Genomic DNA, 72,089 nt, shown 5'->3' with positions numbered 1-72,089 from the left:
TTCCTACAGGATCTCTTTCTTAGAACCCTGAGCAAGCCCTCTCATTTAAGAAAAATTCTATTTGAGTATAAAACTAAATCAACAAACGTTTTTACTACAAAGGAAGAAGCATGTGAAAAAAATCCAGAGATAAATGAAAAAGATAAAGATGAACCAACAGAAAAGTTGGCCTTGGGAGTAGCAGATTATGCAAGGTAAAAAAGAATATATATTATATATAAACATCTTCAGAAAAATTTGAAGATACAGCATTCACAAAATGAAAAGAAGCATTTTTGGACAATAAGTAATTTGAGGAAAAAAGGCCTTAATTCTTAGGAATTAAAAATATAATTGACGAAATTTAAAATGAACTCAACAGAACTGCTAAATTATAAAAGGACATGGCTGATGACTAAGTTAGAAAAATAGAATAATCATACAGTGAAGGAACTCTTCCAGAATACTGAGCAAACACTAAACCGGAAAACATAGGGTGCAAAAAAGGATTCAGGTCACCTTCTATGTAATAGGAATTTCATAAAGAGAATAAAGACAAGAGAAGGAAAGACCTAATCAAACAAAATGGAGAAGAAAAAGTGCCCAAATTTGAAAACTTGTTTTTTCAGATGAACAGAGTTGTGGAAATTAAAAGATTCACACCTAACCATATTGTCACAAAAATTGAAAACTTTAAGCAAAGAATTACCTACTATATTAGTCAGCTAGATGGTCATTACAAAATACCACAGACCAAGTGGCTTAAACAAAAGACATTTATTGGGATCCCTGGGTGGCTCAGCGGTTTGGCGCCTGCCTTTGGCCCAGGGCGTGATCCTGGAGTCCCGGAATCGAGTCCCGCCGGGCTCCCGGCATGGAGCCTACTTGTGTCTCTGCCTCCTCTCTCTCTATGTCTATCATGAATAAATAAATAAATAAATCTAGAAAAAGACATTTATTTCCTCAGAGTTCAGGAGTCTTGAAATTCAAGATCAGGGTTGATTTCTGGTGAAGTCTTTCTTCCTGGCTTGTAGACACCTTCTCTTTGTGTCCTGGCGAGGCAGGCCTTTCTTCAAGTGCACAAGAAGGAGTGATCTCTGGCGTCTGTCCCTCTTCTTACAAAGACATCAGTCATATGGGATTAGGTCTCCAACCTTCTGACCTAATTTTACCCTAATTATCTCCCTGAAGTTCCTATATCCTAATATAGTCATGTGGAGGGTTGGAGGTTCAACATATAGATACTGGAGGGACACAACTCTTCACAACACCCAAAGAGAACTAGAACTGTTGGTCATAAGCAACACTGCATGGAGCAGTGTTTTCAAAGTTCCAATAAAGTAGTATTTCCAAAATTCTAAAGGAAAATGATTTTTTAAAAATATTTTATTTATTTATGAGAGAGAGAGAGAGAGAGAGGCAGAGACACAGGTAGAGGGAGAAGCAGGCTCCATGCTGGGAGCCCGACGTGGGACTCTATCCCAGAACTCCAGGATCAGGCTCTGAGCCAAAGGCCGCGCTAAACCAGTTGGGCCACCCAGGCTGCCCTAAAGGAAAATAATTTTTAAAAAAGAATACAAATCAAATTATAAATAAAATGTGAAAAAAAGTTATTGAAGAATTTTAGAAAATTTATCTCTTGAGCACTCTTTTTGGAAAAAAAATACTTAGGGATGTACTTCAGCAAAATGAAAAGTATATTTAAAAAAAAGCAGGATGTGTACTACAAGAAACAGTGTAATTAACTAAGAATGTGAGGGGGTAAAAATCCAGAAACCATTCTGAATCCAGTTTAAATTATAACAAAAAGTCAGAAAGCCTTTTGAAAAATGACTTAGAGAAAATAAGTAGATTTGAATAGTAAAATGTATACTCAATTAAGAATGTGGAAGTATCTTTTTTTTTTTTAAGATTTTATTTATTCATGAGAGACACAGAGAGAGAGAGAGAGAAAGAAAGCGAGAGAGAGAGAGGCAGAGACACAGGCAGAGGGAGTAGCAGGCTCCATGCAGGGAGCCTGATGTGGAACTCTATCCTGGGACTCCAGAATCATGCCCTGAGCTGAAGGCAGTGCTAAACGGCTGAGCCACCCAGGGATCCCAAGAATGTAGAAGTACCTTAATGGTAAGACAAAGGTATATGTTTCATTGATATATTAAATAATATAGTTTAATATGTTCTATTTAATATATTTAAAATATTTAAAAATTTTTAATTTAATATATTAAATAAATCCTGTTAGCTAATAAAATATTAAATAAAAAATGCTGGGGAACATGATAGCTGTTAGGTAACTATTATTCAAAAGAATAAACCAAAATAAAGATTTTGAATAACATTTTGAATAAATAAAGGGGAGTGGGAAAAGATAATCTATATGAAATTGCTCTTTGGAATATTTTCCTTTGATTAGCAAAAACAAAATGGTATAAGGCTATGTTTTCTTCTTTATGAACACAATCACATTATTGGTTCTTCAGTAAATAATTATTTACATGGTAATAATATTGAATAGTTCATCTATTGCTTCTCAACTTTTAGAATCAATCTATGAACAAATATTAACATTTGTTGGTGTAGTCTAGTGGCAAAATAAAATATAAATGTAAATACTATAAATATCTATCTAATCCATATCTAGACAAAGAATATATCCATATCCTTTTGGAAGAATACATCAGGAATTTATCAGAATAGATTAACTTCAACCCTAATAAACCCATTTCCTAAATATAAAAATTCTGTGTCCTTCTGAGAAAATGACAAATATTTCAGGAAATCAAATTTGGTGAAAAACTAATAAAATTAGCCCTAAAGGCATGCTACAATTATATAATGAAAATTCACTCAGTGTTTAATTTCCCACATAGAATTTTGCTACGCCGTATTTTCCAACATAGAGAGATGATTCCTCAATCCTTCTTATCACTGATTCTAGCCCTGTAGCTTGCCTCTTGATAATTTCCTGTATCTGATTCCTCCTGAGAGTCATGAGCTTCCCAAGATGTTGCCTTGTCTCTCTTAAGTTAGGCCACACATAGCTGTAGCCAGCCTTTCTGATTTAGGAATGACTACTGTCTCCCTTTTTTTGAAATGTCATCTTTGGGATCTGTTTGATTTGGATGGTCTTCTTTTCTCTTTCATTACTTTGTAAACTGGTCACTCCCAAACTTCTAACCTGGTCACTAAAATTTTAACCTTTTCAGATAAGAACATACCTTATTATTATTATTTTTTCATCTGCCCACTTCCATCCTTGCTCTAATTTCAAAATTTACTTTTTATCCCCCCCTGATGGCAACCCAGCTTCCCCTGGAAAACCTAAGCAAACTTGATTGCTCAAGCCACTGTCCAAACTACAGCTTTCTTCTATTCCTTCTCCGTCTATCAGGGATTATGATAATTACATGGACTTAATTCTGTCCCCAAATTAAAAAAAAAAAAAAATCTCTTTTCTGATATTGTTAAATCCCTTTGTGTTAGAACCCAAATGCTACAGACTAAATTCCATCTCCCCCAAATTTACATGTTAAAGCCCTAATCCTCAATGTGACTGTTTTGGAATAAGGAAGTAATTAAAGTTAATGAAGTCGTAGGGTAAGGCCTTGATCTGTTGGGATTAGTGTCCTTATAAGAAGAGACATAGAAAAGAGACAGAGAGACATCAGAGAGTTCTCTCTCCTCCCTCCCCCCTTCTCTCTCTTTCCACCCTCAAAGGGCACAGAAATAAGGTGGCCTGTCCATAACCCAGGAAGCAGCTTGTCACCAGAATTGAATCTGCTGGACCATGATCTTGGACTTCTAAATTCCTGAATTGTGAGAAAATTAATTTCTGCTGGTTAAGCCAGGCAGTCTCTGCTATTTTGCTGTGGCAGCCCAAACTGACTAAAACACTAAACTCTGGGTCCCTGACATACAAAATATAAAGAGAACATATGAAATTAAAATCCAACCCACAGCCAGCATGAGCCCACAACTGATGTATTTAAAAGCCTCAGAATAAGACCTTAAAGGGTTAGCCTTTCCACCAGAAGGTTCCCTTCTTGACCTTGATAAAGTCCAAAACAGGATAAAGAAGAACAGAATTTGGACTCTCAACCCAAGCGCCAGTTACCTATGCTTGGCCCTCCACATTTAAGTTAGAATCTCATGCACCAGCGTTCTGAAAGCCATGTGAATCTTATCTGTCTTTATATTATAAAGCTTTGGCCTGAAGTTCTAGATAAGAATCAAAATAAAGACAGCAAAATTGATTCCATCCACCAGTGCCAAAAAGACAGATAAAAAAACCCTGCATAAATGATATAATTCCTGATGTTCAAACCCTCGTCTCAGCTGGCCTCACCATAGGAGCTATATAGCCCGCTGGGCCCATTGCATCTTTTTTTGCTGAAGTAGAATGAATGGACTGTACTTACTGAGATCCACAAGGTCTTGGCTTGTTAAAAACAGCCATTGCTTTACAGACTCTGGCCACCACAGTGGGACGTAGATAACTTCATGTGGCATTTGTTCACAAATCTTGTAGGCATGTCAAACTTTCTAAGAACTATATAACGTTTTCAATGTACTAGATAATCTAATTCCTCCCTATTCCAATAATGAATGCTAAAGAAATAATTCTAGATTTTTATAATAAAGAAAATTTGATAACAACTCAAATGTCTAACAAAATATAAAGAGCATATATACTAATGCGTTAATAATTATCATAGTGTAATGCATTTTTCTGTTTTCCTAGATTTACTCAATTTTGTGTACTAAACACTTATTATTAATTGAACATGTGCTTTTGGGATAAAGAATATGAGATGCCTAGAAAAGCAATCACTAAAACTTTGGGCGTATTTTTTTGGTCACATACCTCTTGTAGCCAAAACTAAGTTTAAGCGCTCTGCTTCCAATGGTTCTGACAAACAGCTTGAAAAGCTCTTTACTTGGCCTTAGGAAAACAACGGACTGTCTGTGCCTGCCCAGATGCATGGTTAACAATTACAATGTCATCTTCTTTTAAAAGAATGGCTACTTAACCCACATGAAAGGCCATTCACAAGCAGGCCCTAAATAAGTGGACACCACTGTTTTGAAGCTCTTTCGGCAATTGATACTCCATAGTGTTCTCTCACATGCTTTAGACTCAGAAATATGTGAGAAGAAGAATATAGGGACCCCAACAAAAGGAAATGGAGGCTTAACAAAATTTCTAATTTCAAAAAAATTTATTGAGTCACTTGTCAATTATTTATACAAGACTGAGGAAGCGGAGATGACTAGTGGTCTATGCACGTCCTCAAGTAACCTTCAACCTAATGAGCAGTACCAATATGTATATAAAGAATTGTAGCACAGGTGTTGGAAAGAATTATGAAAATAGATACCAAGAGCTATGGGAGGAGAAGTGAGAGAGTGACAAGTTGTAAATGTAGGACAAACTGTGTATGGCTTGCCCTGTCTTTGTTGGTGTCACTGGGTAATAACGCAGTGGGCAGAGAGCCGCCCTGCTGCACAGTTCTGGCCAGAATATGGAATACACTCTCAGTAGTGCTCCCTGGGGTTATGCAGCGCTGCAGCTCTAGAAAAGGAAATCCTTAAGGCCTTCAGAGGATTACAAAGACTTGCAGGTGGTGGCTTTGAATCCACTGCTTCCTAGACTTATCAGTTTGTAATGCTTTTGGTTGCAGAAACTTAAGTCTATGATTTATGAAACAAATATATCATTATCTCAAATTCCAAAATCTAAAGAAGCCTATTATCAATGCTCGAGTTCTTGTTTGTGTAGAGATGATCTGCTTTTTTCTTCCTGAAGAGCTGAAGAAGGTGAGGGAGAAAGCACGCAGGTGATTTAGAGATGAGCGTGCCAGGTAGAGAGAATTGGCAAGTGCAAAGTGTTCCAGCTTCCTCTCTGCAGACAAACCAACCTGGGCTGCTGGACTTCCTCCTTCCTGCCAACTACCTTCTCAGAGGTCCTTTCTCAATTCACCTTCACTGACCTCCATATAGAAAAAAGTGAGCATCCCTCATGCAGCCCTGCCTGACATGTATTTCTTTTTGTATTTGTCTATTTCCCTCCAATAGAATGTGGCTCCTTTGAAGCGCAGGGGTTTAGTCTCTGTTTACTGCTGTATTCCTTATGCCTAGACTGTTCTTGCATGTGATAGATGTTCAGCAAATATTTGCTCAATGAATGAGTGGAGGGCTAGTAGCTAGTGCAAGTGCATGGCTTCCATACTGCTATCCTCGTGTCCAAGGCATGCACTTTGGGGCAGTTCTGCTCTACTGAAGTGGGACTTTTAAACTCCTGCTGTCTTGCTTCTCCCTCTGCCTATGTCTCTGCCTCTCTCTCTCTCTCTCTGTGTGACTATCATAAATAAATAAAAAATTTAAAAAAAAAAAAAAGGGATCCCTGGGTGGCGCAGCGGTTTGGCGCCTGCCTTTGGCCCAGGGCGCGATCCTGGAGACCCGGGATCGAATCCCACGTCGGGCTCCCGGTGCATGGAGCCTGCTTCTCCCTCTGCCTATGTCTCTGCCTCTCTCTCTCTCTCTGTGTGACTATCATAAATAAATAAAAAATTTAAAAAAAAAATAAATAAATAAACTCCTGCTGTCTGATTCTCTCCCATAATAAGGTAGTTGGATCCAGGAAAAACTGCAGTCCTCAGCATGCACTTTAATCTAGTTTTTGAACTTTTTCTGCTTCTGTTCACAGTATTTTACTATGCAGATTTCCCAGATGCAGTGCACCATTGCAAATCTCTCTGCATTTTGGGAGTTGCAGTCTCTGAATGAATATAAAAATATCAGGATAGTTATATAAAAATTAGCCATTCCAAAAAAAGAAGAAAAAATAGCCCCTTAGTTTCCTGGTTTATAAAACAAACAAATAAACAAAAACTATTGCTTTAGCCAGGAGCCACACAGTTGAAGAAGAATTTAGTTTCTATCCTCTTTCAAATGGGAAGAATTACTTGATTGACTTCCTGAGATAAAGCGAAAGTAAACTATTGATTACATTTCTCAATTAATGGAAATTTCATCCTGGTTCTAACAAAAAAATGCTAACACTTTCAATGCATGTTTTCACTATTTCATCATTTATTTTTCAGTTCTCAAAGATATGTTTTCTGAAAAATATTCTAAGCTGTGTTATAATTCATTAACCAGATGCTTTTTTAGCCCTAATGTCAGAAATTATCAAGTAGAGGCTATTAAACATCTGTCAGTGATGCTAAAAAAAAAAAAAAGAAAAAAAAAAAAACCTTCATCTAATTCCTAAATTGATTTAGGTAACATTTAAATTTTCTTCCAACTTTATATCCTGTTGACAGTAAATACATCTGAAATTGATTTAAAGAAAACATGTTTTACAAATGTAAAAACACTGTCTTACGTTTAATTCTTCCTTGGATTGCACAAATTACCTGCACAAACACTTGATGGAAACTGCTAATCGTTCACTCAAATATAGGAATTGTGATTTTGTTGGGAAAGGCAATGTGCCCAGCTTAAAAACTACATTATCCAGCTCCCCACATAGTTAGGCCTTTTGCCCTATTCTTGGATGGAGAAGCCACAGTGGTTATTATATAATGATATGAGACCTCTTGAGACTGGCTTACTCTTTTCCAATTTTTTCTCAACCTCCCTCTCTGGACTTGGTAAGCATGCCCAAGGCGGTAGAGAAGACAAGAAAAATGCTAAGCTTTTTCTTATTCTGAATTTATTTTCTATATAAGAACTACCTTTTTGGTTCACTGCAACGTATCTCATCTGTTCTCCAAATAAGTTGGATATAATATATTAGCTATCTGAATAAAAGAAAGGGTCATGGGCAGCCCCGGTGACGCAGCAGTTTAGCGCCGCCTGCAGCCCGGGGTGTGATCCTGGAGACCCGGGATTGAGTCCCACGTCGGGCTCCCTGCGTGGAGCCTGCTTTTCCTCTGCCTGTGTCTCTGCCTTTCTCTGTGTGTGTGTCTCTGTGAAAAAGAAAGAAAAAAGAAAGAAAGAAAGAAAGAAAGAAAGAAAGAAAGGAAGGAAGGAAGGAAGGAAGGAAGGAAGGAAGGAAGGAAGGAAGAAAGAAAGAAAGAAAGAAAGAAAGAAAGAAAGAAAGAAAGAAAGAAAAAAGAAAGAAAGAAAGAAAGAAAGAAAGAAGAAAGAAAAAGAAAGAAAGAAGAAAGAAAGAAAGAAAGAAAGAAAGAAAGAAGAAAGAAAGAAGGAAGGAAGGAAGAATGAAAGAAAGAAAGAAAGAAAGAAAGAAAAGAAAAAGAAAGAAGAAAGAAAAAGAAAGAAAGAAAGAAAGAAAGAAGAAGGAAAGAAAGAAAAGAAAGAAAGAAAGAAGAAGGAAGGAAGGAAGGAAAGAAAGAAGAAAGAAAGAAGAAAGAAGAAAAGAAAAAGAAAGAAAGAAAGAAAGAAAAGAAAGAAAGAAAGAGTCATGAGATTATATAAATTACTGAAAATTAAAAAATGTATTATAAGATCAAAATCCCATCTTATTCCAAGTGTGTTGGTCAGAGTTCTCAGGTGCGAGCAACAGAAACCATTTCTAGCTGATTTACGCAGAAAAGGAACTTACTTAAGAAGCTGAAAACCAGGCTTGGGGAAAAAAAGAATTTGTAGCCAGAATCCCAGGCAAAATCATTCCAACTGAAATAGCTTTTGCTGTATAATGAATCATTCCAAAATTTAGTGACAACCACTTGTTTAGCTTGCAATTTTTTGGTTCAACAATTTAAATTGGGTTCTTTCATGGGTTTGTGATCAGGTGCCAATGAATGAGGTGGCTCTGATTCTGATGTTTGGCTGGGTATGGGCTGACACAATAGGTCTATGTGATTCTCATCAACCAGAAGGCTAGCCCAGGCTCATCTACATAGCTTCTCAACAGGGTTCCAGAGAATGAGAAGTGTGCCATTCTGTCGACCTTACAAAAGACGGATATAATTTTCACCCACCTTTACTCTCATGGTGTATCAGATCCCACAATGCAAACTAGAATTTAATATGATGAATTTAAACAACTGGCTTCAATTAATTAGGATCATTTTATCCTCATAGGGTGCAGATGAGCTGTTCAAATTTATAATTGTAAATGTGATCACTTTTAACTATAAAAGCTACTAACCTGTTTTTGTGTAACAATTTTTATGTCCATTTCTCTGTTCATTTGTTTTATTTATTTATTTATTTATTTTTCATTTGTTTTAAATTTTAAAGTACTCTGAGTGGCTCGGCCCTTGAGAGGCCCAGACGGTTAAGTATCCAAGGCTCCGGTTCTGATCTCAGGGTTTTGGGATTGAGATTGAGCTCTGGGTGGGGCTCTCAGCTCAGGGCAGAGTCTGCTTGTCCCTCTCCTTCTGCTCCTTCTCCCGCTCTTGCATGTGTGTGCTTTCTCTCTCTCTCTCAAATAAACAAACAAATAAAATCTTATTTTAAAAAAAGTTCCCTAAACAAAACAAAACAAAAGTTCCCTGAATGGTATTTGAAATTGATATGGCACAAACATAAGTTTTTATTTTAAGTTAATGGAAAAACTTCCAAAAATAAATGATTTCTAATTTTATAAAGTTCTTACTCTAATGTCATATAAATTTCACTTGATAGACAAAGTGCTTCTAATTGAATGAATAAGGTACAGTTTGGTAATTTGGTATGTCTTGGTAATACATTTTCAAATACTCATTGGAAATTGAGAAAACAAATAAATATAATGTCTCTTTAACAAATCATTTTCAAGATAAGCAAAATTCTTTTCATATAAATTTTAAAATCAAACTGTCAAATTCTTCTAAGAAATAGAATTTTTTATTGGGACTACCTTAAATTTATAGGTGGCTTCAGAGAGAATCAACAATTCTGTAATATTGAGTGTCACCCTCCAAAAACATGGATAGCTCTCCATTTATTTAGGCATTTTATTTCTCTAATAAAGTGTTTTAGCTTTTACCATAGATTAACTTTAGATTACAAAACTTTAATTCCTATAAGAACTTGATAAATTCTTATTCCATTGTAAATTAATACAACTACATCAGTTTCTTCAGGCAAATTTTGATATGGTGTATTATTTCTTTTCTTTACATTTCCAAATTTTCAATATCTTCTGTAAATAGAACATAATTAATTTTAAAATCTGACATACTAGTCCTCATATATTAACTAAAATAACAGTCAACTTGAAGACCTGCAATTATACATAATGATGTATATATACATTATGCATTATGTATTATGTACTTATGTCTTCCATTTTCCTATGTTCTTTTTATTTGTTCCACCTCATATACTCTTGTTCACCTGATATATTTTCCTTTCCTCTTTTCTTCCTCCTTTGATACAATGAAAGAACCTTAGAACACTATAGACCTATTTGACTCTTTGCTAATTTTTGTATTATTTTGCTCATGTTTCTTTTTCCATCCTTATACTTTCATACGGGTCTAATCTGCTGTCAAACCTATTGGTTTAGTGTTTCAATTATATAATTTTTAGATCGGTCGTCTTCAAGTCTGTATATTTAAACCCTTTGAAAAAACTTTGTTTGACTTTTATCTCTAAAATGAATTAAGTGTTTTACCCCAATATGTGTCTGATAAATCCAGTCTCTGGAGTTCTTTTGGGTCTATTTATTGCTTCTGCTGATTCTGGCTCATGCAAACTTATCTTATTAATATTTAATATTACCTTGTAATATTAAATGATTTGATGGTCAATTTTATTTGAAAAAAATCTCTTTTAGATAACATTTGTCACTTTGTGTGATATTATCTTCTTCCGAAAGGGTCTTTATCTCCGGCTTTCAATTACCTGTGGACACTTGCAGTACAGGATCAATGTTTGAGGAATCTCTGAGCTGCCTGGGGAGTCCCCAGAGTAATCTTCACATCTTGCCTCCAGAATTCAGCTCACTAACAGGGATGTTTGCTCATAACAGGGATGGGTTATTGCCAACTTAGGCAGTTGCTGAGCTCAGGCTCAGTTCCCGGCCTTTGGAAATCTGCCCCAAAGCACAGCTTGCCTGCCAGCTGTTTATGGGGTGTTCCTACTCAGTCACTCTGGTCCTCTTCACTGAAGTGGTGAGTTGCCTCCTTCCCTGGGCAAATGCCTCTGGTGTCAGCAACTCTAGTTCACCTCTCTGTGGTGTTCACCCTCCGGAGTCCAAGATTGGTTATGTTTCACTGACTTGTCGAGTGTTCAATGTTAATAGGAAGATATTTTCTGTATATCAAATCATAATGGCATTTAGATTCCATTGAACAATATACATTCTAAAGTTATCTACCATATTTATCTAACATTACCAGTATTTACAACATGCTAACATTATATCATTTTCACTAACTTAAACTTATCTTAAGATGCAAGATACTAACATAAAAAGGACAAGGAAAAGCTCTTTTTCATATTATGTTAAGAAGCTCGTGAGAAAAATTTTGAAGGCTGTGTCTATTTTCTCAGCATTTGATTCACAAAACTTCCTTAGGATAGTGTAAACTTGTTTAGAACAGAGCTGTGCTCATTAATCTCTACACTTTACTGTCTGGTGCAGGACCTTGCATAGAATAGTCCCTCGATACATATTTCTTGAGTTATTAAATTTTTATTTTTTCCCCCAAGTTTTAAAATTGTGTTGTGTATGATATCACTGAGTAACTGATCAGCGATGGAAAACAAAATTATTTCCATTAACTCTAGTCATTTTCCTTTCTAATCAATACAACAGTTGGTTTCAGTATTCAAATGATATTAAGACCAAGGTTCCATCTGCTTTTTCTGCAATATTGGTTAATTTACTCTAATTTGCATGCCATTTTAAGTAACCTTGAAAGAACTCAGCACAGATTGAACAAATTAAAGATATTTGTGTAATGTGGTTTTTGCCATTTTATGACATTTTAAGGTTTAAAATTCCCTCTGAATAATATTTACAAAGGCATGTGGATGTCTGAAATTTAAATATAATATTAAAATTTTCTCTAATGTATTTTATGGCATAGTAGGGAATATTTTTCATTTCTATAAAATCTTTTGTGAAAAATAAACTATAGACTATTCTTGCATGTGTTATTCCTGTGTATCTAAAGTCATGTTGCAAGTTTGCTATACTCCGTGAATTCACTTCTGTAGATATGTCATTAAAGAGTCAAGACTAGGGCGCTTGGGTGGCTCCATGAGTTTAGCATCTGCCTTTGTCTCTGGTCTAATCACAGGGTCCTGGCATTGAGTCCTGCGTCAGGGCTCCACAGGGAGTCTGCTTTTCTCTCTGCCCCGGCCTCTCTCTCTTTTTTTCTCTCTCTCTGTCTCTCATGGATAAATAAAATCTTTAAGAAAAAATAGTCAAGACCAGATATTGCAGTGAGGTAGAAGATCATTTATAAACTCTGCTGTGAGAGTGATTGGTGAGAGATGGTATATGCAGAAAAAGTCAGGGTCAATCTTGGAGATGGTAAGATCAATCACATGGGGTTCAAATTAATCTCAGAGACTAAAATTGGGAGTTAGTGAAAATTAGGACAGATGGGGTGAAAGGAAATTCTGAAGGCTGTTGAATATCAGCAGTCAGCACAGTTTTCTATTACACACCTAAGAGTAACTATCTTACGTTTTGTGATCTACATGATCTTTGACACTGTGGTGTCAAAGCAGGCATAGACAACACAGAAAGGATGTGTGTGGTTATGTTTCTGTAACACTATTTACTATTTATAAAAGCAGGCTGGATTTGGCCTGTGAGCTAGCGGCTCACTGCTCCTTGCTGAAAAGGGTGCTAAGACCCCAGGAGCCAACTTTTTGCTGGAAGGATTCAGTCCACTTTCAACACCAAAAAACAGAATCAAGGCCTTACTTTTCCTATGGCATCTTGGCTCCGTTTGCTGCCAGACAAATCCAATGGAAGCTAGCCCAAGGCTGTAATCCAATGGAAGCTAGCCCAAGGCTGCTGAGATTCACTCAGTGACTTCCTGCACAGTCTGCAACATTGCCCACTTGTTCATTGTTCTCAAAGCACAGCACCATGCCAGGGCCAAGTCCAGAGGGGCTTCTAAACTTAGTTACATATTCCTCCAGAACTAGCTCTTCCTTCACAACTCTTGGGTCCTTTTATTTTAGATTCGGATCTAAAACCAGAATTACTTCTCCTTCTGGTGAGTTCCTCTTAGGAGTCTTTCTGTCTCCTCCCACCAGAAGACCTTTTGCTTAGGGACACCATAGGTCACCTTGAGAGTTGCCCTTAATTTTTAAATTGGAGTCAGAGTCTGGGTCTTTGTCTTCCACAAAGACCCTAGCTTTTTATAAAGCACACCAAAGAAAATAGAAAAGTAGTCCTCTGGCAGCAGTAGTTGCACGATACCCTTCTTTAAAAACAGTGGGTCCTATTCAATTTACATTTGCCTATGTCAACCCTTTTCAAAGCAGAAATCTGATCCAAGGTGACTTCTTTCTTTGCCTATACAATGAATGTGCAGTTTGTCTTTATAAAAAGAAAATTTTGCCTGTCTAAAAGAAGCTCTTATTCAGGTGTGAGGTCATTTTCTTGGGATGCAAGCAGCTCTTTCTGGAAGAGCTAGATTTTCTAAATTGAATGGAAGCTAAATTATCTAAAACACAAATTAGACCAACACTGCATATCTTGATTCTTTTAAATTGCCAGTACACCGCTTATCTTTATTCTGGCATCATCTCACATGTGCTGGCCCATCACATAATCTGCACAGTCCACCAATCAAAATTTGTCAACCTCAGTTAACCCCAGTGAGTTCCATACATGGACAAGATGTGTATGCCTACAAGTAGTGAAGCTCCAGAACCACTGCATATGAGAAGTTCATGGACACCTTTGTCATCACCCCTTCCTGAAAATTGTAGGTGGAGGCAAATTATGCAATGGTAGACAACTTGTGTTGAGGTTTAATTTGTAGTCATTGGCATACATTTCAAGATGATGGCATAGCATAGTAGGATTGTAACTTGAAATCAATTAGATACTATTAACGCCTCATACTTTCTTCCCAGAGGAAAATGCTTACAATATTGTTAGTATCAATCTTATAGAGTGTGTATTACACAGAAATTTTTGGTTTTTAAGTGATAGGAACTCAAAGAAAAGTAACTTGGGCAAAAGTGGCTTGGAAAGGAGGTGATTACAGACTCATGCAGCTGAATCCCAGAGAAGGCTGTGTTGCAGCTGGCTTTGTGGAAACTGAATTCAAGAACATAAAACTCTCAGGACATCTGTATCTTTTATATATTCTTCTCCCTTAATGTCAGCTTTATTCTCTTCTACTACTATATGACTTTCCTCATTTGACAGAAGAAACAGGACCATGACAGCTTGGAACTTACACTGGCATAGCCTTGCTACCTAAAAGGGAAGGAAGGGCATATTTCCCTCTGACACTAGTCAGGAAGCCCCTGCGAGAGTATTCTGATAGGTTCCTATTGGTTTCATGAATATCTCTGGACAAATCTCCATTGCCGGAAGATAAGATACCATATATGATGGGTCTCAGTTCTGTCATGTACTCACTCTATGACCAATATGGTGAACTCTGGGACAGTAAATATCCCCATGCCTTGAGACCACATATTGGCTTGTATTTGGAGAACAGGTCCTACAGCAGAAGAAGGCATGGATGTAAACCAAAGCACCAGATATTTCCAATGCCGGGAATCTACAAAAGACAAACAAATGATGAAATAATAGTCTGCTAAATTACAAATCAATGACATATAATTCAATGTAAAGGGTGAACCAATGAATCTAAGAATTCTAAGGGTTTAAATGAGCACCATCTCCACATTTGCAAAGATCTGTCATTTGTGGCTCTATACCTGTGTGAGATCAACTTTCTATTAATTTTATTCACCAAAATAAAGTCCAGCATTAATATACTTTTTTTCCAAATACCAATGAACAAATTTTTATCAAAGGTGTAACTAAACAGGAAAAAAAATTTTTAAGTGTATAATTTTCATATAGTTTATGTATTACTGTGAAATTAAGCTATAATTTTATTTGTTTTATTTTAAAGTTATGTGATATCTTAATTTTAAGAACTGTCTTGCTTTAGCCCTTTTCATAAGTGTTTGCAGAGGTGCCTGAGGGCTCAGTCAGTTAAGCATCTGCCTTCAGCTCAGGTCATGATCCCAGAGTACTGGGATCGAGCCCCGAGTCAGGGTCCCTGCTCAGAAGTGAGCCTATTTCTCCCTCTCCCCCTTGCTTGTGCACTCTCTCACTATCTCTGTCTCTGTTTCTGTCTCTCTCTCTGTCTCAAATAAAGTATTTTGAAAAAAAAAAATAGATGCTTCCAGAACATACTGCAAGAACAAAAGTGGCGTGAGTGGCAGTAAAGGTGAAAAACCACTGCTTCACATCATCTTACATTGCTTTCCATGTCTCTTAATAATTCCTTCTAAAATCTTTTGGACTCCTATCCTAATTTATCTTATAATTGGTTATAAAACATAAGCATGGTAAGAAAGTAGACCTTAAAAGTCCTCATCACACACACACAAAAATTTAACTATGGATAGGGATGGATGTTAATTAGACATTATGGTGATTGTTTTGCAATATATACAAATATAGAATCATTACTTTGTGTACCCAAAATTAAGATAATATTATATGTCAATTATACCTCAATAAAAAAACATAATGTTTATCATCACGACATTCAAATTCAAGAGTGGACATAGAGAAATTTTAGTTTAGTATGACAAATAAGATGTAATTCCCAGTCCACAGACGAGTTCAACAGCCAAGGAGACCAGAGTGGGTGAAAATATATATATATACAAGAGGCATCTAAGTGCACAGGTGCTCAGAGGAAAAAGAGGACAACTAACATTTGGACTCTAGAAAACATCTGGAGCTTTAGAGCCTGAAGATAAGGCCAGAAAACTTCATACTGGAAGTGAGTCTTCAGTAGAAATTAGGACAATTTGAGATCTAGTATTTGAGAGTGCATGGTTAGCCACTCACTGGGAAGGAAAGAGAAGAGGATGCAGAGCTGCTTTATTGAAGAACATTTCTCTGCAGCTCCAGAGAGAGGCTCAAAATTCTCATGTTGGACTAATTATTATAAAAAAGTTATGCAATCAGCGGGTAATTGCAGAAGGATTGAAAAACAGGAGTCACTCTGGACTAATTAAAACAGGTTCTTGTTTGTGTGTTGGATGCCTTCACACTTGTCGAAATTGCCAATATGCTCAAAGTGTTGAAAAAAGAAGAGAATGTTGATCCCAGCAGGATCACAAATCATGAAACCCTAAATTAATTAATCGAAGTATTTACTCAGAATCTTTATTGTTCCAGGCTTATAATTCATATTCAATAAGTATTCACTGAACTCTTGAAATGTATGAAATACTTTGCTAAAGGTTGTGTGTAGGGTCCACACAGGGGACAGTCGGAGATGAGACCAAGATTGGTGGAGACCAGACCAAGGATGCCCTTAAATGCCAGGTGAGAGCCTGGAGAACTATGGAGTGTTTTTTAGCAAATAAGTGACATGATCAAAATTGTGCTTTTGGGGAATTATCTTGGTGCAAAATTAAAGAATTGACCATAAAATAAAGACATGAGGTGCCTGGTGGCTCAGTCAGTTAAGCATCTACCTCTGGCTCAGATCATGATCCCGGGGTCCTGGGATGGAGACCCTGCCCCCACTGGGCTTCCTGCTCAGCCAGGAGTCTTCTCCTCCCTCTTCCTCTACTACTCCACCCTGCTCATGCTCGCTCTCTCGCAATATTTAGGAAAAAAAAGAAAGAAGGAAAAAATAAAATGAAGATATAAAACCAGGGAAATTGACCCAGAGGCTACTATAACGTCACAGAGACAAGGAAGACTTGAACAAAATGGTAAGAGCAGAAATGTAATGGAAGGGATGGATAGAAATGAAATGACATGTGTCATTCCCTCAGCTTACTCCTACAGGTGGGAATATAAGATTAGAATATACTAAATAACACAAAATAATCAAGGTCATAATCAAGTGCTACACTGAGCAGTGTAAAATAAAGTCTACTGCTGTTGAGATGGAGGTCACTGAGAGCATGGAGTAGCATGAATAAAAAACTCAGAAATGTGGGGCACCTGAGTGCCTCAGGGATTGAGCATCTGCCTGTGGCTCAAGTCGTGATCCTAGGGTCCTGGGATTAAGCTCTGCATCAGGCTCCCTGCAGGGAGCCTGCTTCTCCCTCTGCCTGTGTCTCTGCCTCTTTCTGTGTGTCTCTCATGAATAAATAAATAAATATCTGAAAAAAACCTCAGATATGTGAGATGTGCATGTGTTCCAGGATAGGAGAATAGCATGTGAGTGGCCTCAGAGGCAGAATGAGCATGGTCTAAGTATGGCTCAAACAAGCTCATCACAGGAGAGGACACAATCTGTAGAGAGGAAAACAAGGCTGTTTAACGAAGACAGAAGGAGTGTCCAATGGAGCCCTTATTTAGAGGGGTGTCGTATGCAAAAAAGAGCTTGGAGGACACAGCAAACTTTTGTAGGAAACCAGGTATTAATTGATGCCAATGGAAATAGGGGAGACATAAATATGAAAGAACAAAAGGACTTGGAGACCAAATACAAGGGATGAAATGCAAGAGTAAGTCCAAAATGATGACAAGAGTTTTAGAATGAGTGGTTGGGTCACTTAGACTTCAATGAGTTGCTGCATGTTAGTTACCAATAAGATAGGAGAGAATCAATTGCTCAGTGTGACACCGAAAGAAAAACAAGAGTCAACTTATATTCATGTATTTCTCAACCTTTTCACACATAAAATAGTGTATTAATACAGCACACTAAGGTAAAGTAAAAGAAAATTAAGGGCAACTACATGAAACTTGGAAAAAATTAATTATGTTTTTACAGTATGTAAGTATGAAGACAAATCAAATTTTAGGGGAGCACCTTAAATATAAAACTTCCAGATAAAATCTATTCTATTTTTTTAATGGAAAACTCGAGCTTACCCTCATAAATATGATTTTGTACATACAATTAAAATTAAAAATTTTGATCTCTCTAACTTTGTGATAGCTACCATTGGAAAAAAATCTTTGCACAAGTAGCTGATAAAAATCTAAAATCATTGCTTTGCAATCACTGAAAATACAACAACCCTTGAAATTACACTGAAAGAATCCAACAGCTCTGCTTTCATTGACCAAAGCAATGTTTAAATTTCTCATGATAATTGGATGTTTTTAAATCCAATTAAAATTTTCATGTCAGAAGTTTTGAAACAAAAACCTTGCTCTTATTTCCAAAATGTGCATGTGTTTTTAGGGCACTTGCACCCCATAAAAGAGACATTACTCACCTATGGACAAAATAGTTATAAGACAGACACATATTAGTCACTGCTTTTATCTGTACCCACAAGGAAGCTGCACCGTCTTACCCTCCAACACACCTGGGGCTGTGCCCCATGCCCCTTGGGCAGTAACATGTTCTGCAGCTGTTTGGATGGTATGTCCAATGGGTTTCCAGATGGCGGGGCTCCTTCTTGGCTATGTTCAGTGCACTGGGGTGGAGCAGCAGTTTCTGGGGCTGCTCCTCTGTTCCTTGGACTTGTAGCCCTTTGGACTTGCTATCATATGATGCTCTACCCAAGCAGAATTCTTTAGTACTCAAGCAACTGCACTAAAGGTCTTGCACAGACCCTGCCACAACCCTGAAGAGGTAAATATTTGGTAGGGCAGTTGTAACCCATTCTTAACACATTAGTATGTCACTGCATACCCACAGCAAAACTCTGCAATGCAACTTTTTTTTGGTTCCTTCTGTCGCTGCTATGGAATTTCTCAGGAGAGCTGCTACTCTCACAGAAAAGGCATATTCCTGTGGGATGGGGCTCAGTAGAAGCGTGCAAGTCAACTTTTACCTTGGCCTCATAGGGAATCACGGGGGACCATGGTAGGCAAAAGTCAGTGATAGTAGGAAAATGTAAAACTCAATTTAAAATTATCTTCTGCCAGAGAATACTGTTAGGTGTCAGATTTTTTTTTAAGGTCTTAAGTTCATCCTTTAGAGGGTAAGTGTCCTGTGATCCTTTTGTATTCATTTGGGGGTTTTTGGTTGCAGCCATCAAAAGTGGATTCTGGCTAAATTTATGAGATAAAGGGACAGCGGAAGAGGGAGAGAGAGACAAAGAGAGATGGAGACGAGAATTTATTTGAAAGGATATGGGAATTTGCAAAGAAACAAAAAAAGAGGAAAATCAGACTTCTGAAGGGAAAGGAACAGGTCAATTCTGAGAACCGAAGGACCAATATTCGTCGGTGTTCTCTCTGCACCTGCCATGAATAGATACGAGGAGTTTTCCATCTCCATATCACTCCCTTCAAAATTCAAATTCCTGGGGAACTGATTCCATTCATTTTTGCTTGGCTTGCCGTCCTCACTCCCTCAGTTGGCCTGGAGAGGACTGAAAACCTTCGCTACAGCTTTGACTACAGGAGTGGACAGTTCATCATGAAAATTCAAGTCACCCTCACAAGAAGGAACAATGGGTCTTAGACACACAAAAACAACAGATATTCATTTTATCAATCTAACTCCATTTTTAGGTGAAGAAACTGAGTTCCTGAGGTAAAATGTTCTCCTCGGTCAATGACGAGGCTAGAATTAGAACATTGCTTTTCCATCTGCTAGGACTTTGCTCATTTCACTATTCTTTCTCCTTCACACATTCAGTTCTCTTAAACCTCTCTCTTCCAGAAAAATGAAATAAAATCTTACATTGCCTCCTCAAACTGCTGGGAAGTGGGCTGATGTCTGAGATATAGATTACTAAATTAAATATACTTTTTTCAACCTTAAAGATAAATGTCAGACAAGTATTCCAAGGATGTGTAGTTGCCAGGAAGCTGAAAAAGAGTTTGTATTTGGCTGTGAGCACCTAAAACCAACACACAGGAAAACCACTTCTTCCTTATCTCAGGAGTCTGACAGTTTTAACGATCACGTCAAATGCATTTTCAGGCATATTTTTTCCAGGTTATTTGTGTTGTGAAGTACTCTGTCTTGGGAAATGTCAGATGCTGTGTTTTCCGTGGGTGCTGGTTTTCATTTGAATGCACTGGAACAGGATTTCCATTGGAAAATATTCAAGTTCTGGGAGGCACAGTAAATTGTTTTTAATGCCGCTATTATCATGAGAAGCTGCAACTAGCAAACCTGAAGCAACATTCAATGTCTAAGTTCTGCCCTTGGCCCAAACGTGGATGTGCATGATGAGTGTGGGATGGAGCATTTTTAATTTCAGGAATGTCCTCTAGTAGCCTCAATGCTGGAAGTGGCTCAGAGGTCAACCCTTCCCAAAGCTTTCCTTGACCACCACACTTAAGAAGTTTCTCCATAGTAATTATAACTTCAGCCTAATTGTTTGCCTATTAGCGTACATCACAAGAGGTAATTATATCTTTGTTACAAGAGACAGTGTGTGTAGCCCTTAAGGTCACAGAGCTTTGAGGGGCACCTGGGTGGCTCAGTCGGTTGGGTATCTGACTCTTGATTTCCACTCATGTATTGATCTTGTGGTCATGAGTTCAAGCTTATTAGGCTCCACCTTGGGCATGAGCCTACTAAAAAAATAAGTAACTCACAGAGCTTGGAGTAATCTACTAGGTTCAAAATCTCAGCTAATTGCAGTTGTTGCCCTCGTGTACAATAACTCAGGTCTTGTAACCAAAAAATGTAACCCAATAGTGTGCAGTTCTTAAAGATGTTGTAAGATTTAAATGAGGTAATGGGTGCAAAGCATTTTTAACTATGACTTGTCTGTAGTGAGTATCACGTAACTGCTTTCTATTGTTATGATTGATTTATTGTCCTGCATCTCCCCCGTCCACCTGCATTGACTCTGATTTCTGTGAGAGTAGGAACCATATCTATTATTTTATTCAATGGGTATACTGTAAGAAATGTGTCTCCCACATAGTGGGGGGGGGGCAATCAATATTTGTAGATTGAATGGATGGACAGATGAATAGATGGACCAATTTGATAACATCCCAAGTGCTTTCACATATACTGTCACATTTGAGTTCCCAAGGGCTGCTGTCAGATGGCACCAATACATTTCTCATTTTATGTGTTAAGGAACTGAAACTTGCTTTCAGGAGTGACTTGCTTGAGAGCAGATTTCAAATATAAATCCTGAGCTTGAACTCTGATCTCTGACTCCAAATCTCATTTTCTTCTGGTTCAATCTTTTATTTCTTAATGTCTTCCACCTCTGAATCTCATCTACAAGATTATTCTATAAAAGAGGGAAGTAATTTGCCCCTGTTCATTGCATTCTTTTGAACATCAAAAGTTAAAGTAGGTAAAATATATATCACACTATTACGCCAATGTAAAAGTATTGTGTTTAGTATTTGGAAGATTGCAAAAGGTAGCTGGATTGTTTTGTGAAGTGATGTTAGAGGAGAAAGAAAATATTTTAAAACAAATAGAAAAGAAAAGAGAATCTGGTTAAGGGAAGCATAAAGGATTCACAATAGACATCGGATTCGAATTCTTAAGCATTTCTTGATCCCGGACCATGTGGTCAGGTCAAGCTGGTCAAACTACCTAGAGAGAAAAGGAAAGTACCTTTCTAAGGCTTCAATGATTTCTTGAATTATTGAAGGTGGTCAGCATGCATCTTTGATACTTTACCACATGTTTTCAGCTCTTGGCTAATGACATTAAGGTGCTACAGTTTTAGCCTTCTCCCCTTTATATAGAAAAGCTGAGATGATAAATTCAGAAATCTCCTAACTTATTTTTTTTACTGCTCCCAGAAATTGAAAATTCTGTTGAGGTACTAAGAAAGTTGAAAAAAAGAAATGCACACAAAAGAACTTTGGCAGTAGTGAGAAGGATATTTGCAGATTAATAGCATGATGATTGATAAACAGAATCAACTAACAATTATTGAACATTTGGTATGTGGAAGAAAATACATTCCGTGGTTTTATATGCATTGTTTATTTCTTTCCACCTATACCTCCATCATTTAATTTAATTGATTCATTCACTTCTTCAATAAATATTTACTGAATGCCTATTTGCCAGGCACAATTCCAGTTACTACATAAGACTTGCTGACCTTTTAGAGCTTATATTCTAGTGGGAGATAAAGTCAATAAGAGTCAATGAAAAATTAGCCAATAAATACTTGATAAACTATCAGTGGCAAGTTCTATGAAGAAAAAGAAAATAATACAGAAGGATAAAGAGTAATGGAGGCCTGAAGTGATTATTGCTATTTAGGTGGAGCGAATGGTCTTGAAGAGTTTAAATTTGGGCAAAGGTATGAATTAAGTAAGAGGTTAAGCCATGCAGTGTTGATGGAAGAGCATTCCTGGGCAAAGAAACGGTAAGTGCAAAGTCCCCGAGGCAGTACAAAGCTAGACTGGGATTTCCAGATCATTAAGGAACAGAGCAACATACATGAAGCCCATGACTCGGGGAGAGCCTTGGGGGAGGGCTTAAGGAAAACGTGGGGAGGTTAGATTTTCTCTTGAATGTGACAGGGAGCTCTTGGAGGTTTCAGGAAGAGAAGTAACACAGTTGGATTTGCTTTTTACAAGTTCATTCTGGCTCCTGGAAATGGTTTGTAGGTTAGGGGCCTTGCTTGAGTGGAAACCGGTAGAAGAGTCCAGAGGAGGCTATTGTGCCAATCCCGGAAAGAGGCGATGGCGGTTGTGGAAAATGAGGGATGGGAGCAAGTAGTGGGCTGTGGAAGGTAACCCAGTTCTCTTCTGATTACTTCCACTGTCTGAGTGAAATGAGTTGATGTCATTAGCTGAGAATGACAAGATCTGAAGGAAAAGAAAGCGTGAGTTGGTGCCCAGAGTGAGAAAGTGAACAGACTATGGAAAAATACTAGGGCCGTGGGGTAGTGGGGCCTGTTTGAAGTTTGTGGTCATCAGTGTAATGTGAGACAACACCACAGGGCTGTGTTTTTCTCTGCCCACCTTCTATTGTTCTGGCGAGGGCAGAGAATTGGCTTTAACTGGGGCTGGGCTTTTGCCTGCTTAGTGCGGTGCGTGGGGAGGTGGAAATGAAGGGTATAGCTGGGCTCTGGAACCCAAGAAAATGAGGGCAGAAGGTGGTAGTGCCAGTGAAATGTGGACATTGGCAGATCAGATTGTCTCCGTGCTGCCAAAGACCTACTGGAGTGTACTGTGGACTGCACCTCTGTGTCCCCTCGAAATTCTTATGCTGAAACCCTAACCCCCCGTGTCATGGTGTTTGGAGGTGGGGGCATTTGAGAGGTGACTTGTTTAGATGAGGTCACCAGGGGATTGAAATTGGAGTGGGAATGTTGGCATTGGTGGTCAGATGCTTAAAAGAGACTTTAAAGATTTGGGGGTGGGGGGGGCAGGCCATCGTGGAAGTGGGAATCTTTAGTAGTACAATGCAGTGTTTTATATTTGCTGGGTGTTTTTCCTCCTCTGTGTCACCGGGCCCTTCTGGGTTGTCACAAGGGTCCCAAAGTGGAGGCCAGCCAAGCTCACTGCCAATGAGGTGAAGGACTCATTTTAGATGGTTGCTGTCTGCAGAGGTGCCTCCTGTTAGTTAAGGCGGCGATGCTGGCTTTGCTGTGGAGGTGACACGAGGGGGTCGGAACATGCCCTGGCCTTGGGGCTCGGTGGGAAGGGGTGCACTGGGCCTCCCTCGAGGCGGGGAGCCCTCGGCCTCCCCAGGCGGGTGCAGGAAGGTGTCCGCAGGGGCCCGGGGGAGCCCTCCTTGGGGAGCCCCCGCCCGCCGCACGCTCCCTCCGCGGCCTGCTCCGGGCTCGGATGCCAGTCCGCCGCGGGGTCGCCGGGCTCGGGCTGCCGCGGGGGCCGGGTCTGCTCCCGGCAGGCGGTAGGTGAGCGCCTCCCGAGGCCCGGAGCCCCCGGAGGCCCGGGGGGGGGGCGCTCCCCAGCCTCGCCGCTGCAGCATCCAGGGCTGCGCCCCCCTTCCCGGGTCTCGCCTGACGTCAGGCTCTCCGCGGCGCGGGCGGGCGGGGCGGGAGGGGCGCCGGGGCCGCAGCGGCGCTCGCTGGGGCAGAGCGGGGGGCACCTGCGGGCGCGGGGAGGCGCGGGGCTGCCGCAAGGAGGGGCGGGGCGCGGGGGGCGGCGCGGGGGGCGCGGCGCGGGGCGGGGCGGGGCGGGCGGGCGGCGCCCGCGGGGCCCGTGACATCAGCGGCGCCGGGCGCCTGCGGCTGGAGGAGGCGGCTCGCCGCGCTGCGCACCTGCCGGGAGCTCGCCGCTCGCGCCGCGGCCGGGATGTCGGCGAAGGAGAGGCCAAAGGGCAAAGTGATCAAGGACAGCGTGACCCTCCTGCCCTGCTTCTACTTCGTGGAGGTGAGTTGGGCCGGCTCCGGGGCGCCACGGCTACGCGGGTCCTGCGCGGCCGGGGGCGGTCGCTGGTTGCTCCGGAGCCCCCCCCCCTCCCCAAGCGCGCCCGCGAGCGGCGGTCCCCAGGGCGGGTGTCCCCAGGACGGGTGTCCCAGGGCGGGTGGGTGCCCCAGGGGCGGGTGCCCCCGGGCGGGTGCCCCAGGGCGGGTGTCCCAGGGGCGAGTGTCCCAGGGCGGGTGTCCCAGGGCGGGTGCCCCAGGGCGGGTGGGTGCCCCAGGGCGGGTGTCCCAGGGGCGGGTGCCCCCGGGCGGGTGTCCCAGGGGCGAGTGTCCCAGGGCGGGTGCCCCAGGGCGGGTGGGTGCCCCAGGGCGGGTGTCCCAGGGCGGGTGCCCCAGGGCGGGTGGGTGCCCCAGGGCGGGTGTCCCAGGGGCGGGTGCCCCCGGGCGGGTGTCCCAGGCCGGGTGTCCCAGGGCGGGTGCCCCAGGGGCGGCCTGCGGGCGGAGGTACCTGTGTGAGTGAGCGTGCGCCGCGGCCCGCAGCGGCCAGGATGCCCGCGCTCGGGGCTTGCGCTTGCAGCCTCCCGGATGGAGAACTCTGAGCTTTCGGTGAGAATTCAACTGCACCCGGCCGTGCTCGGGGTGTACGAGGTCTGGGGACGTCTAGAGAACCCTGGAATTACTGATGGCTCTGTTTAAAAACAGCAACACATCCCCCCGATTATAATGACTGGGGTGCTCCCATCTACTCCTAATACTGGGTCTGCATCTCTAGTCTATTGGCCCTTTTCCATGGCTAACAAAAATTGTACATATACACGGGAACTTCTATATATGTAGGGATGTATATATGGACGTATAATATTTTTAAAAATATGTGACCCTCATCTGCTTTTGCATGATCTGTACATGTGCTTTTATTTGGGGCTGAGCAGTCTTACTGATAAGCAACTAACAGGCAGATGTAGTCATAATGACCCTCTAACTTACCAAAATGCAGTGTTGAAGAAAGGAACGATTTATGGGAGGGTTATAAAGATTGACAGGTACAGTGATTCCATGCACTGTGGTCCATTGCATTAGGAAGACATTTTTTTAAGCAAGAGGTTTATTAAGTCATAGGTAGAAAAGAGATGCATTGAATAGGTTTTGGGAAATTAGATGATTTTAGTCATAAAATTATGTTCTGTATTTAAAGCCCGGATTGCAATAAGGAATATAGGACTGTTGCTGAATTATAAACGTCCTTCATTGGTTGTCTTTTCAGACAAATATGGAGGTTTAGCACTTCCAAGTACATATACTAGATTGTGTATTTGATGATTGTGAGGCTTATCTATATTGAGGGATAGCCACTGCCTTGAAACTTAGGGGAAGGGACGTTGTCAGATTGTTCTGATAGAGAATAGTATATTTGCAAATTTCTCTTAGGTGTCCGAGATTTGAAAAATGGTTTCAGCTTAAGAAAGATGTATGTGACTTGCATAAGTCTCAGAAAAATGATGAGTGACTCCTTCATCCATGACCCATAGGGGGGAAAAAAGAAAAAAAAATAGAGATATGCTGTTTATTTAAAGTAATTAATGGATTCATTTATTTTTGTCCTTTTTCACAAGGGATTTTGAGGTCATGGTTTAGATAATTTTGTTGAAAGATAATAGAGAGTTGTCTCCAGAAAGATGTGGGCAGCAGAAGATTCTGTGATGAAAAGGGAAAATAAATAGAAAGAAAATGGAATACCTGACTTTAAGCTACATCATGTCAGGCCACTTGTCGCATTGTGCTAAGCCACTGTGGTTTTATACTAAAGCACTTTCATCCATCTCTGGACCCCTTATGTGTACTAGGAGAAATAAGTTCATTTCTGGGTTCCACCTTCAGGATGGAGCACACCTGAGGTCAGCTAGAAGCTGACCACATATGCACTGCAGTTGTATGGCTTCAAGGAAAATACTCTTATGAAAAAGGATGCAAACCAGGGAATTAAGGACTTGCCTTTAAGGAGTCTTTTGAAGTACCTTCCACAGGGTACATGTCCCTTAATCTAAAATTTTATAAGTTAAAATACCTCATAATGCATTTGAAACATATCTCTAGGAACAAGCATTTCACAAATGTCACTTCTTTTCCATGAGTGGAAATAGCCCCAAATCATTACATTCCCACTGACCTATTCAGAGACCCTTTACAAATTCCTTAGCAGGGCAAGCTCTCAAATAATTACTTGAAGACTATGTGTGGAGTTTGAGCATTAATGACATTATATCTTGGGAGTAACAGATTTCAAAGTGAGAGTCACAAAAATTGGGTTGCAAATTATCTCCCTGAAACTTCAATGTGTGATGAACAACTAAAGAGCCTCTAGACAATTGGAGGAGACAATAAGTATACCAATTATTTAAGGAGTTGACAGGATGCACTACCAAGCTTCTTTGGAATGACTCATTTTGAAGCTAGTGAGAATGAACTTTATATCTCCTTTGGAGGATGAATACATAGGAATTAACATGTCACTAAAATGCTCTAGAATAATGACACGTCGTTTTACAACATCGTTTCCCAAGACCTTAGTAACTAAATGGAAAAGTGAAACATGAGTGAATCCTTCATCACAGATCAGTCCAAAGCACCTATCTCAAGCCTTTCTCTGTTACTTCAGATAATAATTAAGCCACCTCTCCCCAATTTCCAGAGGTGTTTTGGGTTCCAGAGCATTCCTGAAATTGACCTATTTTAGTGGACAGGAATGGAGAGAGTAACCAACTGAGAGCTAGTAACAGTTTGTACAGTCATAATGGTGACCATTTATGAAGCACTTACTAGGTACTAAGAATAAAGGAAGCCAAGTGCTCTACCTGCACCATCGCATTCAGTTTTCAGAGGTTCTCATTAAGAAAGATGCTATTATTATCTATGTTTTAGAGAACAAGAAACAGAAACTCAGGTAAGTTGAACAACTTGCCCAGGTTTACAAAGCAAGGTCAGAGGTAGAGCTGGCTGTTGATTCAGAGCATGTGCTCCTAACCACTGCCCCCAACTGTCTCTCTCGACACGCTGAAAGAATATTCACACAGACAAAGTTACTGCCTTTGGTATCCCACAGGTAAACACAGGGGAATGTAGTTTGAAGTAAGGGTACATGGACCAAGGTAACAGTTTTGCCTGATAACAGACCATCTTCCTCAGCTGAGTTCTTCTTTCACAGGATGATGCTAGGCACAAAAGGTTGCTGAAGAGTGTCCACTCCCCATACTGACTGATACACTAGTTAGGGGCCAGAGTCCCCCCCCCAATAAGTCCCCATGGCCAGGTACAGAAAAAGAGTGGAGACCCCAGCATCTTGTGCAGAATGTCAAGAGTATGGAGATTAATTACATCCCTGGGGACACTGGCTTGAATTGCTCAGCCACTAAAACCAACTAATCTTGTCACAGTTCACCAATGTTAAGCAAACATTAAATTAATAGATAGAATTAATTTTTCTTACATCTTTGGTTTATGCTGCCAACTGTCTGCTGATGAAGGCTGATGGGTGACAGTAATTAAATATATTAATATTACATGGTGATTTAAATTTACCATGATGATTTCCAGCACAGTACCTTGCTTTTTGAACAAGTTTGTTAATTTGGTTTTGCATTGTTCAACTTGAAAGGAGCTCTCAAAAAAGCATATCCAACGCCTTATCAAGTTGAACAGAAAAGCAGGTTAAAAAGGAATGTTCCACTGAAGAAAAGGTTTCTTTTGCCTTTAAAGTTGCAAAGCACTCTCCAACTGTTGGTTGTATCACTTACAGTGGCAATTGCAACCAGCAGCACCCATAGATTAGTAAAAGGTCTTTCAAGCTTAATCACCCAATATTACATTTGATAAGGCTGATTTTCTGGGAACCTAATGCATTTCCTTCATACAAGGCATCATAATGGTTGTACCTGTGCTCAGACTCATTTGGTTCTCATTAGTCATCCTGCTCAAGGATATGAGTTCACATCAATCCAGTATGTAATATAAACAAATGACAAATACCTTTGAAGCCAAAAAGACTCTTAATAAATAAATAGGAAAGAGATTCTTTTCATTTAAATGTTCTATTTTATGACATACATTTTTATTACTAATTTAATGGATTTTTAAAATGGAAGTAGAAGAGCTGTATTTGGCCAATATGCAAGGATACTTTTATAGGATCACAGAGACAGATAGTTTGAAATTTTTGTTTTTTGCGCGCGCGCGCACACACACACTCCCCCTCCACATATAGGCAGGCACAAACAGAGGTCAAGTGAGAGTACATCTATCTCCATTAAGCATAAAATAGCAGTATCAGAAGCAGTACAGAATCAGAATATTTTAAACACAACAAACTTGAAATCATACAGGAAGTTTTCACTAGTGTGAATGTTGTACTTAACAATGGTTGTATTTCAGGATTTTGTTAATTCAGGCTAATTATTATGGGGTTGGAAACCAGACAGTGTGTTAAGGAGTAAAAGCCATTGTTTCTCAGTTGCCGTTCTACCTGGAGAAGTTCCAACAGCCTTTGTTTGAGCACAGATACCCTAGTTAGGTCAGTCTAAACACCATGCCCAGACATTCTGGTGTCCTGATAAAATGTTAATCTGATTTTTTTTTTCCTGCTGGAAAGTGTCCGCAGATTCTTAATTGTAGCAAACCTTAATTCACAAGACTTCTGTTCTAACTCATGATCTATATGAAAATTATATAACTCATTTGATCTTCTTGCTGGGAAATATAGCTAGCTTATTTCCTTCTACATAAACTTTGGCATCAGTAAGAAGTACAAAATCACATTTCTGCATTGCACATACCAAAATAGTAACTGTAGGCTTTTCCCTTTTCTGGGTGGCATAGAGAAATAGTCTGCTCAAAGAAGTCCTGCAAACCCTGCCAACAGAGATGAGCTGACAAATTTTTCCTCCTCTTTTAGAGTCACAATGCACAAAGTTCTTTGATGAAAAACAAGAAGGAAATAGAGATTAGATGCCTAAGTTTTAGAGAGACTAAATGAGGACATTTCCACAAATACAAAGTATTGATAAATATGCAGAACCTATTAGGGAATTCTGTGCTCTTCCTAGGCACCATCACCATCCTACTGTGTCTCCATGGCCAAGTCGCTCGTAATGTCCTTTGGCCCACTTTTCTCTAATAGGAAAAAGAGAAAACATTTGGCTTCTACCAACCTCAAAGGAGATTAAGAATAATAGTAGTAGTAATAAAACAGAGTAATCAATTTCAGTCCTCCTCTGCTTGACAGACGCTGCCCATACTTTATTTTTCATCCTGAGGACTACCCTAGAAGGTAGCATTAATATTGCATTAAAGTATTAACAAGAAGATATTATTATCCCTATTTTTTAAATCAGCAAACCGTAGCTGAGAGAGCTAAATGTTTCTGGCAACAGATGGCAATGAAGTGAAGCAGCCGGGATCTGAGTGCTGGTCCATCTCACTCTTGCATTGCCATCACACTGCTCCCCCTCTCCCATGCTCTAATAATAAAGGTAAATGTAACAAAGTGGGAATGGGGATAATGACCTCTACCATGCCTGGGTATCATGGTATCTAAAGGCATGTCCTTGAAAGATATCTGGTTGGGGCTTCTTCTAAGATGTACAGTCAAGTTTTTCTCCTTTATTCAGCTACTGAACTTGGCTCTGTTAGCACTGTCTCCTACTCACAGAAAGTGATTTAATCCTGACATGGAGGTATAGATGACACAGTATCTGTCCACCTAAAAAATGTGCTTCCTTTGGGATGGCGCAGGGCACCCAAGAGCCTCCTGTGGAGACTGAGCACCTAGGTAAGGAATGAGGGGTTGTTGGAACTGAAATAAAGCTTGGAAAAGGAGAATCTGCAGGTCTTCAGAAGGATGAATCCCAAAGACATAACAGAACCAGAGGAGGCCAGGCCATGGGGGAATTAGGAGAAAATGCATGAGAACCTAGAAGGTAAGAGCGAAGTCCAAGTGAGGGTAATGGGGATCCAGTCTGTGGGCAAACCATGGAGATTCCTTTCAGCACTTGGGTTGTCTAAGCTGGCTTGTTAAATAAAAAGCACTTAAGTCACAATTGTCTGTGTTTATGTCAAGAGTGTATTACAAATATTATGCACAGCAGATTTCCCTTCCGCATATGTGTACAGCCCAGGCTATTTTTCAGGCAACCTCTCTTAAAAAAAAAAAAAAGTGAAGAAATATTGTATTACAGAATTAATTCTAATAAAATCATGCACTCCAAGAACATCTGGCCTGGTTCCTCTATCACAGATGAGAAAACTGTGGCTTGAAAAGGTTAACTGAGTTACCTAAAGAAACACTCTGGTTAACATCAGATCAGGAATAGAACCTGAGTCTCCCGACTCCTGTTCTGGTGCTTAGTCCTAATTATTACTATTTCTAGAATTCCTCATCTTAGAAAATTTCCCCCTGGATTAAACACTTAAAATACAGGTCATTCTAATTCTAACTGTACCTGTGAACAAATTGTGCTAGTTGTTTGAAAGTTGTATCTCAAGACCTAGGTTGCCTATTTCATGACATTACACTGTGTTAATCAACATGTTAAAGCAATTGTGAATGGATCTTCTACTTTCCCAAATTGCTAGGCTCTTTGAAAAGCATGGTTACAGCTAAAGATTCTAAGTTTGGAAGTGATATTTTTCTTTCTTATTGCCTAACTGCCCACCTACAATTTCACAATTGCTTCCTTTGACATGAGGTCGCTGACAGAGGGTAAAGGAAAGAGGAAACATGGAAGGAGTAAGAATATAATTTACAACATCAGTAACAAAATAACTATTATAATGTGATGTCATTTTTCACGTATATTGTCTTTTGTGATCCTTTAAATACAACTTAGCAGTAGATATTAACTCTGTTCTACAAATTAAGTAACAGACTCAAAGAGATCCAAGAAGTACTATTCTCCTATGTTGGGCACAAGAAAAAAAGAAAAGAAGTTTGTATTTAGACTGTGAAATGTCTATTTATGAGCACCTTAGCTTCTATGGTTTCTTCTGGAATTAATTAGCTGAGAAATGTACTTTCAATAATTTTCTCATGGTCAAGTGGATTTTGGACTATGAAAGCCAAGAACGGAAATACTAATTTTGACAATTAATGTGGAGGTGTTTTTTCCTGTCAGTAATTAGACCCTGAATCAATTGTCCTGTAGTTCCATTATTCTTCAGTTGTTTTGAAATCACAAAACATTTATGTTAATGTAATATAAAGGAGGATAATGTAATATAAAGGAGGATACAGCTTTCTTATTTGCTGTAACAAGATGGCTTCTGTATATTTTTCTAGAAGTGGCCTTAGAAATAGGTATAAATGAAAGAAAGGGAGAAATGTAGGTAATTAAAATCAATGAATTTAGAGGAAAAAGTAAATGAGGTATTAGTTTGTTTAGCAGACTGTTGTTTGAGAGTGGGAACCATGGAACTACTGTGAATGTGTTATTTTACAGTTTAATGTCCTCACCAAAAGCCTGGGCTGTGCAATTGCCTTAGTGGTAAAACTGCCTTTTTATAAAGTCTTAATCATGCTTCAGAAACTGAGCCCATGTGGACAGAGCCTAAAAGATACCAATTGTATATTAAGTAGTCTCCAAAAGGGGGGCTCTAAAATGAAGTACCAGAGTGTAATCTGTTTGTACCTTCATGACAGTTCATTTATTCATTGAATAAATATTTATTGATTGCTTATTATGTGCCTTTTAGTTAAATTAGTGGAAATAATATGGAACCATTACTGGCATACTTCCTAGTCCATAGTAGAGTTTCAATAAATTTTCACTGAATGGATGGAATAAAACAACACTAACGTGAACATAAATTTGTTCTTAACTTTCTTTTTTTCAGCTAATGGAGATGTTTTTATTTATAAAGTAAGTGCTGATGAATGTCCCATAAAATATGTTGCTCTGTCTCATGAATTATTGAACAATGGAAGATTAAATCAATCTCCAAGGGTCTATATGAGTCCTCATTTCTTAATTATACTCATACTCATTTTATTTTCTAAGGCATACTTAGGGATTTTTTGAGATTTGAGACTTCAAGGAGCGGTATCATTTAAACAAAAAACACTCATCATTCTAATTTTCATAGATAACTCTTTTAGTTACATAAGACACACATTCTAGTGAACTCTGGGCAAGTCACTCACTCCCTCTTCATCTCAATTTCCACATTTGTAAAATAGTGAAAATACTGTGGGCACATTCGTTTTGTGACTCTTTGATTGTGTACAAATTATATAATATGGCTAGCAATTTCTAATGCTTAGCAACTGAGTAACTAACTCAGTGCTTAGTAAATGAGTTTTCTGTTTCTCATTTGCCAACACCCAGCCACTCCTTATCTTGTCTGAAATAAACTTTTTATGTGGCTTCAGACTTTAGTAAATTCTCCAGAAAGAAGGTTGTTTTCCTGACTTTTTTGTATCACACATTTTGGTATGTTTTATAATGTGCATACACTGATAAAGTAATTTGTTTCAATATATAAATGCATACAAACAAATGCTTATTGGATTGCATGCTCATTTTTTATTGATAGAAACACACAAAATAAAATGGAAGCCACTTGCTTTGAATATCCTTACTTGACCTTGTCAGTGGGAGAAAATTCACATTTACTGAACACCTTCTATATACTGGTGTAACCCTCTACTGCAAGTCTTCACCCAAGGATGTTGGCAGGCGCACATTCTGAGACCTTGCCATTCTTATCTTTTTAGAATTCTGTGCTACCATATATGAACTCGGCAGCAGCTATCCAGTGCAAATTACTTATCTTCTCATGTTTCAGTTTGGCCATCTATGAAATTAAAAAAAAATATGTCCTGCAAGAAAAGATGAATCAAAGGATAATCCAATCTCTGAGAATGAATGACCTCATTAAGGCTATTAGGGTGAAATTCATTGAAATTTGTCTTTTGAGACAGTTGGGTATACCCTAAAGAATTAACAAGTTTTTGCCTCCTGTGTGATGATCTGGAGATGCTTGTATCATAGCAACTGAGATTTGAGTGATTAAAACATAGAGAGCTTCCAGTTGTAAAGATTTGGGTATATTTTATTTATTTATTAAAGATTTTGTTTATTTATTTATTTGATAGAGAGAGAGAGAAAGGAAGAGAGCACAAGCAAGAGGAGTTACAGAGGGAGAGGGAGAAGCAGGCCAGAGCTGAAGACAGACTTATAACCAACTGAGCCACCCAGGTACCCCAAGATTTAGGTTTAGATCATAAGTCTTCTCCATGGGAAAACATAAAAAGAAAGGCAATTGTATACTAGAAAGAAATGAACTTTTGAAATGAGTTAGACAGGATATAATTATTTTTTCCACATTTTACTTATTTTTTTAAAGATTTTATTTATTTATGAGAGACATAGAGAGAGAGAGAGGCAGAGACAGGCAGAGGGAGAAACAGGCTCCATGCAGGAAGCCCAATGTGGGACTCAATCCCAGAACTCCAGGATCACACCCTGGGCTGAAGGCAGGCTCCAAACCACTGAGCCACCCAGGGGATCCCCTTTTTCCACATTTTAAAACTCCAACCTCTAGAGCAATAGAAATAGCAGGGAGAATATAATAAGTTCTCAACAAATTTGTGTTGCATTAATGTCATGTTGGTCAAGAAATTTGTCAGTTAACAGAGATAGGGAGATAGAAACTATACTGAGCCTCAGCTTTGGTCTTAGTTTTGGCCTCAGTCTTCTCTGGCTGAGTCCAAAGCCTACTTACTGATCCTTCTAGTCCAGTTAAGAAACGAGCGAAGAAATTGCTAATACTTCATCACCCAGATAAGTATTCCAACATGTAAGAAGGGCCAGGTGCAGCACCACCCAAAAGACGCCCTCTCTATGGGGGGGGGGGGGGGCGCTATGAAAGATTTTACAGACTGCTCATTCCAAAGTTCCCATCCCACCTGCTTCAATAGGCCCTGTCCCTTCCTCCATACTGCCCTTTCATTTTAAGATTGCAGAGGTTAACACAACAGAGAGGAGAGATGGGTAATAGGAGAGTGGCTCATGAGACATTGTTAAGTTCTTATCTAAAAAAGTTGATTAGAAATTCCTTTGCTGGGGATCCCTGGGTGGCGCAGCGGTTTGCGCCTGCCTTTGGCCCAGGGCACGATTCTGGAGACCCAGGATCGAATCCCACATCGGGCTCCCGGTGCATGGAGCCTGCTTCTCCCTCTGCCTATGTCTCTGCCTCTCTCTCTCTCTCTCTCTCTGTGACTATCATAAATAAATAAAAATTAAAAAAAAAAAAAAAGAAATTCCTTTGCTGGATAATTGATAGGTCAAATAAAATATATCAGGCACATAATATACACTCAATAAATGTTAAATCAATCAATTACTTATTATATAATAAAATATATAAACTTTTATAGTGCTTAAATTAAATGATTTAATGCCAAATTTCGTGCCTGAATTTAGTAAACAACTCAGAAAATGTTTCCAAAATGTCTCTAATTCAATAATTTCTGTTTATAATGTAAAATTATATGTCACTTTAGATCTCAAAATCAGAATTTTTTTATTGTGCTATCTCAAAATTTTAGTAATTTTTAGTTACATTTCATTTCCCTGACATTATTGCATGACAATATTTTTTTTCTTTTACTTCTATGTTGTTTCATATTAGGAAATATGTATTGGACCCCAAAAGTACTGTGCTGTGTACATTTCCTTTGTAAGACCATTCAGGTAAAAATATGTATGCTTTCTCTATATGAATGAAATAATTCAAGTAATAGTGAAAATGTCTTTTAATCTAAGTATGTTAAAATTTTAATTTTTTTAAGAGACCTCAAAAAATACATGCACAATACCAATCCCAGCAGAAATTGTAGGGTGGCATTCAAGGTATATAAAGATAAAATGTACTTAATATTAGTTTATTTCTCAATGTCTTTGTGAAGGCAAAGCTCAGAGGTGGAATCTTTTAGAAAAAGGCAGTAAGTATATGATCATGAACATGAACTCAGGTGGTAGATTTCTTGGAGTTTATAATCTAGCTAACCAGTTGTATAGTTTTGCGGGAATCATCTAATCTGTCTATGCCTCAGTTCTCTCAACTGTACTGTGGGGATGATGATAGTACCTGTTAATAGTAAGAGGTTTTGCAAAGATTGCATGAATCAGAAATGTAAACTACTTTAAATGGCATCTGGAAAATATTAGTAGCATTAAATTGATACTTGTACCCATGTCTTTAAGAGTCAGGTATATGTTCCAGGGAGAAAGAAATTACGAACCTAGAAAGATTTAAAAGTAATTACTTTCAACAATTGAGGTACAGGTCCCCAGCCTCAGGTCTTAATGTCTAATTTAGTTTAAAGAACAAAATGCTTTCCCAGACAATGCACATACTTCATTGTCTAATTATGTAAGAGGAGCCAATCTTCAAAACCTGAGGTTAAAACTGGTGATTACAAAGCTTACTATGCCAGTCTAATGCTGTATCAATATTTGGGTGATAAAACAGAAATATATTATTATTTTAAACTTTACTCTTTGATCATTGACTGATTGTAATTAGTGTTTTTGGAGCTGCAAAGATGTAATTGATATTTGGATATAATAACATAGAACAGGGTTTTCCCATCAAACTTAACATATATATTAGGTCTGGTTGCTCATCCCTATTAACTACTATTGCTTTTTGAAGGATTTAGTTTGAGTTTCTTGTGTTCTTCAATGCTTAAAAAAAACATTATTAGAATTCTAGAAATTTATAATAGGAACATGTTCTGTGATAGAAGAAGGCAAGGATCTTTTAACATGGGGATTTTTCTTTTATCGTATTACCACACAACAAGAATTGTGTAAACACTTAACATATATGTTCAAGCTACCCATCCATGTATGTTTTTATTCTACATTGAAGCTACTGAGTATGTCCTTTGCTTTACTAGGCCCTGGGGATAGAGAATTAATAAATAAGACCATTTCTCTGTTCTCGAGGGTTTTATCACTGAAGAGAAGAGAAAAGTGAAGGAACAACTGCCATACCATATGACAATCACTATGACAGAGGCCTTCATCTGGCCATCTCTGTGCAGTTAGAGAAAGTGATCCAAAGGAAACATCAAGGACAGAAAGCATCTGGAGCTTTAAGGATGCCCAATCCCTGGTATTTTATACCAGAAGTTCTTTACGAGGGAAAACAAAAGTGAAAATAAAAGCAGAAAACACCCAACATATAATGAAGGGTTCTTAAGATATTACCAAAAAAAAAATTAAAATTGCATTGGAGAAACTACACAGGGAAGAAATTTAAGACCTTGGAAATCAGATGATTAAGAGCGTGATTTAAAAGTACCAAGTACTTTTCACCCTTGATGCCTCTGTTTAAACCCCTCGCATGCATGGCCAGCTCTCGCCTCTGTCCTTAAGTGGCATTTCCACTGAAGCCTGGGGCTATTCTTTCCTGAAAAGCACCAGACTAATGCCAGCTGGCGACATGTGCCAGAGTGGCAGCAGGGTGTAGCGGGGCTTGTGCTTCCAGGGAATTTAACAGATAGGGTTCCCCACTCTGACTTGCTACTCAGAAGCTGAGCATGTCATTTAGCTTCTCTGGTGGTAGCAGGGTCGGTAGCAGGGTCTCTTCTCAAGATTTATCTTAAAATTCCCAAAGGGGTCATGAGTATTAAATTAGATAATTTATGGGGAAATGCCTAAATAACAACCCAATAAAAATTCTTTTCTTCTTAGACCTGAGTTACTGCTCAATAAATCCTACCTTCAGTAACTAAAAGGGAACTCAGCTGTAGAAAAGATAGGTAGTAGATTTGAGCACAAGAAGCAATTTTCATGTTTGGATGCTGAAGAAGTTGGTAGAGAAACTATGTAATAGTAAAGAAGCAGTTTTTTTTTTTTCCCCAAAGGGCACATATTCCCTGAAACACCCTCTTCCCCTTTGGCAATCCCAGCCATTGTAGCAATGTCGAGGGGAAAGCAGGTTGACAGCCATGAGCAAAGAAGTTTACAGCATGTGTCCTGGAGGTAGGCACCTGGGTAGGAATCTGGGTGCTCCCACTCACCAGCTTCGTGACCCCTGGACAATTCATGTAACCTACATCTGCCTCAGTTTCTCATCTGTAAATTGGGAATATCCTTTAGAAGGTGTGGACTGAATGCAGCAGTCTTTTATAGAATTTACCACAGTATCTGGCACCCACATGCCCAACACAAATGCTATGTGAGTGTTAAGATATTGTTCATGTTTTCTGTGTAATAGTAATGTCCTGACTTCTTTTGATTGAATTTGGTGGACATTTACTGACCACCTAAAACTTCCAAAGCACTGTGAGATACACAGTTCTCACTTTTAAGTATATAATCTTAGGACCGGGGCTGAAATATACAGAAAACTATAATACAAGGCCGACAAACAGGTCCTTCAATAAAATATATATGGAGTACAGGAGTCAAGAGTCTTCAGTTCTGAATGAAGAGCATGGAGAAGGTTTCAAGGAGAAAAAAATCATGTGATCTTGACCTTTATGAGGACAATTTTTATGGGACACGAATGTGAAAATGTAATGTGAAGCAGAGACAACAACATGCCTTTTGAGACATCAGTGTGATGGGAACATAAGCTGTTTGTGGGTTGGGACAGTGGAAAGTAGGTATGGAGCAAAATTAAATGAGAAAGGCAGACTAGGCTATATAATGTTAAAGGTCATAAGTACCATTCTAAAAAATTGGCACTTATTTTGGTTATTGGTGGGACACTCTTAAAGGCATGATCAGATGTGAACTCTAGAAAAATCAGCCTAGAAGCATTGTAGAGGATGAAATGAATCACGCAGAGGACAGAGATAATACATTACAGAGGGTAGTGACCATGTAAAAGAAATGGAATAGAATGTTTCTGAAATCATGCCAGCATATGGAGAATTCTAGAACTAAATGGCAATGTAAGCAACCCCTCATTTCACTGACAACAGATGAGGCCCAGAAAGGTTAAATGACTTGCCTCAAATTCCAGAAGCTAGTGGAATAAATGAGGGGAGAAACTGGCTTCTCCTGGCTCTAAGGTTGGCATTGGTTTCCTTCTATCACACTGCCCTGTTTGAATTTGTACCTATGCATGCTATTGAAACCACAGCCAGTTTATTTCTGAAAACTAGTTTAGAAACCTAAACCTTGAATGATGTTATAGACTCATTCTTGACCTGTTCCTTCCCTTAACAATACTACACGTTAGTGTGTTGTTTTTTATAACCCATATTTTTGAGATTCATTGTAGTTCATCTAAATATGCTGCAATTCAGATAGCCTTATAAACTATAAAGCCCTATACCATATTGAAGTATATATTATTGGTAATTATCATTGCCAATATTTTAAGGAAACATTATCTCTATTAACTACAAGGCAAAAATTACTGAGGAATGTCATTAAATATTGCACCGTAGGAAGTGGAAAATTCTATCATCGCTGTGCTGACCTATGACAATCTCCTTTGTGGCACAAATTTAGTAAAATTCCTTTGATCTGCTGATATTTCTTCTGTTTTGAACTTGATTTCAATATATTGTGTAAACGTTTTAAATTTCACATTTTATACAATTTGGGGATACTTCATCAGAATTGATTCCCAGCCTCTCATTTAAAATTTGTTATTCAGGGACATCTGGGTGACTCAGTGGTTGAGTTCGTGATCCTGGAGTCCGGCATTGAGTCCCACATCAGGCTCCCTGCAGGGAACCTGCTTCTTCCTCTGCCGTGTCTCTGCCTCTCTCTTTGTGTGTCTCTCATGAATAAATAAATAAAATCTTTAAAAAATAAAATAAAATTCATTATTCATAAAAAAATAAATAAAATGAAATTTTTTATTCACTTTTAAACATGTTCTTTTTCTTGTAGATTACCTCTTGCACATGAGTAGTATGAATATACACAATTATGTTCTTTGATTCTTGTGCCAATTATTCTTATGAAAAGCAAAGAAATTTCGCTCTGAAATTTCTTGTGCAAGTGTTGTTTAAATTATCTTGTAGCAATAATGCACAATTTTCCACCAGCAGCCTTGGCCCAGATTGGCATCTTACTCTTTTCTGACAGCTAAATTCTTTGATACCTAAGAGGCATCTTTACTTTTATATTTCCAGAACAGAACCTCGGATTTCTCTTACTCAATCTTCTCCCAGCCTTCCCTCTTTCCATAAATGATGCCACTGACCTGATTGCTCAAGCCTTACATCCTTCAAATCAGCCTTTAGTCTTTTTCCTTCAGTGACCAGACCATCAACAAGTCCTGTCACTTCTGTCTCCTAAATCATATCCAGGTCGGGCAACTTCTCCACACTACACCTGCGTAAAAGCTGCCATCACGTCTTGCCTGGCTTACTGCAAGTGCCATGCAGCCACTAGCATGGATGCTCAGTGGGTGCAGAGAGTTTGCTCTTTTGTTTACTGCTGTCTTTCTCACTCGCAGAGCAGTGTCTAGTGCGTACAGTATATTCAAGAAGCATTTGCTGAGTTTTGATGAGTCTTCTAAATTTTCACCCTGCTTCTACTTTGACCCACTACAATCCATCCTCAACCCAACAGCCAGAGTGATGTTTGTAAAACAGATTTCAAGTCATATTACACCTCTGCTTAAATTCTCCAAAGCATTTCCAAATGTACTGTGAATAAACGATTAACTACGGCCACAGCCTTCAATTCTTTGCAAAGCTTGGCCCCAAGAGGCTCCACCTTTGACTTCTTACATCACTTCTCCCTTTTGACTCTGCCTTTTACCTGGTTTTTATATGTTCTTTCTTGCCACATCAAGTCTCTGCTTAAATGAAACCTTACTTAGGTAGGTCTTCTCTGATCTAAGGTAGCAATCCAGGCACTCAATTATCATAGCCATCTTTTTTTATCTTCTTTAGAGTATACACTCCTTCTTGTACCATATTTTTTAAATTTTTATCTGCCTTCCTTAGCTAGAACGAGATCTTTATGAGAAGAAAGACTTTGTTTGATCCTATCTGTGTTCCCAGGACACAGAGCAAGGCCTAGTGCTTGCAGGCTCTCAGTAGATATTTGTTGAATAAATAAATAAACAAAGGAGCATTTAATATTATATATGTTAATTGGCCCTTTGCGACTATGATCCCACCAGTATAGGAGGATTTCATAAGACTCTACATTCCCGATGGCCATAAGAAAGGAAAAGAATGGAATTGACCTGTAATTACTCTAGGCCAAGAGCAAGGTAAACTCTCCCAAATGAGAAGGAGAGTTTGTTCTTATTATCAACATGCTAGAAGCAAATTAAGTTATCTGACCTAGATAAAATGTCATGATAGATTCCATAAAATGTTTTGCTAAAATTGATATCTATTGTCGATTTGTATTTTTTAAATAGGCCTCAAAAAATCAATATTATCTGGCAAATATAATCTTTTGAAACACATTTCTTTTGTTTGCCTTGTCCTCTAAAACTGTTGTAATTTTCTCTCAAGAATTGCTTCTACTATTTTTACTCACAAGTTCCTTAGCAGATGATAATTAGACGAATCAATCTCGTTTTTTTTGAAAACCATTTTCCTAATCTTCAGGTAATTTCTTTCCATCCTCTATATTGCTACATAAAAATAGGAAATTCACACTTTTTTCTTGGCTACAACATAACTAGAGAATAAAATTCTTAATGCCTGCCTATATGGATTTTTAAAAATATCTTTTTAAATCTCATTTTAAATGCAAACGAAAGATGTCTGTGATTTTATTATGTATATATATCAATTCTATATCTGTGCCCAAATTAGTGCATACCATCTGTTAAAGTTCTTCCATTCAAAAGGAAGTTTCGTTGATGAGTATTTCAAAAGATGATACTTCTGAAGATAAGTGTGTTAGAAGGAACCATTGTAATTTTTTTTAATTTAAATCCAATTTACCAGCATATAGTATAACACCAGTGCTCATCATATCACGTGCCCTCCTTAGTGCCCATCACCCAGTCACCCCATCCCCCTCACTACCTCCCCTTCTGCAGCCCTTTGTTTCCCAGAGTCAGGAGCCTCTCATAGTTTGTCTTCCTCTCTAATTTTTCCCACTCAGTTCCCTCTGCTTCCCTTATGGTCCCTTTCACTATTTCTTATATTCCACAAATTAATGAACCCATATGATAATTGTCTTTCTCCAACTGACTAATTTCACTCAGCATAATACCCTTCCAGTTCCATCCATGTTGATGTAAATGGTAGGTCTTCATCCTTTCTGGTGGCTGAGTAATATTCGGAAGCATTGTAATTTAATTCATTACATTGTCTGGTAGTAAAATATAGTATAGGACAACAGTGTATAAAACTACTTTTTCCACAAATACTATAAATATTTTGCTCAGATCATTCTTAAGAACAAATTGAAGGGTTCTGGGTGGCACAGTCAGATTAACGAGCTACCTTCAGCTCGGGTCCTGATCTCAGGGTCTTGGGACTGAACCCCACATCAGGCTCTCTGCTCAGCGGCAAATCTGCTTCTCCCTCTTCCTGACACTCCCTCTGCTTGTGTTCTCTCTCTCTCTCTCTCTCTCTCTATATATATATATATATATGTATATGTATATGTATATGTATATGTATATGTATATATAGCGGTTTACCGCTGCCTGCAGCCCAGGGTGTGATCCTGGAGACCCTGGATCGAGTCCCACGTCAGGCTCTCTGCATGAAGCCTGCTTCTCCCTCTGCCTGTGTCTCTGCCTCTCTCTCTCTCTCTCTCTCTGCATCTCTATGAATAAATAAATAAAATCTAATATATATATATATCCCTGTCTAACAAATAAAATTTAAAAAATGAAGTAGAATACAAAGAATAAAAGTTTTTTTTTAAAAAAAGCCAGAGAAGTACCAAAAAGAAGAAAAATATGACCATTATTCTGAAAACAGATGAGGGTCTTAAAATATGTTTCTATAGAACTGTAAAGGCTATTAATACATGGGTAGAAAAATGGTGTAGCTGGAAAAATGGGCAGTTTCAGGAAGACTGCTGTCTGCAATGACTAAGGTGCATCACATTACTGAAGGAAATTATTTTCACTCAAAAAATTAATTTACTATATTTACATACATGCATATGTACTTGGAAGTCACTCTGATGTATATTAGTGGAAATATAGAAATGAGTAAGATTAGGCCCCCACTTTAAGGAAATTTTCATTGAGAAGCAGAGCAAAGACTCCAACTAACCTATAGCAGATAACTATTATAAAGAACAGCATATAAAAATTTCCTGAAAAGAAGAACTAGGGAATTAAGAATGAGGAAATTACTCTCAAAAAGAATTACCATGTAAAGAATTATGAAAAAGGGGACACTTGACAAGTATATTACTAATAGTTATAGCAATAGCAATAATAATACTAACATTTATAAGCTATTCTTCATCCCAAGTATTGTTGAAATTACTTGCAGTGGCTCCTTTCATACTTTCAACTACCTGTGATGATGGGTACATACTGTCAATGTACTGATTTCATGGATAAGAAGACTGAGACTTAAGGAAAACATTTCCAAGTTCACATTGGTGGTAGTGAGTAGAAGAGCTGATATTAGAACCCCCTGGTTGCCTTGAAAACCATATGACCCCATTGGTTTGACTACAGTATGTGGAATTCAGAGTGTCCCTTCCTGTTTATACATTCACATGTACACACACAGACACATGCACACTATAGGACTAGAACTCTCATTTCATGGCTATATCTTCATTGGTACAGTTAAGCAAATTCTAAAGTAATCATCCACAAAATTCAATGCCAAATAATGTCTTTCCTAGAGAAGATTTGCTTAATTTTCAGATTAGACATGTTGACTAAGTCTTGTTCACTTTTCTGCAGAAGACATCAAACACTTCACTGGAGCAGTAGTATCTTAAACTGAGATGATCAAACGTCTTTTAGGTGGGCATTAGGGGTCTCAGATCTGATTCCCATTTACAAAATATCTTTGTAAGATCTAAAATATGAACTAAAGGCATCAGGGAAAGAGGAAAGAAGATGGGTCATCAAATCTGGTTTAAAAGTGAAATACTTAACATTCACATTAATGGAGGGAAGACTTTTACTGACTTCATGGAGTCAGTACTTTTAAGATAATGTCTATTTATGTTAAACTGATACATATTTTTGGGGATCCCTGTGTGGCGCAGCAGTTTGGCGCCTGCCTTTGGCCCAGGGCGTGATCCTGGAGACCCGGGATCGAATCCTATGTCGGGGTCCCGGTGCATGGAGCCTGCTTCTCCCTCTGCCTGTGTCTCTGCGTCTCTCTCTCTCTCTGTGACTATCATAAATAAATAAAAATTAAAAAAAATTTAAAAACTGATACATATTTTTAATTAAAAATTTGCAAGTAAGACCTTTAATTAGAACTTTAAGCTAAACAGCCCTCCCGCCATTAATTGATGCTAGTTGTATTTCATTATCCTAAAACTAATATCATTTTTGAAAAAAAAGAAAAGCATAGAATAGTGGTTAAGAAATAAGACTTTGGAGCTCCAATCCATGGGCTCAAAATCTGCCACTTACTAGAGGAGACGGAACAGAAAATTGGCTGGTACATAGTAAGTGCTATATGCATTATTTGTTAAATTAAAACTAAAATATATTTAAGTGGATTTACATGAAAAATCTCCATCACACACATGCAGTGCAAAGCTGGTCGACACTCAAAGCTCCTATGCGTGTATTACAGGAAAGGGAATGGTGAGGAGAAATGATCAGATGTTTGAGTGATCAAATGATCGTGGGTTCTAATGAGAGAAATGTGAGTGTTTTGGTGTACTTTTTGTTCTATTGGAAAGTATCAATCTGAATAACAGGAGGACAATGCCAGATTAATCTCTCTATATAATTAGTTTTTCTAATAAACCTAATTCTCACCTCATTACAAAAAGACTCTTGAGAAGAGGAGGCATAATGTTGTTTTCTAAATTTGGTGTTTTTTTTTTTTTTAACTGAACAACCAGATACCACAGATGGTCAAGAATGTCTTCATCAAAAATCTGCCCTGTTTAGTCAAATAAATATTGTATCCTCTACAAGTAACAAAGTCTTAAGCTAAACAATTCTTAATACATGTGTGATATAAGTTTTCAGATTCTGAAAGTATTTATTGCAGTATTAAATTATTAAATGATGTACTACATGCCCATCATGTGCCAGAAACAATACTATGCCCTAACTCAGCAAAAAATAAATATCCCTGGAAAACTCACTTCATGGTTCATGTACCTCAGTGGGAGATGGAGACAGAGTGATGAAAAATAAACAGGTGAATTTCAGTTAATGACCACAAAGAAAAAAAAAGCGAGATGGTAGAAGGTTAGAGAGGGAAGGATGGATCAAGTCTTCCTTCATTAGAAAGTACAGGAAGTCATCATTAAATGATGAAAAGAAGCCAGTCATACAAAGAGCCAGAGGAAGAGCACAAAAAAAAGGAATGGCAAATGTGAAGGTAGAAGTGAATTAGACTATTTAGGAAAAGCGTGGAATTTTAGGAAAAGTGTGGAAACCAACTAGATATGGTGGGCAGGCGTTTGGGGTGTTGTATAAATATCCTACAAGAAGATGGAAGAGAAGAGAAAGAAAAGAAAAAAAGATGAAACAAGAGTCAGTCCATGCAGAAATTTATATTCCATGATATGACATTTGAATATTATTCAAGTAGAATGGAAGGTACTAGAATGATTAAGATAGGGAAGGATGTGACTGAAAATATTTTCCAAAGACCCTTTGGTTTGCTGAGTGGATAGTGGATAGGTGGGGGGGGGGGGGGGGAGGAAAAGTGAAAGTACAACACCAGTTAGGAGGTTGATCCGGGAGCAAGGGTGAGGGACAACGGCATGGGCTCATAGCAGGCTGGTAACAGAGGTCGGTGAATTAGAGATATGTTCTGAAAGCAGAAGCCGTAGTGCTTATGAAGGTTTTAACTCTGAGATTGGAAAAGAGTGGTGAGAGAAGGGGAGATCGTCATTTGTTTCTACTTAAAGATGCACTGATCCTATGTGTGACATGTGCACAATAATAAATTGCTCTTCTACATCCTTCCTTCTCAGTTGCCTATATTGGCATCATCGGTGGTTAGCCTGTATTTCCTTGAACTCACCGATGTCTTCAAACCCGTGCACTCTGGATTTAGCTGCTATGACCGGAGTCTTAGCATGCCGTATATTGAACCAACCCAGGAGGCAATTCCATTCCTCATGTTGCTGAGTTTGGCTTTTGCTGGACCTGCAATTACGGTAAGAACTGCCCCCCAATGATGTTTGTCAGTCTACAAAAACTAAGAATGACCATGTTTGTGTAATAAACGCGTTAAAAACAAAAAGTAGAACTTGAAATCTTGAAACAGAAAGATCATGTCTTTGAGATATTGTGAAAACGACATGTGACTTAATAGTTGAAAATCACTGGCAATAAAAGTTAAGATTGGGTCGCCTGGATAGCTCACCGGTTGAGTGTCTGCCTTCGGCTCAGGTCCTGATCCTGGGTTCCGGAATCGAGTCCCACCTTGGGTTCCTCGCAGGGAGCCTGCTTCTCCCTCTGCCTGTGTTTCTGCCTCTCTGTCTCTCTGTGTCTCTCATGAATAAATAAATAAAATCTTTAAAAATAAATAAATAAAAGTTAAGATTATATAATTACAAACTTGATGGGTCTCTAATGTTCAGTTTTATAAATCGTTCTCAAAAATGTTTGTGACTACATAATTCTCCTTGAATAGCTAGTATGACATTTCTGATATGCTCCCTAATTAATGTGTTGATTTGGTATCTGAAGTCTGGAAAGCTGGAGGGGAAAAACAAATAATTATATAGCCAAGAACTTTCTTCTCACAAGGCATGTTGATATCACTTACAGCTAGATTTTTTTTACTGGATTAGCACTTTTTATTGATTATGAGCACTGAACATCAACAATTATAAAGTAGAAAGGGCATGATTCACATTCCTGGCATGTTGGTGCACACAGGCACGCACACACAAAAATAAAATACTTTAGATGCAAAACAAGCATTTGCATTTTTAAATATATACTATAAAGAAATGCCCTAACCTACTGAAATTAAATTTAAAACATAGTTATTTTTAGTTTGCTAACTTACACATTATGAATAAATGCATTTTCATTAATTCATTAATAAATAAGACTGGACAAGCCTTTCTACCATCTCTTCTGCCCCCAAAATCCTACATAAAGGACAAGGAACATGTTTCAAGGTTAATAATATTTATTTCTACCAGTAAAAGCCCTTAGTTTGCTTTTATCATGCTCATGAATGTCAGAGGAAGTGGTTATTAAATGAAAAGCTGTATTTGAATGGAAGTTTTACAAGATTCCCTAATGAATTGGCCAATTCTGGTTCAGCACATCAGCAATTTTAGAAAAATCTGTGCATAGACCTTCCAAATTCTATACTTTTATGTATCTATGAATTTGTTTTTTTTAAATTTCCCGTGTTAAATAATTATAGCATATGTTTACACACCAAATAAATTATATAAAATATTCTCAGAAGATAAAAATCAGAACTTAATATTCCATAGAACTTTATCAGACTTAAAAGTTCTCAAAATACTTTGTAAATTAATGAGTTATTTGAACTCCAGTTAACCCCAGGGTGACTGGAACTATTAATGATGTGCTTGGAAATAGCTGAGACTCAAACTTATAAAACATATTTAAAGTGCAGTATTGCTCAGAATAATAGCATTTTCCTATCATTTCTCTAATGACTTACTAAAAAATCCATATCATCAGTCATCTGACAAGAGCAAAAAGAATATATGCTTTAAACTATTACACCAGGAAGCATTTCTCCTAGTTGGGGTGTAATCCCCAAATTTATTATAATAGAATACTTGAAATAAAATTCTGTACAAATGTTCATGACTGTGTTGATATTAAATACAAGACCATTTGATATTTAATCATTTAAATAATTTTCTCTTCATATATCCAGAAGCCTTTCTTCCCTAGGGTATTTTATTACATTTTTAAGAAAGCGAGTCTAATTGTAGCACTTGCTGCTGGAACCGTTTATCTCACACTGATCCCTTTGCTAACACTGTTACATGTCTTGGGAACAATGACCTTGGCCTCAACACTGTGTTCCTGCCGCTGTGACTCCTTCATTTCCTTAATAAATATTCAACATGCAATTTAAGGGTGTTTTCTGGGGCTTCTGGCCAAAGCTTTCTTTCTTGAGCCCTGAGAAATGACAGGGCAAATCTGAACCTGGAAATCCAGTGCCAATCCCCCCACAAAGGACCCACTGAATCTAGGGATCTCTACAGGGCCTCCAGAGTGGCTGCATGCCTCCTAATGAAACAAAAGGCAAACTAGGAAACTATTTATACTCTGGGGTCCCTAAATTCCCTCCTATCACTTAGAGCTCTGTGACACTCCAGGATGTCAGTGGTTCTTTTCTTCCACACTGGGTTTGTAGCTCTGGGGTAAACACACAGTGGAAAACCAAATCCTGACTTTACTCACATCTAATACTGCTTTCACACCTTTCTCCCAGATATATATCATACTTCTTCCAGACTTCTTTCCAATTCCATTTTCTCCTCTATCTTTAAGGACTTATCCCAAAACATTCATTTTCTCAACATTGGTCTTATAGAGTCTATAGTCTCCTTGTCCTGGACCCATAATTCTGTCTCTAATCTTACTACATAGTTACTATTCTAATCTCCTCCTCTTTTCCTGAAAGTGAAAAATAACAAGTAGACTCTCATTGTCAACCATCAAGGATACTCTGCTTTCTTTTTATCTATATTCTAGGATAAACCTGTTGCAAAATGGGGTGGTGAGTGGAGGAGGGAAAGCAAGAGGAGTCCTTCATTTTGAAATGATTTTTAAAGCCCACCTCTGATAGGCATTAAGGAGGGCACTTGATGTGATGAGCAGTGGGTGTTACATGTAACTGGTGAATCACTAAATCCTACACCTGAGACTAATAATACACTATATGTTAACTAAATTGAATTTAAATTAAAAAAAAAACTTTTTTAAAGCCCATTTTTATGAGGAGAGGCATTTCCTGCTCTCATCCATTCACTTGGAGAGAAGACCATGTAAAACAAAAGACCTCATGTCAGCAATAGTCTCTTTAAAAGAATCTTTATATGAACAAAAGAAGATCAACTGATTTTTGATACAGGCATTTAAATATAAATCACTTTGTGTTTGCTTTTCAGATTTTTAAAAAAATGCTTGGAGAGATATTTTAAAAATAACTTGTCTTCGTGATGTTGTACCAGAAACTGTAAAAATTCCTTTCGTGTCTGTGAAATACTTTTTCTTATATCTCTGAAATTGCCCTTAAAATGGAAAATTTCATCCTTAATATTCCCTTTTCATTTACTTTAAAGTGATAATGAAATAAGTATTTTGTTCAGTCCTTTGGAGATTGTATCTCCAGGAAAACAAAATAGGACATCGTAAATCTTCATGAAGTCTATATGAATAGAAAAAAACATACACTTTCTCATCCCTGGAAGTACATTTTTATTACAAATTTTTTTCATTTGTTTTTACTGAAGTTCGATTTGCCAACATATAGTATAACACCCAGTGCTCATCCCATCAACCAGTCACCCAGTTACCCAAACCCCCCACCCACCTCCCCTTCCGCAACCCTTTGTTCATTTCCCAAAGTTAAGAGTCTTTCAAGGTTTGTCTCCCTCTCTAATTTTTAAAAGATAAATATATCTAACCTGATGGGAGAATTCTATTGGATTTTGATTATAGTTCTTAGTTTTATGACAATCAAAATGTACAATATTAAATGTATTAGGGTTTCCAAAAAGATATTCAACTGGGATCCCTGGGTGGCTCAGCGGGTTAGCGCCTGCCTTCGGGCCAGAACATGATCCTGGAGTCCCGGGATGGAGTCCCACATCGGGCTCCCTGCATGGAGCCTGCTTCTTCTCCCTCTGCCTGTGTCCCTGTGTCTCTCTCTGTGTCTCTCATGAATAAGTAAATAAAATCTTTAAAAAAAAGATATTCAACTGCATATTTAATCACTGAAGATACTACTATAAATATTATACTTTTTGTCATTTTCTTTTGTTGGTTTCACAAGAAAGATTTCTTTGATTGTGAGTTCTCCCTGTGGTGGCTAGGGCCATGTCCATATGATTAATAAAAAGAAATCTATTTCTCACCATGTCTCCCCCACAGCAGAGTCACTTCAGAATCTCTTCCAAAAACCCACCCAAGATATTCAACAAGAAAAAAAAATATTTTTTGGCCTGTGTACAGATAAAATAGGATACTGTGAAAAGATGCTTGTCACAGACTGTTTTCTATTTGCAAATGACAAAAGCAACAAATAATTTTGTCAGAGCCTAAACTCTGAAACCATATTTGAGCACAACAGCTTGCCATTCAGAATGAGGAAACAAGCAGAAGCATTTAGAAATACATCAGGAAGCATCTCCCTTCCCCCTAAGGAGAATTCCTTCGTTAGACAAAATTGAACCACTTTGAAAATTCATGCAGTGACATATAGATCAAGGTTAAGTGAATAGAACTGTGAGGAGAAAATTGATGCATTTCCTAGAGAGGACAGTTGGGTGATGTCAAAATAATGACAAGAAACCTTGATCCATAATCAAGCCAAATAGTATTAAAGAACTCTCTTGACATATGAGTTCTAAGCATATTAAACAACTAAAATAAAACTCCTGAAATCTCAAGGTCATTTGAGATAATGGCTATTGTGTTGTATGATAAGACATATTTCCCTAATGGCACTACACAAATAAAATCTTATATAATTTAGCATTCCTGGTCAAAGTATGCATCATTACATACATAATTGAAGAGAGGGGAAAATTATTCTCAGGATTATTTTTGAGGAAGTGAAGATGAAATCATCTTTTAACCATACAGCAATGCATTTCAGAAGTGAGCGGTTAATTTTCTTTGAAATGATGAATTTGAGATAAACATTATCTTACTCTATGAGCGTGTATAGTACGTCACATCTCTCTATGCTGAATATAGGACGGATTGTGTTTCCAGGTCTAACTTAAAATGATAATGTAGGATGATATTTTTCAAGAAGTATAAAGAGCTAATTCACTCTTCAATGATTTGAAAAAAAAAAAAACATGTTTTGATGATTTCTATACAATGGATCTTAAGGATGTTTATCACGTTTGCCACGTGATTTTCACACGTGTGGTTATTGGTAGAGTTCCATTAAGGATGTTTATCACGTTTGCCACGTGATTTTCACACGTGTGGTTATTGGTAGAGTTCCATTAATAAAGTTATTTTTATACAAATTAAGATTCTTTATAATTGCACACATACCACAATACCAACAGAACTAAGTATAGCAGACTGAACATTCAAAACAGAAGACTTACTGCCATTAGTTTACAAGAACTGTAATCTTAAATACTTGATAAAATATAAGTTAAGCTAGTAATGAGAACTGGGAAGTTTATCTAGGGAAATTTGTTTGAGCCCCTTATCGTGACTATGACCTTGAAAGAGACTGCAGTGTCTCCAAAACTTGACTTTTCTCAGCTCCAAACATTTCTACCAATCAATATCACATTTCATAATAATCCCTTAGGCACAATGATCTTAAATATTTGAACTTTTAAATAAATAAAACTCATAATTTCAAATCTTGCTATTCTTATATACCATAACTAACAGCCGGAATGCCCAGGATAATTAGCCAACCAGAATCCCAAAGTGAAGGTAACAAACACAAGTCCTATGATGCCAGGCATTGTGTCAGATGGTGAGAATTAAAGGTAAATGAGAAATGTCCCTCCCCTCAGGGGGTTTTGGTCTAGTGAGAGACAAACAAATGAACAGTTGAAGTGCACTTTAACCAAGCTATGCTAAAAAGGAGGGATGAGATGCTAGAGAAGCTAGGAAGGGGACATAATTCAATTTAGGGTGCTGTAGGATGTTTCAAGGAAAACTTCCTAAAGGAAATAATGCCTAACTATATTGGGTCCCTTCTTTGATGTCCTATGTCCTAGAATCCAATAGCAAATACACTTTTCTTTATCTTAAAATCTTTACCTGATATGTTAATCCTTCTAATACTACAGTATGACATTGTCCATTGTAAACACATTTTCTTTTCTTTCTTTCTTTCTTTCTTTCTTTCTTTCTTTCTTTCTTTCTTTTTCTTTCCTTCCTTCCTTCCTTCCTTCCTTCCTTCCTTCCTTCCTTTCTTCCTTCCTTCCTTTTTTTTGAAAGAAAGAGAGAGAAAGCACAGGGTGGGGAGAAGTAGAGGGAGAGGGAGGGAGAGAATCTTAGAATCTCCGTGCCCAGCACAGAGCCTGGCGTTGGAGCCCTGCCTCACAATCCTGTGATCATGACCTGATGCCAAAATCAAGAGTCAGAGGCTCCACCGACTGAGCCACCCAGGGACCCCTGCAAACACATTTTCTAATCTTATACCTAAGAAGTAGTGACCTGCTTACCTAAATTCTCATGTAATCTGCATTCTCCAGCAAAATAGCTGCCAGCCACATGTGGCTATTTCCATGTTGTCTAAACTGATTTAAATTTTTAAATACTGAATTAAATGCAGTGAAGTGAAATTAACAATTTACCTCCTCAGTTGTAGTAGCTAAAGTTCAAGGCTCCATAGCCACATGTGGGTAGTAGCAGCCCTATCGGACAGGATGGAAATATTTTCACCATCACAGAAATTTTTATTGGACAGCTTGGCATTAGATAACACCTTTCTAACTTCATGCATGGCTTCCATGGGTCGAACTTTCTGTTCAATTCTGAACTGGTTTATTGAAACAATATGTTAGTAAAATTTCCTAATCCTAGCCCTGGTGCTTACTTTATTTCTCCTCGATCTCACCAGCCATCATGTTTTTGTGCTTTAAGAGATGAAATGCCAAGACTCTAAGAGTTAGGCAGAGTCAGTCATCGTGCAATTAGTCAATTAGGCATCATCCCTGCATGTTGTTGAGCAAAGGGCCAAAGATTAAGTGCTGCAACAGCATGAAAATGCTAGGATAATATCACACCCTTGGCCAGTACATAGGTACCCAGAAGATCCAACCAGTGCTCTCTACAGTGTTCTGATTGCTTCTTCTCACTACTCCCTCAACTACTCAGGAGACATTGCTCACATCTCTAACACTTTTAAGAAAAAGACATCTGTACCTTGTTGAACTGATGATGTGTTAAGAGATAACTTGGAATTCATTTGTACCCATTGAGTCCATTCTGAACACTATCCTGTCTTTGCAGATTATGGTAGGGGAAGGAATTCTCTACTGTTGCCTGTCCAAAAGAAGAAATGGGGTTGGACTGGAGCCCAACATCAATGCCGGAGGCTGCAATTTCAACTCCTTCCTTAGAAGAGCTGTCAGATTTGTTGGTGGGTGTGGGGAACCACAAAGAAAGGAAATGTTTTTTTTAATAGAAATGTTATATTTAATTACAGATATTAAATCTTTAAAGCTATAATTTAAATGTATAATTTCGGGTACATGATGAGTTTTACATTATACAAAAAAACGTTAAAACAGTAAGATTTGGGCTTTGTATCTGTAATGTGTTATTTACAGCTATAGTCCTTGTTTTGAGAGCTAACCCGCCATGCATTTCAGTATATTTCTGGTCTTAGCTGTAGTTAAAGCATAAATTTAGTTTAAAATGGTTTCTCTGGATGTGTGTTCATTTTTGAAAGTGGAGAATAAATGTCAGCAATGTCCTAATGGCCATTAGGAATGGATAACTCTTCAGAAATTAGTTTAGCCACATCAGTGATTCCATTTCAATTCTCTTGGACTGCTCATCCAGAAGTTACTGCACATGGAAATGTCACCATAGAGAACCAAATTGTGGTTATTTTTCCTTAGTTATAGCCTCTAACTTTACTCCTATTTTTTATGAGATCTATAGAAAATCAGCATCCGAATCTAACCGTTATCTAAACTCTCATCTCTTGATTAGCATATGACCATCTTAATGTTAGAATCACAGGCCTTTTGGCTTTTTTAGCTGAATTGAGAAGTCAAAACACAGTATATGACATCAGTATGAATGTTTTACATTCATTCCCAGGAAGTCAGTAAAAAACTACTTCACCTGTAACCTCTCAGCTCAAAAGAATAGGTGATTAAAAAAAAAAAAAAGAATAGGTAATTTCATTTACTATCTAGAAGGTAATTAAATGCAACCTTCTCTCCTGCTAGAGGAAAAGTCTGGTCTAAAAATTATGCATTAGACTCTGTTCTGCTAAGCAAGGTTCTTGGATGTGGTAATCCAAGAACAGACCCCTTAGCACAAACTGAGGCAAGGAAAGAAATCTTTAGGACATATAGCTGATCTCAGACAAAAACTTCCCCAAGGCTGTGAAAAGCCTCGTGCCTGTAAGGATGGTCCATCCTACCCTAGAGAACAGTGTCCCAGAGTCAGCAACTCCATTCTCCGTGGGTCTGGAGATTGTCATGGATGGGTTTCCCCACTAAAGCATACTCCTCTCCAAGACCTTACATGCTGCTAGGAATCAAAATATAGAAATGAAGGTCCTATGTCTTGAATCCCAGGTGAGAGGATGGAGAAGAAATTGGGAGAGTAGTTGCTAGGTGGGGATAAGCAGAAAAGGAAAGTGGAAACCAGGGTAATGGGCAGGCCAGCAAATGTGGTCTGGAGGATTCTACTGATGAATTTCTCAGCTGCCTCTTGCATTGATTTCTATGAGCAAATCATGAGTCAGAATCCAGACTGTCAAGTCAGAGTGAATTCAGAGTGTCAAGACAATGTAAAGGAAGCTGGCAAGTTCAGATTATGTGTATGTGAGCAGAACTTAGCTCCCACGCAAGGGACTTGGAGCAGGAATGGAGTTTGAGTGTACAACCTGCATCAGAGTTTGTGGGTTTATGTTTTGAGACTGGCCCCCAGGAGACAAAAGAAAGAATTTGCACAGGGAGATACGAGAACATCATCTCTGAATTCCAAATATGCAGGAAGTCTTCCATAGCCCTGTACCCAATAGATGATGATTATTTCCATGACAGGACCCACCTGCCCTCTTCTCTGTTTTAATGAGTATTCCTGGTATGACTGCAGCTTGTGGTGAGTTGGAACCAGTTCTGCAGGGTTTGGCAACTGAGGCTGGAGTCAGGAAGTACTGGGGAAAGAGCCCTGAAAGCTCAGACATGCTAAGCAATTTTAAATAATTTTGAATTTTCCTTCATTGCCCATATTTAATCCTTCTCAAATCACACAATTGGTCACCTTTACATGTCCCAGGTGTGTGACAAGCGACCTATGGTAATAATATTAAGAATGGGTCCTATTTTTACCAAAGTGATGAAAGTACCTCAAATGACGATCTTGGAGACACTCACTGCCCTTATTTTGGCAATGAGTATCTGGTTTAAAGGTTTAGAAATCTCCTATACTAATTTTCTCTAAATAAACTCAGAGAAAATGATCTCAACAGATTTGCAGGTCACCACGGAAATGTATAATAAACATGGTTGGTGACGGCACAGCATCAGCATGAAGCACTAACTTGATCACAATTTCTTTTCCTTTTGCTTATAGGTGTTCATGTGTTTGGACTGTGCTCTACGGCTCTCATTACAGATATCATACAGCTCTCCACAGGGTATCAGGCACCATACTTTCTGACCGTGTGCAAGCCGAACTACACCTCTCTGAATGTGTCTTGTAAAGAAAATTCCTATATTGTAGAAGATATTTGCTCAGGATCTGACCTTACAGTTATCAACAGTGGCAGGTTAGAAATTGAGATTTTGAAACTTCCTGTGTCAGTGTTTTCATTGTACATGAATAGCGTGGCGAATTGTTTTAGGCTTACATTTGTCAGTCATAATGATTTTGGTTTGCTTTTTTCTTTTCTGTGTTTTTAATTCAGTGATTCCCTTAGTTATACCATAGAAACTCTTTGGTGGCTCATTCCAAATCCTTCTGTCTCACAAATTTCAGCCTCATATTCTTGCCACTAATCTTCATATCATCAGATCCTTTCACGTTTTCTGATCTACTACTTATGGTTTTAGGATATCACAATTAGTTTCTTTTAGGATGTTTACAATTAGTCATGACTTATAGTCAATACGCATTCCTTAAGTGGAAAACTAAGCATCAATATCTTATCTCCACTATGTGCTTTATTTTTTAAAAATCATGTGAATTTTCTTTCTGGTAGAGTTTTCTACATACATCTTCTTTGCATAAACCCAGAAGATCAGTATAGCTTCTAACCTTGCATTTTAGAAAATAAAAGACAGAGAAATTCAAGAAAATACCAATGCATTAAGTTTTTTTCAGTCAGTAAAGTAAAAGTTAAACTTTTTTGGCAAGAGATAATGTTTTGGAAGTTCAAAAGAAATAAATTACAGAAGGACGAAGGGCAATAAGTGATTGCTATAAGAATTGCATTTGTCATTCAGTGAGTTCCCAAAATTGTTTTGAGTCGAAAATAAGTAAGTACCCTTGAAGAAGCAGACCTGATATTATATAATTATACACATTCAAGTTCTCATGGTCCATTCAATAATTTTGAAGCTACCTTTAAGACCTATGTCCTCTATTCTTTCTCAGTCTTTTTACATATCTTGTCTGTGTTAAGTGGTAATCCTTTTTCTTGGGTACCAAATAATTAGGAAAACATTAATATAACTGAGTTTTATCTTTTTTAACCTTTTTTTTTAACCATTAAAAGAAATATTTGGGTTTTTTTCTTTCGCCTGTCCTTTTCAGTGTCTCTTCCATATCCTGTGTTCCACCTCTCCTACCTTGCTTCTTAAATCATTTAACTAAATAAGATGCTCTGTGAGTCTTGAGATGATAATTATGTGAAAGTAGAACATACAAAGAAACATTTTGTTAAAATTGGACTTCTTGTGTTTTCTTGAGTGTAAAAAATACATTTAGACCCATTGCTGTGAGAAAACAATGTTGTCTTTTAAAGTCTTATGTAAATGAAACCGTATATTTAGGAGCATAGGAAAAGCTTCAGAGCTTTAAAATCCTAGGTTTTATGATTTACTTTAAACTGATATAATTCGAATACCAAAGAACAATGATAATGTTTTCCAATCCACTTCTACTTCCAACCATCATTCCAATGGTGTAACAAAGTGATCCCCTTCAAGTTGGCACTTTCTATTGAAAAGCACATTTCTACTATTTAATTCTAATGGTGATTAGCAGTGTTTATTTTATCACTCAGATCTTTCTCCAGAAAACTAAACAGAAATTAAAGTTATCACTTATTGCCTTGAGGCTTTTAAGTTGAACATTTTAACCATCCAGTGTTCTTGAGAGGATTGTTAGCAGTGGATCTGAAATAGGAGGCATAATTTGACTGTCTTCCTTTGGCAGAAAATCATTCCCTTCTCAACATGCGACCCTTGCCGCCTTTGCAGCTGTGTATGTTTCGGTAAGTCACTGGCTCTTTTTCATTGGTCTGTGTCCTGGGGAAAATCAGAAAGGACTGTTGTCTCCAAGTGACTAATTAGATTATATAGCTGTGCAATCACTGAACAGTAAACTTGAGTACAGCAATCCTTCAACACAATTGCATTGAAAGCAGAAATTGGATGATACTGTACACGGTATTATAGTAAAAGAAATTTTCTACACAGTCTTCGTATTTACTCAGCCTGGTATACCTTCCATGTAATATACCTCATGGCAGGGTATTGTGAACTACATGAATGTTATAAATGCCCAAACCAAAAGAATTGTTAAGCACACACATACACACACATACATATGTGCTTTCCTTTCAGTATTTATGTAACAAGGAGTTCAAAGTCAGTCTAAATGTGATAAATGATATACAATGAATTGTCATCACATCTGATTAATACAATAGTCCATCAGATCTTATGTAAGAAAAGTGGGTTGAAATTATGTGAAAAATAGCACAGCAACTAAACAGTTATCTGGCTAATTCTACTGCTTCAATTTGTCTTTCAAACTTCCATGTAATTAAATGAGATCTGTTTTTTATTTGATGAATTTTGCTATATATTTCCTCTTTTTCAGGTATAGAACATAACCATGGCAAGGGGAATGGAAGAGTAAAATTAATGTCAAGTGTACCAGTTAGACTTTGAGTCAACTTTTTAATTTGATTATAATTTAATAGTAAAATGACCATTCTAACATACCAGATTTCTTTCATTTTTCAGATGTACTTCAATTCCACATTAACAGATTCCTCTAAGCTTCTCAAACCTCTCTTGGTCTTCACCTTTATTATCTGCGGGATCATCTGTGGGCTCACACGGATAACTCAATATAAGAACCACCCAGTTGATGTCTACTGTGGCTTTCTAATAGGAGGAGGAATTGCTCTGTACTTGGTAAACAATTTACTATTCTTATTTGATAAACCACAGTTTAAGTGGAAAACATGCATTGAACATTTTTGCACTGTAATAATTTTCTTGCAATGTAGTTTATAGTCATGAGAAAATCTCTGAGTGCATCTCCATCCTGTGCCAAAACACATATCCTGCTTTCAGCAAAATAATTTTTTTAAACCCATACCATGGACCAGAAACTGCAACTTTAGGATTATTGCATTTTTACACACACACACCTGAAAGGGTCAAGGACTATTTTTGCTACTATAATTTTATAGATGAGGAAAGTAAATATAAGTGAAACTAAAGGTTTGGTGGAAGTTTATATAACTTGCCCAAGAACACAAATGTAGCACCGGGATATGTTAGCACCAACTAATACTGAATTCTTAGTATAGCAGTACTCTATTTTCAAGCCTGATCTTCCTTCAGAAAAAATATTCTCAGCATAAGAAAACTGAAATTGCCCATTTCATGCATTTGTTCATGCATTCATTCATTCACTCATTCAATATCTGATCTGTGCCAGGTACTATACTCAGCATCAGAACAGTGAGAAATAAGGTATAGCCTTGAGGAGTTTTCTGTGTAAAGACTGATAATAAATTTAAATAGTTGCAATATGCTAAATGATATATTTTGTTCATTTAGTGAACAAAATGCTTTGGGAATAGCAAACTGAAGAAGGAAGTTAGAGAAGCCTTCCTAGAAGTGATGTGGTTTTTAAGGAATAAGAAATTTTTTCTTAGAGCAAGGAAAGGAGGAAGGCCATCCAAGCGGAAGAAACTGCACATGCAAAAAGATGTAGGAGAGAGTCAAGTATAAGTGGAAGGTGAGGGACAGGAGGAGTAAGAGGTAATGGCCAGGTTTCTAGCTCGGAAGACTGGGCAGATGGTGACTTCATTAGTGGACCAAGAACATGATGGAAGAAGCAGGTTGGTGGAGGCAAAGGGTTTGTTACCTCAATTTAAAGATCAATAGACAATAAATAAATAAATAAATAAATAAATAAATATCAATAGGCAGTTGAAGAGTTGCATCTGGAGCTCAAAAGGGCAATCAGTAGTGGAGAAATAGACAATGATGACAAAAAAATAGTGGAGAAACAGAATGATGACCAAAGTAGTAAAAACACTGAAGCAAGCGACTATTTTTCATTTTTATAAACTAGCATGGTCAGGATTGTCACTTCAAATCTCACACTTATGCATATGCTTTCTTCAGTGGAGGAGAAAGTGATCAAAGTAAAGTTAGCATGCCAGGGACTGCGCGTAAGCTTGGGTTTCCCATGGGAGTGTTGACTGGCAATGTGTGTCGCAGAATAAGCAAGGAAGACTGAGAACTGCCTCTCTCAAGTTCATGCATTGCCTTTGCATGGATGTGATTTCATCGTGTCCTGGAATTAGCCTGGGCTCCATACTCGGAAGGATTTGGGCTTGAATCTCAAATACCTCACATTTGGCTGAGTTACCTAATCTCTCAGAACCCTGTTTCTTCACTTATAAAATGAGAAGAATACTAGTTATTTCATATCATAGCAAGGATGGAGCAACTATATTAAGCACAGTGCTGGGCACTGCATGTTGAACAATATGGGCAGAGGTTACTTACGGTCTCGTGGACAATTTTCCTGAACCTACAACTTTAAATAAAATTATTAATAGAGCATTAGGTAGGGGCTGCACTTCCTGAGAACTCTGGCAGTGAGAGCATATATGGATACTATTTAGAAGAAAATTTGAACCAAGAATTAAAGTAGTTGGAGAGGCAGAAGCTTGACTTATTTCATTTCTGTTTGTACCCTATGCCCTGAAATTGGAAATTCTTCAATTCTAAGCCAATGCTATTGTAAATTGTTCAGCACTCTATAAAATGTTAAATCATTGGGATTCTTAGGTTTAATTTGAAAAGTGTCTACCATCTATGGAAATTAGTACCCAAATAGCTATCTGCTGCTTGCTCATGTCTAAATAAGCACCTCATAAATTGAAGATCCAACAGAGATTTAGTCTTCTCTGTATAAAAATTCTGACTCCAAATGTTGCCATATCCAAATTTTTATCCCCCAAATCTAAAATAATAAAAAATTAGTAGGTTGAGTATGAAGATAAGATTAAATAAAATGTAGCTCAAGTTTAGGGTACTAAAACACTGAATTGATCAGCACTGAATTAATCAAATATTACTTCCAAACTTAAGACCAAGTTAAAGGAAAGAATGTAGGTTCTCCAAACTAGTCATAATATCTGCCCTCTCTTTTGAGAACACTCTGTACAACGCTGAATACGCAGGGCTGTGTTTGATCTGAGTTTTAACAACATTCGTCCCTGACCTCACTGCAAAACATGATGGCATGTTTTATGAATGATTCACTGTTTTATATTTTTCACACCTCTCCTGCTTTCCATCATAAGGTGTGATTGAAAATGGAGGGTAAAATAAATCAGTTAAGCTATTCAGGGTGTCACTCGACAAGAGGTTCCTAAATCCAGAAAAATGAATTGCCTTGAAAAGCAGAAGAATGTCCTTATTTCTCTCATTGTCTGTCCTTTTTTCTCAAAATATACAGAGGATGAGCTTCACCCAAACATCCAGTGGGATGGAGAAAGGACAGAAAGTCCAACTAATAAAAAATAATGGGCTCCTTATTTCTGAACAGTTAGTTCAAGGATTTATGATATAACTTAAATAAATTATGTCCTGAGTAATTGTAGTTTGGGTTTTTTGTTATTTGTATTAGTCAATGGTATGGAGAGAGCACCTACCTTATTTATATGCTTCAGTGGGTCCTCTAAGACAAATGTTTAGTGATCACATCTTCTAGTGCATGGTGTTCATTGTTTCTCTTAAACACTAGGGCCTGTATGCTGTGGGGAACTTTCTGCCTAGCGAAGAGAGTATGTTTCAGCACAGAGATGCCCTCAGATCCCTGACAGACCTCAACCAAGACCCCACTCGAGTTTTATCTGCCAAAAATGGTAGCAGCAGTGATGGAATTGCTCACACAGAAGGCATCCTCAACCGAAACCACAGAGATGCTAGCTCATTGACAAACCTCAAAAGGGCAAATGCTGACGTAGAAATCATCACTCCACGGAGCCCCATGGGGAAGGAAAACATGGTTACCTTTAGCAATACCCTGCCCAGAGCCAACACCCCATCTGTGGAAGACCCTGTCAGAAGAAATGCCACCATTCATGCCTCTATGGATTCTGCTCGATCAAAGCAGCTTCTCACCCAGTGGAAGAATAAGAATGAAAGTCGGAAGTTGTCCCTGCAAGTTATAGAGACTGAGCCTGGACAGTCACCACCCAGATCCATAGAAATGAGGTCAAGCTCAGAGCCCTCCAGAGTGGGAGTGAATGGCGACCACCATGCTCCCAGCAATCAGTACCTCAAGATCCAGCCTGGCACTGTCCCCGGGTGTAACAATAGCATGCCTGGAGGACCAAGAGTATCCATTCAGTCCCGCCCTGGGTCCTCACAGTTAGTGCACATCCCCGAGGAGACCCAGGAAAACATAAGCACCTCTCCCAAAAGCAGCTCTGCTCGAGCCAAGTGGCTGAAGGCTGCCGAGAAGACTGTGGCCTGTAACAGAAGCAACAGCCAGCCCCGAATCATGCAAGTAATAGCTATGTCCAAGCAGCAGGGCGTCCTCCAAAGCAGCCCCAAGAACACTGAAGGTAGCACGGTCTCCTGCACTGGCTCCATCCGCTACAAAACCTTGACAGACCACGAACCCAGTGGGATCGTAAGGGTTGAGGCTCACCCAGAGAACAACAGGCCCATCATACAGATCCCGTCCACTGAAGGTGAGGGTAGTGGCTCCTGGAAATGGAAAGCCCCTGAAAAGGGCAGCCTTCGCCAAACTTATGAGCTCAACGATCTCAACAGGGACTCAGAAAGCTGTGAGTCCCTGAAAGACAGTTTTGGTTCTGGAGACCGCAAGAGAAGCAACATAGATAACAATGAGCATCACCACCACGGAATCACCACCATCCGCGTCACCCCAGTAGAGGGCAGCGAAATTGGCTCAGAGACGCTGTCCATCTCTTCCTCCCGCGACTCTACCCTGCGGAGAAAGGGCAACATCATCTTAATCCCTGAAAGAAGTAACAGCCCTGAAAACACTAGAAATATCTTCTACAAGGGAACCTCCCCAACACGGGCTTACAAAGATTGAATGATGGTGTTCAATCACTTGAGTGATCCCCAAAAGACCACGTGTTGATTCTATCTGTGCTCTGTTCCAGCGGATTGAGAAGACTTCTCGTCAAACTGGGTCATCTACCATCAGCCCGGAACTCAATGACTCTTGAGAACTATTACATTCAAGCTTGTAGATTTCACATCAAGGGGAGGGAAAAGCACAATGCAAGAACCTAATTAATGTGATAATGTGAAGAATCTTAAGACCTGTCTTCAAACTCAAAAGGTTTGCAGAAGGCAGTATCAGAAGAAAGCGGTTTCCTTCAGTGTATACTATTTTACTTCCTGAATGTGCCAACTTTAGGGATTTTTCTTTATAATTGGCTGTGGGAATCCAGAACACATGTTTCCCTACAGCAAAGGCCATGCAGTATTATATATTCATTTTGCAGAATCTGCACCTAAAGCTCAGTAAGGGTGGTGCTGATTATTATAGTACATATACCATGTAAACTCTCAAATTCTATTTAGCTGTGAAATAGTGGTGTGCAATTCCTTGTCAAAGAAATGCTACTGTATTAAGAAGATGCTGGCTGCTTTGTGTTAGAATAGGACACCCCGCAGCTTCTCTGTAGTGGCTCTGTCACAGTCAAAAAATGAAAAGGTTTTGTGCATTTCTTCAAAATTATACTTTCTTCAACAACAAGAATTGTGTAGAAATATTTTAAGTGAGAGGGAATAACTAATACATTTCTACATTGGTTTTTTTTTTTTGCTGCTTACTTTTTATTTAGGTATAGGTACTATTAATGGTTCTTAGTGAGTAAATTTGCATAATTTTAAAAATACATTGTTTTGGAGTCTTTTGAAATTGTGATCATATTTTGCATTTTATGGTTCCTCCTTTATTTATTAATTAAAAACTTCTTTTGGTGTTATGGGTATGTTTTTCTATTTTTAAATCAAGAATAACAGTTGACATTCCTTGAGCAAAATACATCGCTGTGAATTTATAAACAAGAAATCTGAACCAACACTTGACATTGTGAGTTACATTGCCAGCAATATTGGTTGCGTCTACGCTTGGATGTCTCCAACCAGCTGGCTTCGGTTGCTATCTTAACAAGTAATCCAAAAACTTCATTTTGTTCCAGATTATTAATTTTTATATCCTAATAACCAGTAAATAGTAGAGCAATAGTAGTTGGGTTTTACCTTCTTCCTTCAGATATTTTTATTAATTGGACATCAACTGGAAGAATCTGAAAAAAAATGCAAATTGATATTTGAAAGTATCTCACAGTATAAATTAAGAATGTATTTCTTCAAAATCTCTAAGTAGGCACAGTTTTAGTGCTTAATATGCAAACAACAGTTTTGCTACCTATCCTGAATAAAGCCTTCAGCCTAAATCAAAGGAAACCAATATTATCAATAAGAAGAAGATAAAACCAAAACATTTGGAGGTTTTTCCAACTTAAAAATTTAAGTATGGAGAAATATTTGGTTCTTGGAATTTAGTATCAAACCTTTTTTTACACCATTTCTTAGGAATTCTAATATACACTCGATGATTGCCAAGGGGATAAAAGGTAACAACAAAGCTGGTTGATTTGATCTGTTTCATTTTCAATGAGAACAGAAGGAGTTGTTTAGAGATAAAGACTATCACATCATTATCAACTTCTACAGGAAAAGGGCAAAGCTTTCTAGAGTCACCAACCTCCTAAAGCATTAGGGATTTAGCTGAAACCAGCAGAATTGAAAACTCTGGCAATAAAATATGATTCAACTATATCCCTTCTGGCAATTTCCTTCTCAGAGAGGGGAGTGGGAGTAAAACATTGCCTTCCCCACTTCTCGCTACTACCACCGTCACCACACTCCTACTGGCTTTTGCCATTGCATAGAGAGAAAGGTGGACTGGTTTTAGTACTCTGAAGAAAAAAAAAAAAAGCTGCAGCATTTCAGGTGCAGTAAGATGTTTCCTAATCTTTCCTATTTCTTAACAAAAGATTTTAAAGTACTTCTCTAGTCATTGAAGGGTTTTTTTTTCTTTACATAAATATTGATATATTCTTTTTCTACTCAAAGTGCCAAAGGCTACAGTTTTTAATGACTGAACCAATTGTATCACATTGTTAAGGAAATATAATGATAGTCGCTAGAACTCAGACCTCTGCATGTATATTTGATAATACATCTTTTGTAAAAAAAATTACAAAAAAATATTTGTTTACATTCCACTGGTACCTTAATTTAAAACAAATGAGACTAACAGGTGGTATCTCTTCTTAGTGTTCTATTTATCTGATTTGCTAATGAGAGCACTTCTTCCTGTGTTAGGCTGTGCTTTACTGAGAAAACCAAGTATTGAATAAAGAGAGTAATTATCTTTTTAAAGTAAATAAAATTATGAAAAAATATATATAATATATATAAAGTATCGTGTTTAATAAAATGTTATGCAATGTTTTCCAAACTGATAAAGTTTGTAAAGTGCTATAATGTATTTTGTTAAGTACAGATTAAAGCTATTGTGTGAGTATATTGTGCTAACATCATAGAAATAAAGATTAGATTTCTTCATCAAAATTGGAACATTTTGATTTTTTTTACTTTAGACAGAGTGTGAATGGATAATAACTTGGCTTATGGGAAAACAGCTGAGGAATTAAGAATGAATCAGAACTGATTATATTCATAATTGTTTAGAAGAAAGAGTGTTACACTCACAAAGAAAAGTTTGTCAAACTATGCCATAATGTTCCCTCATCATTTAGAATTTCTATTTTGTGCTTATTATAGGAGCTCATTTAGATTTACTTAGACGTAGATTTCTCACATGTCAATGTTATAAAGTGTAAAAACAAAAATATGTCAGGGCCAATTGCTCTGAATCAATTTTTGACGAAGCGTAGCTGATGTGCCTCTTTTCCCCAATATTATGCCCTCTGTGCCAGCTTTTCTTTAAAAGAAGGCTCTAAAAAAATAAAAAAAATAAAAAAGAATGCTCTACTGTTAACTCCAGGATTGTTTCCCAAGCCATTCTTATCTGTTATATGAGTTTTACTGCTGACACTCTGTACATTTCACTAGAAGGTACCAACACAAGTTTTTAGACCTCAACCGGGAATTATGTTTTACTCAAATGATCCGAAAGTGGCCCACTTACTGAAACATGAAGTTACAGTCGTCCAGTAATGCTACCCAGTTCATGCATACCAGGCAACTACATCACTATTGTCACCTGGCCAACAACCACGGTATGATGCTATTCATTATAGAAAATACGTTGATTTTAGAGATGCTAACATTTGAATAATGAAGTGTATTTTATAATGGTTGAAATACAATATTGAAAAACTGGGTCTTGACTTTTCATCTCTAAAATGGGGATGTTTGGCTCTATTATCCTTTCTAAAAGATATCCTAAAGTCTTTTCTAAATTTCTCTAGATAATTATTAAGCATTTTATCCAGAGAGCAAAGACTAGTGTCAGAAGAATAAGAAATAACTTGCTGGTCTAACATGACTAACTAATGAGTATTGTTGTCTTTGATCATACAGCTAATATAAGCAAGACAATGGGGTTGCTAAGAGCCTATATCAACCATTTTGTTATATTATATGTCAAAATAGGTGATTTATATGCGAGTAACCCTGATACTAGTATCTTTCTTATCAGGTATCAAGTGAGTGCATTCTGGATTATATACATAAGAAGGATCATTAGGGAATTATATCATTCCTATCTTTTACAGGTCAAATCTTTATTTAATATCTGTGGGTCATTTTTATTATAGTTCGAAGAGAATATGAAAATGTATGCATAGTTCAGAGAGTAATTTAATTACAATAATATGTCAGAAGGAAATCAAAAGGAATTGAAATGGTTCCATCTAAAAGGAAAATGTAACTTGAAAAATGGATAAAGTTCTGTTTATGACTGAACATTTCATTTTCTCCATTTATTGAATGTGTTTCCTGCATTTAATCTGTAGAAAACTTCTAAAATGCCCCAGGATCAAATGTTCCAGTTTGAAGAAAACATAGCTTTCAGTAATAGTATATTATATTACAGGTAAGATCCAATTATAGGAAATCCCCAGTGACCATACTTTCTAATAGCAAAAGAATATCTAGATGAGTCCTCTGGTATAGAAATGACTCTTATTTCACTGTCCATACCCTTGTTAGTCAATGAAAGCTCCCAATTGTTTATGATTGTGTACTGTAGTCAACAATAATAAGGACAAACTGAGCAAATCTATAGTTCTACCACTAATTCTATTTAATAAATTTGTTGAATGCCCATATTACCTTCTTTATTGCCCCTACCTTAAGATTCTTAGTCACTGCCTTTGAGGAGAATCCATTTAAACTTTAATGTTAGCTTTACAAAATAGTACAACTGATAATTGGGAAATGGGTTTGAAAAAAAGTATGAGAATAATATTCCTGTAAAATCTCTTTTTTTCCCTTAATCACTTCAGGATGCTTTACACGCAGGTACCACCTTTTAGAAAGAATGCTAGATAGTCTCTATATTAGGAACTCTTTCTTCCTCCCATGTTATGGTTTATACCTTCCAGCCTGAGATATCCCTCTGAGAAAAGGTGCATCATCTTTGAGTACTAGGAAAATCTAATTCACACCACTCCCAGCTCAATCTTTCCCATTATGCATTTAAATTAAATAATGGCAGATATTTCTAAGGCACAAAAATAAGTATTTAATAAAATCACTCAAAATGGCTTAAAGATTTAAATGTAAATATAAGGCTATAAAACTTTTAATAAAAAAATACAGGAGAAAATCTTCAGGACCTAGGACTAGGACCAGCTACTAGTCCTTGGTTAGATATGTGGTTTGCCAATATTTCTTCCAGTCTGTATTCTATCCTTTCATTCTTTTAACAGGGCCTTTCAAGAGCAAATGTTTTACATTTTAATGAGGTCCAATGTGTCCTCTCCTTTTGTGGGCCACGTTTTTAAAATCAAATCTAAGATATGGAAAAAATCCTCAGAGCTCAACAATAAAATGACAATAAATGCAATAAATATCAAGCAACAATAAATTAATAATGGTAAATATTAAAGACTAAAAGAGCAAAACAGTAAAATAAGAAATGAACAAATGCATGAAAGGACATCTTACCAAAGAAGATACAGAGAGAGCTAATAAGCACATGAATAGATGAACATCATTAGTCATTTAAGAAATAGAAATTAAAACTGCCATAAGATATTACTATAAACATATAATAATGACTAAAATTAAAAATAATACCAAATGCTGACAAGAATGTGGAGGAACTGGATCACTCATCCATTGCTAGTGAGAACGCAAAATGGTCTAAACACTCTGGAAACAATTTGTCAATTTCTTTAAAAAAACAAAACTAAATATATACTTATATGACCCAGGAACTACATTTGGAGTATTTTCCCACAGAAATAAAAACTTATGTCCACACACCAAAAAGGTGGGACCTACATATTTATCTCAGCTTTATTACTAATCGCCCCAAACTGGAAACAACCCAGATGTTCTCCCAAGAGTGAATGGTAAACAAACCATTAACTATTACTCAGCGATAAAAATAAATGAACTATTGATAGTGCACAACTTGAATAAATTTCCAGGGAATTACGCTGAATGAAAAAGCCACTACCAAAAGTTTACACACTTATGATTCCATCTCATAAGACAGTGCAGATATGAGCAGCCCCCATGAAGTTGTTTTGCCATCTTTAACACACAGCTTCCACAGTTGGTCCAGTTGCCATAATTTCCCAGCAGGAGTGGGGTAGGAAGGAGGAATTCTTAGATATACAACTTCGTCTTTAAGAAGACATAGAAGTTTTATTTGTCTTGTCTAATCTACCCAATGGCACAAACTAGATCACCTTACTGCAAGAGAGGCAGCATGTAGTCTCTAGCTGAGAGGCCCGGGGCCCAGCTAAAAATTTGTGTATTCTCTAACTAGATGAGAAAGGATGGCTCCTGGAGGCTAAGGATCAGTTTCTGTCATACCAGCTTCGAGACTCTTCACAGTAGGACAACAGAGCCTTATATTTCACTGTTTCTCCATACAAAGCTATTTGCTGCAACATGCCTGGTGTCTTCATTTGTGTGTATGGGAGGGGCAGTAGGTAGGCATCTGTGTGTGTAGCTTATTTTTAACTCTCTGAAAAGTCTTTGTTCCCCCTTTTAAAGTCCCTTTTGTCCTTCAAGTTTAAATCAATGTTAATATTATTTTACTTTCAGTTTTTCCTTTATTCTAATTTTAGGGCTGGAAGGGACTTGAGATATCACTCATCCTTTTAGATATAATCACTGTAATCACTTATGTTACACACATGAGAAAGTAGAATGCATGAGAAGTGATTTACCCAAAACCACACAAGTTGTAGATGTAAGAAGGATTCTGAGGGCAGGAAAAAATACCTCCTGTTCACTTTTTAATCCCTACTGTTTAGCACATCACCCACCACACAGGTTGGACACTCAATAAACATTTAAAATGAATGATTGAAATATTTGTATTTCTAAATCCTTGTTCTACATGATCAATGTATTCACCTAACCAGTTTGTATTATTAATCAATTTGATTGTGAGGCATTGGCTATATACTACACATTAAACTGTAAGCTTTTATAAGCAGTTCCTAGCACAATAAGTACTCAAAAAATACAAGAATAATTGAGTGAGTACAGTATGTTCCATCTACTATAAGTGAAAAAATTATGAAAATGAGTAAATAATAAAACTCATCACATGAAGCATGTGAGCAGAGACAATTTGTTTAACCTTTCCAAGATGCAGTATTATGAACTAACATAATCATAGTTATGAACTGTGTGGTAATGAGAAAACACACTTGCTATAGCATTGTTCTGATTGCATAAAGCAGCTATATGAAAGGTTTAGCTCAACGCTTGCCATATAACAATCTCACGGTGAACAGCAGCTGGTAGCAAAAGTGGGTGGTAGTGGTAACTTGACTATGAATAAAACAAGTAATAAAAGCAAGGGAATGTATTAAAGTTCTGGGTCTCCACATCGTATCTTATCTTAGTGTTTTTTCCCCCATTGTGATTCTTGTACTCCTCCTTTTTTGGAAAAATGTTCATGAGATCTACTTCCATATGGTTTTGACTTTATCCAAATGTAAGAACTTTCATAATAAGAATCCATCTTAAAATTCAGAAAGTCTACAACCAAAGGTTAAAAACCAACAAACACCCTGTCTCAAAATGTTACATGAGAGATATTGGTGATTTCAGTATTCATAAACCTTTTAGAGGGAAGACCTAATTTGATATCTCATATATTTCCATCAATTATATTAACTAAAGTTTTAAATATGCTCTGTACATCCATCTCTCTCTCTCTCTCTCTCTCTCTCTCTCCCTCTATTGATGGTCATAATAATGTTATCTATAAAGAAACCTGTAAAGATGTTTGTATAAAATAGAAGTAAAAGCAAAGGGTGCCATACTATTAACCTCTATAATCTAAATTGCTATGAGTAGTGATGATTAAGCCTGACAGGGAAAGGATCAATGAGGTCAATACCATTCCATTTGCGTGTGGATGAGAAATCTGTACTCTGTCAAATGCCTGTATTCAGTGTTCTCAATCGAAGTTGTAGTGACACAGGTGAGAAACGTAACAAGTGTGTGTGACATGGAGTAAATCCATTTCTGTGGCTGGCAAGTGTATTTCCTGAAGCACATACCTCTTTGGTGCATAGCCTTCTCTTCCGGAAAAAAAAAAAAAAAAAAAAGGATGAGAGGATTTGAAAGAGAAAGAAATGGTCATCCATTTGATTGTGCCCTGAAATCCCACAGTGTTCAGATATCCTGTGACTCTGAAGCCAAATATATATTATTTATATTTTTCTCCTTTTTCTTATTTGAAGCCTCTTTTTCAAGTGTTGACTTTGTGTAAGCCAGATTTCTTAGAACAAACTGTCTCCTCACAATAGATATGATTTTGCAACAGTTGTTTGTTCAAATGTTCCCACCTCCACAGTAATCTTGATGGAGGAGGGTGCCAATAAAGAGTACTTACTTATTCTATCATTAGAAAGAAGAAAGAAGAAAGAAAGAAAGAAAGAAAGGAAGGAAGGAAGGAAGGAAGGAAGGAAGGAAGGAAGGAAGGAAGGAAAGAAGGAAGAAAGGAAGAAAGGAAGAAAGGAAGAAAGGAAGAAAGGAAGAAAGGAAAGAAAGAAAGAAAGAAAGAAAGAAAGAAAGAAAGAAAGAAAAAGAAAGCAAGCCCTCTCTATAGTCAGCATTCAAGCTTATTTTTCACATTCAAACTCAGATACTAGAGTCCAGGGATTATAGTCATTTCTTTATATTTGGCATATCCACTGATGTCTTATTCCCATACAATCCACCATTTAAGATATCACAATTATTTTCACAATTATGGAGTAATGTCTTTGAGGTCAGCCTGCAAGTATTCAAATTCTAGCTCTGACTATTGTGTTCCTCAGTTTTCTTGCCTATATAATAAAGATAATAGTTTCAGGTTATTATAAAATTAAATGAATAAATATAGGCAAAACAGAGGGACCTGGGTGGCTCAGTCGGTTGGGCATCTTCCTTCAGCTCAGGTCATGATCCCAGCACCCTGGGATCAAGCACCATGTCAGGCTCCCTGCTCAGGGAGCTCCCTGCTCCCTCTCCTCTGCACCCCCACCCCAGTAAGTATATAAATAAATAATGAATAAATCTTTTAAAATTATAGGCAAAACATTTGAAATACTGTGTGTCAGTGTACAAGTGTAGTTTCCTATTCTTGAGCAGTGTTGAATGACTCCTTTATCTCTAGTCTTCACCTCTCTCTAGAAATACACAACTGGCTGCTCGATTGATATCTATAATTAAATAACTATAATTGTCTCAAAGTTAACATTTTCAAAATACATTTCCTGATTTCTACTCCCAAATATATTCTTCCATCTTAGTAATAGTAAACTGCTGACACCCACTACAATTGTGAAAGCAGAACATCTAAAATGTTAATCCATTTATTTCCCTTACCATTTCCTATGGTATGAACTAAGTCCTATCAGGTCTTCCCCCAAAATATATCTTACAATCTCTTTCCCCCAACCTCGTTGCCTTAAACATTGGCCAGACCATCATGGACTCTTGATACTCCTCTCTAGGCTTGAGGGTTCCATTTTTGCTGCCCTAAAGTCCATTCTTTACATGGTACCCAGAGTAAACTTCTTAAAAACACAAGTCAGATAAGATATCCTCCTAAAATTCCCAAAAAGTTTTATGGAAATTCGAGTTCTAAAAACAATGAAAACTTTACACATGGGTATCCAGTCCCCTGCAATGGCAAAGAGAAGTTTCCCAACAAAGGAACCTCAACCTTCAGGGATGCTACCTGTGAGATGTAGAATGTAGAGTGAACTCAATCTGAGCAGAGGACAGACTGAGGACCTTGTCATATGTGCCTTAATGGCATTATCCATGAGCTCTAAGGATGTCTGGTGACTTCAATTAATCAAAATAAAGTCATTTTCAGTATTAGTGATACCCCAAATAATTCTTTTATTTATTCAACTGGTAAATATGTGTTAATTACATCAACATGTCTATCTTCCAGAAACAAATTTTAAAATACAGAGCACTGAGTGCAGTCCTGCCTGGATCACTCACCACTTCTGTGACCTTGAGCAACATTCCTACCCTTTCTGATTAGCTATATATATTTTTTTCTCTTTATTTTAAAAAGTTTGTGGTGAGAATTAAGCAAGATTACAAACGTATATCCCCCCTGTCATTTTAAAATATGTTTAAAATGTCATGTCCTTCTGGTATTTTTAGGAAAAAAAAAAAGACACATTATTAACTCAGATCCTATCTTGAGTTTTCCATCCACCAGTTGCTTTTCAGCACATTGTACCAATATGTGCTTCTAGGCCCTCCACGGATTTCTCTGCTTGTCTTCACTATGAAATATTAAGCGTGGTAGCTAAATACAATGCTGCTCTTTTCATATAGGTTTAAGGGGGAGGAAGATCAAGAAAAAGCCAAATTCTTGTTACTGTTCCTTTCTTTTGTTCTCCATACTACCATACACATGTGTCTATATAGATATATTCAAGCAACCATAAAAAATGATAAACATAGGAGGTGAAAACATTGAAACTTTGGGTTAAACATTAATTTCCTACAATTAAGGGAAAA

General features: G+C 37.8%; 1 protein-coding gene across 2 annotated transcripts; it reads left to right on the top strand.

Annotated features, from left to right (window-relative positions):
* Window positions 1-24,156: 24,156 nt before the first annotated feature.
* PLPPR4 (phospholipid phosphatase related 4) lies at window positions 24,157-64,463 on the top strand. Of its 2 annotated transcripts, XM_035717673.2 has the most exons (9): window positions 24,204-24,322; window positions 33,458-33,560; window positions 34,996-35,057; window positions 45,414-45,599; window positions 52,615-52,744; window positions 54,922-55,117; window positions 56,728-56,785; window positions 57,543-57,716; window positions 60,577-64,463. In XM_035717673.2, the coding sequence occupies exons 3-9, from the start codon at window positions 35,001-35,003 to the stop codon at window positions 61,900-61,902; spliced, it is 2,127 nt and encodes a 708-aa protein (XP_035573566.1). In that variant the 5' UTR covers window positions 24,204-24,322; window positions 33,458-33,560; window positions 34,996-35,000; the 3' UTR covers window positions 61,903-64,463. The 2 variants fall into 2 exon arrangements, with proteins under 2 accessions (XP_025273319.1, XP_035573566.1); XM_025417534.3 differs by lacking the exons at window positions 33,458-33,560; window positions 34,996-35,057 and having other exon boundaries at window positions 24,157-24,322.
* Window positions 64,464-72,089: the final 7,626 nt, after the last annotated feature.

This window comes from Canis lupus, chromosome 6 (assembly GCF_003254725.2).
Source record: "Canis lupus dingo isolate Sandy chromosome 6, ASM325472v2, whole genome shotgun sequence".
NCBI lineage: Eukaryota > Metazoa > Chordata > Mammalia > Carnivora > Canidae > Canis > Canis lupus.
Note: the sequence above shows the minus strand (reverse complement) of the source record. Positions and strands in the feature narration are given on the sequence as shown.

Bases quoted from the DNA above. Each gene is read 5' to 3' on its own strand.
- PLPPR4 (XM_025417534.3), top strand. From the start codon at position 24,245: ATGTCGGCGAAGGAGAGGCCAAAGGGCAAAGTGATCAAGGACAGCGTG. The intron at 52,745-54,921 runs GTGGGTGTGGGG...TTTTGCTTATAG, and splicing joins AAGAGCTGTCAGATTTGTTG to GTGTTCATGTGTTTGGACTG. The intron at 55,118-56,727 runs GTTAGAAATTGA...TTCCTTTGGCAG, and splicing joins ACAGTTATCAACAGTGGCAG to AAAATCATTCCCTTCTCAAC.